The sequence below is a fragment of the Amborella trichopoda genome, chromosome 8 (genome assembly GCF_054954075.1).
Source record: "Amborella trichopoda isolate Santa Cruz 75 chromosome 8, AtrichopodaSantaCruz75HAP2 v2.0, whole genome shotgun sequence".
NCBI classification, from domain to species: domain Eukaryota; kingdom Viridiplantae; phylum Streptophyta; class Magnoliopsida; order Amborellales; family Amborellaceae; genus Amborella; species Amborella trichopoda.
In genome coordinates this window covers 38,558,571-38,627,950 of record NC_142343.1, presented here as the reverse complement: position 1 = coordinate 38,627,950, position 69,380 = coordinate 38,558,571, and the positions used below count along the sequence as shown (strand labels likewise).

General features: G+C 34.7%; 3 protein-coding genes across 9 annotated transcripts; all 3 read left to right on the top strand.

The window, feature by feature from the left end:
- The first annotated feature begins 11,162 nt into the window (after positions 1-11,162).
- Positions 11,163-35,701, top strand: LOC18433435 (U-box domain-containing protein 43). Of its 6 annotated transcripts, none has more exons than XR_016060580.1 (6): positions 11,232-12,770; positions 13,807-14,592; positions 28,932-29,238; positions 32,321-32,489; positions 32,599-32,800; positions 34,199-35,701. XR_016060580.1 is itself a non-coding variant. In XM_011624724.3 (5 exons), exons 1-5 carry the CDS (start codon positions 12,351-12,353, stop codon positions 35,308-35,310), a joined length of 3,105 nt encoding a protein of 1,034 aa, XP_011623026.1. In that variant the 5' UTR covers positions 11,163-12,350; the 3' UTR covers positions 35,311-35,701. The 6 variants fall into 6 exon arrangements, 2 of the variants coding, with proteins under 2 accessions (XP_011623026.1, XP_006843588.2); XR_016060579.1 differs by having other exon boundaries at positions 34,190-35,701; XM_011624724.3 differs by having other exon boundaries at positions 11,163-12,770; positions 32,321-32,800.
- Positions 35,702-53,126: 17,425 nt separating this feature from the next.
- Positions 53,127-57,241, top strand: LOC18433434 (omega-3 fatty acid desaturase, chloroplastic). Its single transcript, XM_006843524.4, has 8 exons — positions 53,127-53,966; positions 54,087-54,176; positions 54,760-54,826; positions 54,920-55,012; positions 55,140-55,325; positions 55,425-55,505; positions 55,940-56,077; positions 56,700-57,241. Exons 1-8 carry the CDS (start codon positions 53,482-53,484, stop codon positions 56,880-56,882), a joined length of 1,323 nt encoding a protein of 440 aa, XP_006843587.2. The 5' UTR covers positions 53,127-53,481; the 3' UTR covers positions 56,883-57,241.
- A 4,957-nt stretch (positions 57,242-62,198) lies between these two features.
- On the top strand, positions 62,199-65,255 carry LOC18433433 (uncharacterized). 2 transcript variants are annotated; one of them, XM_020666662.2, is made up of 4 exons: positions 62,199-62,375; positions 63,669-64,049; positions 64,272-64,342; positions 64,527-65,255. In XM_020666662.2, exons 2-4 carry the CDS (start codon positions 63,759-63,761, stop codon positions 64,609-64,611), a joined length of 447 nt encoding a protein of 148 aa, XP_020522321.1. In that variant the 5' UTR covers positions 62,199-62,375; positions 63,669-63,758; the 3' UTR covers positions 64,612-65,255. The 2 variants fall into 2 exon arrangements, with proteins under 2 accessions (XP_020522321.1, XP_020522319.1); XM_020666660.2 differs by having other exon boundaries at positions 62,240-62,375; positions 63,658-64,049.
- The last annotated feature ends 4,125 nt before the right edge of the window (positions 65,256-69,380 follow it).

Here is a 69,380-nt window from a genome sequence, read left to right as displayed (position 1 = left end):
CTCAAAAATTTTAAAGAGCAAAACTATTTCAAATCTGAAGTTTTAGAGTGAGAAACTATCTTAAAATTCTAGAGCAAACTATATTAAAGTTTAGAGAGAGAAACTACCTAAAAATTTGTTGACAAAAATATCTCAAAATTAGGAAAAGAACCCGGGCTTAATTGGTTAGTGCTTGATGATTTGCAATGCTACGTCCTAAGCTCAATCCCTACTAAGGGTAAGGGGCCCTCTGACCACTGACTCATCTTAAAAAAAAAATCTCAAAATTTTTATAGAGAGAATGTATCTCAAAATTTAAGTTTTAAAGAGAAAAAATATATTAAAATTTTAGAGATAAAAACTATGTCAAGTTTTAGATTGAGAAATTACTTAAAAAAATTTAGATAGAGAAACTATCTCAAATTTTTTAGAGAGAGAAACTATATCAATTTTTAAGCTTTAGAGAGAGAAAGTATTATAAAATTTTAGAGAGAAATTATATCGAAATTTAGATAAAGTATCTGAAATTTTTAGAGAGAAAAACTATCTCAATTTTTAAGGTTTAGAGAGGGAATGTATATTAAAGTTTTAGAAAGAGAAACTATATTAAATTTTAGAGAGAGAGATTATTTCAAAATTTTACAGAGATAAACTATTTCAAATCTTAAGTTTTAGATAGCGAAAGCATCTTAAATTTTTAAAGAGAGTAACTATATCAAATTTTAGAGATATAAATTATTTGAAAAGTTTTAAAGAGAGAAATTATCTTAAAATTTTTAACTCAAATTTTAAGTTTTAAAGAGATAAAGTATCTTAAAGTTTTAGAGAGATAAACTATATCAAAATTTAGAGAGACAAAATGCCTACGATTTTTTAGAAATGGACTATCTCAAAATTTTTAGAGAGAGAAACTATATCAATTTTTAAGTTTTAGAGAGAGAAATTATACAAAAATTTTAAAAAGACATTCTATCAAATTTAAGAGAGAGAAAGTATATGATATTTTTAAATAGAGAAACTATATCAATTTTTTGAGAGAGGGTGACTATTTCAAAATTCAACTCTTAGAGAGATAGTGTATATTAAAATTTTAGAGAGATAAACTATATAAAAATTTTTAGAGAGTGAGACTATCCCAAATTTCGATTTTAGTAAGAGAAAGATATACTGTATAAAATTTTGTTACGAAACAATAGACATGGGAATGATAGTAAGGAATCCATGAATTTTGTATTATACATGTAAACAAGAGATTTGAGAATAAGAATCCTTGATATTAAAAATTCATAGATTTTTTTGAATTGCAAATATTCAAAATTCCTAATTTCCTCCTATCTAAACGGGCACTAGCAGAAATAGAGAAAAATGAGGCTCTAAATATTGATCCCAACATTTTTTCCCAATGAAAATATCTACAAATATAACAATATAATAAGGCTCCAACACAATAATATCTTCTTTTTTAAAAAAAAAATGTTACCAACAAACAAATTCCCATTTTAAAAAATAAAATGCACGTGCTTGCTTAGAGGGCATAGGGCTCACCTGTTCGCAGTTCGGGTAAAGTACCAGCTTGTATTAGAGCAAAATGTCCAAAATCTATCGGACCAAATCCACCCGAACCAGCGCATAAAAAATTGGAACTGGGCCTCTACTCCGAACCAGCACATAAAAAATTGGAACTGGGCCTCTACTCCGAACCAGCATTTTAATTATTTTTATTTATATATATTTGGAGATATGAGTGGGTTTTTATTGGTTAATTTAGGAATTTTAATTATTAGTGGATTACTTTGGATTTTAATTTATTGTAGTGGGACAAGATAGTAAATAAATATTTATTTTCTTAATATCTTTCTCAAGAATTCTATTTTAATAGAATTTTAAGCCACAGTACCTATGAGGTATTCTGAATTTCTGATAAGGGCAAGCTTTATGTGCTTCTCCTACTGTATAAAATTTATTTGCTTCGTCTTATCCAACTGTCTATTTTGAATGGATGATTGAGATGGTCTCAATCCCAATGTCCCGTCTCTACACCATTTTATTTTTGTTTATTTTAAACTATTTTGACACCAAATTTTGGGTGTCTCTTAAATTTGCACTTGTGAAAAATAAATAAAAAATATTCTCAATATGATAAAATGACCAAAATACCTTTAAAAGTTTCAAGGGATATTTTGACCACTATATTTTATCCAAAAGTTGATTTTAATACTTTTTTTTAGGCATGGCCCATTGAAATGATAGTAAGTACTAAATTTCATATGCGTATAATTTGTATTAAAAAAACTAAAAAAAAATACCATGAGGTATCAGATCTAGATCAAATAGTCAGTGACTCACTTGATCTAAATTGGATGGCTGGATGGAGAGGGAAGCATACATCTTCTATGCGATAGGGGAAATATAGAAACCTTTCCCTTATGATAATGGTGTGTCATTCCTACTAATTCACCAAAAAAAATAAAAAAATGAGACATTCTTATGCAAGTTCTCTTCTAGGTAAAATATTTGTACTGCACTTTTCTATAACAAATAAAGCTGAACGAGTTTCATTTTATGATGGGTACCAGATAGGAGGTGTGAAACACATAGGAGTGAAAATAATTTATATTCAATATACTAGTATTCTGCAGGCTATTTACATAGTGTTGTTACTGGGAGAAGGCTTTGATGATGATGATGCTATTGAGAAATTAAGTGGATATTTATTTTTTGTTTGCTCGTATTCTTGTTTATAGTATATTATGTTTTGTAAATCAGTATTTGGATAAAACATAAGAGATATTTTTAAAAAGAGATGGATAATTTTTTTTTTGGCAAATCGATCGCTGAATTTCAACAACTAATTAAAGCCATGTCTAAGAGACTTGTAATATGAGAGAGAGAGAGAGAGAGAGAGAGAGAGAGAGAGAGAGAGAGAGAGAGAGAGAGAGAGAGAGAGAGAGAGAGAGAGAGAGAGAGAGAGAGAGATTATTTTAAGTTTTAAGAACCTCAAAAATCAGTCTCCTGACAAATGTTTCTTTGTTGCATAGATATATGTAAAAAATGTACTGATGATTTGAACAATCATTCTTACCAAAAATAGCATATTATGAAAGAAGAAATCACCTTCTGCACATGTTTTGCATTTTGATGCTACTCCAAAGTTAAAGCCCCCATGTGTTCATTCACATGTTGAGGCATTGAAGCATCATAAAAAGTTACACAATTATTGTTTCCATATAGTCTTCATTTTCCATATAATCTTCTACTTCTTTACAATGCAATAATTTGTGTCGTTTGTAAATTCTAAAGGAGTGGATGCCTATACCAGTCATTTTTTATGATGTTCTAAATGCATCTACATGAGTCCTCTATTATTCTTACTTTTATTGTTCAATGCAATAAAAGAAAAAAAAAAATGCAAAATGCATGGTCCAATATAGATGTCACATAGAATAATTACAAATTTCTACCACAATGTAGAAATCCTGATCAATTTACCGAAAACCATGTTTGATAATAAATGGAAATCTTTCCCTACGTGGACACGCAAGGGACCACAGCACTTGATGGAGCCAATAGACCTCATTGAAAGGTGTGAGCTGGCTCGTTGTGATTGGCCATGTTAAAAGTGTCACATGCACCTTAGCTTGCAAAACCTAACAAGACAAAAGGCATTTTGTTACCCCACATAAGTAGTATTTAAATAAGGGTGCGGTTTGTATAGAGCCTAGGCTCTAAACAATCAAATTAGAACTTATCTTCAAATAGTATCGAGAAATATAATTTCAATACTGAACGTTATTGTGATAGCTTTAAAATATATTTTCACCTTTATTTATAAACTTTAAAGCTTCATAAATAGTGTAGATCAATAGATCTATAAAAACTTGAAAATCTTGAAAATTGACGGTCTAAAAATATGTTACAAAATACACTATTTCCAAAACTTGAAATCATTTTTTTTTTATGTCCAAGCATCTTTATGTTGAGATGATCAATTTGAGGATATTTGGGCATCAAAACAACTTCTTCTAGTGAAATTTTTGAGGTAGGCTCCAATTTGATGGTTTAGAGCCTCGGCTCTCTATAAACTTTTCTCTTTAAATAAATGGATGTACAAGATATTTATACATTTAAATAATAAATGTATGAGATATTTATACATTTTAAATAAATAAATGTAAGAGATATTTATACTAGGAAAATATTGTATGACACTTTTTGAATAAATAACTGTATGAGATATTTACACAATAAATATATTTTATGGGATTGTTTATGTTTTCCAAAAGTAGGTCACAATTATTTGTAGCTCAAACCATGTGGCTATGGGTGTATACAAGATTTTGAAAAGACAATTTTAAATTTTGAGAGCGGTGAAGAGCATAATGTTGTTTTTTTTTTTTTTTTTCTAAACATAAAACAGAAAATCACTAATGGTCTCATTTTACATCCAATAATAACAAATTATTGTGACATTTTTTTACCAAAAATAAATAATCTTCTGATATAACTTTCATCTTGTGATAAAAATAAATATCTCATTGTCATTGGGCATGTTAGAAGTGTCACATGCACCTTAGCTTGCAAAACCTAACAAGACAAAGGCATTTTGTTACCCCACATGAGTAGGATTTAAATAAATGGATGTACAAGATATTTACACATTTAAATAATAAATGTATGATATATTTATACATTTTAAATAAATAAATGTAAGAGATATTTATACAAGGAAAATATTGTATGATACTTCTTGAATAAATAACTGTATGAGATATTTACATAAGAAATATATTTTATGAGATTGTTTATGTTTTCCAAAAGAAGGTCACAATTATTTGTAGCCCAAATCATGTGGCTATGGGTGTATACTAAATTTAAAAAAAATATTTTTAAATTTTGAGAGGGTGAAGAGCATAATGTTGTTTTTTTTCTAAACATAAAACCATTAATGGTCTCATTTCACATCCAATAGTAACAAATTATTGTGACCTTTTTTTTTTACCAAAAATAAATAATCTTGTGATATACCTTTCATCTTAGGGCAGGCCACGGGCCGAGCCAACCCAGGCCGTAGATTCGCCTTATTCCCCTAAGGGCCGGCCCTGGTCACTATAGAAAAAAGATGAAAAAAACAAAAATTGAGAGAAGTTTGGGGTTCCGAGGCTGTCTCTTTTGATGGGGTGGAGTCCGTTGGGGCTTTGGGTGGTTTGTGGGTTTTGTAGAATCCTCAGATTTTGCAATGTTTTGAGGTTATTAATGGTGATAGATTTTTGGGTGTTCTTTTTAATGAGCCTTTGCTTAGCGTTTCTTGGTGGTTGTTGAATGTCTATGGACCTAATCTAATGTCTTTGAAGGAAGGTTTTCTTAATGATATTTCTGGTGTTTTATCATTGCACAATGTTCTTTTTTATATTGGAGATGATTTCAATTTGATTCACTGATATGAGGAATCTTCCTCAAGAGCCGCTATCAATTCTTCTATGAGACTTTTTAATACGTTCATTGAAAGCAAAAGTTAGTTTGATATGCTAATAATGGGTGCTTTATATACCTAGACAAATAACTCTCTTGTAGATCTGATCATGACTAAAATTGATAGTTTATTAGTGTTGAGTGACTGGTTGGAAGCTTTCCCTTTAGCTACTATTAAGGCTCGGCTTGGATTATCCTCATATTTCTATTCTCTTTTACTATGTTTTAGTAATCCTTAGGAGGGCCTAAACCATTTAGAATGGAAATTGGGTTGCTAGAAGAGGCTGGTGTTGGACAAAGTATTAGAAATACTTGGAAAAATACTATTACTTTTGGCTCATTGGACTTTCAATTTCATAAAAGTTGCTTAATGTAAACCATGAACTGATTGAGTGGAAAAATGAGTTGAGGGCCAAAATTGATTAGTTCTTTATCAGAGATTCAGATTATTGATTAGTTTACCCAGGAGGAAGGGGTTATCACGGATGATCTTATTGTGGCTAGGAATGAGATGCATAAAACTTGAATGAATATTGTAGATTTGAAGATATTTATTGGAGATAGAGATCCTGAGTAAAATGGATGAAAGATGGTGACCTAAACACTCAATATTTTCATGTTATTGCAAGTGCTTGCAAAAGGCAGAACGACATCTCAGGTTTGTCGATCCCAAATATAGAAAGGAAAAACAATTCACGAAAACAAAAAAGAAGAAACAAACACAAAAAAAAGAGACAATCAACCACAACACAAAGATATACATGGTTCAACAACGTACCTACGTCCACGGGGAGATGAGAGCTTCTTTACTGGCAATGGAGAATAGGGTTACAATGACTCTCTTCCTCACGCCTCTCTCTGCTTTCGTATTACAAAAAAATCTCTATTTTTTCTTAACCCTAAAAGAACCCCTATCGCAACAATATATATAGTACCAGGCAGATGGTACAAATTACCAAAATACCCCTTTGACTCTGGAGTCGTCCCTTTGACTCCACCTTGACAGATCTATTTCTTTAGAATACAAGACATCAATCCTCAACACCAGGAGTTGACGCAGATGATAGATATGGAATTGACCAGGCCATTATTGACCATTTCCATATAGCTTTTACGTCAGAAGTGTGTTTTACCTCAAGAATAGAGCACATTCTGCTTAAAGTACTATCTTCAGAATTAGCCTCTCAGTTAGAAGAGTCTGTTTCCATAGATGTACTCAAAAAGGCGTTTTTTGATTTGGCAGGTGACAAAGCACCAGGTTCCCGATGGTTTTCCAATGTGCTTTTTCAAAAGTTTTGGACCATGCTCTTCGAGGAACTCTTAAAAGTGGTGAGGAGTTTTATGGTTAATGAGGAATTGTTTAGGGGAGTAAATTCCACATATATTGCCTTGATGCTCAAGAAGTCTATTATAGTAGAGCAACTTTGATATCAGGCCTATCAATTTGCAAACCAGTTTATATAAGATTATAGCAAAAGTCTTGGTGGAAAGGCTAAAGAGGATGTTGGCGTTTATCATCCCTGGACCTCAAGAAGCCTTAATCCAAAATTGTTTAATCACTGATAGTGTCTTGATAGCACAACAGTGCATTCACTCTAGGATTAAGAGCAGGGAGTGAGGTATGGTTATAAAACTGGATATGGAAAAAACCTATGATAGACTTAAGTGGAGTATTCTTGTAGAGGTGATGAAGATAATGGAGTTTGGTTCAAATTAGAGGAATTGGATTTTTGGGTGCCTTTCCTCGACTCACTTTTCAGTTTTGATTAATGGCTACTCTAAAGGTTTTTTTAAAGCCTCTAGAGGACTTAGGCAAGGGGATCCATTATCACATTTTTCGTTTACTATATATGCTGAATATTTTAGCTTTATGATGTGCAATGTGGTGAATTAGGGGAATTTCTATGGTTTTAAGATTGCTAAAGAAGGACCACTCATTATACATTTATAATATGCAGACGATATGCTCATTTTCAGTGAGGCAAATGAGGAGCAGATTAAGAATATTGGTCCTTTCTTGAACCATTTTGAAGTGGCATTAGGTTTGAAGGTAAATATTGCAAATACCTCTTTGATAGGAGTTAATTGTGATGAGCAGTTGGTGAAGGACTTAATTGAAATTCTAGGATGTAAAGTAGATGGCCTCCCTAACACCTATTTGGATCTACTTATATCGGATACTTATTTGACCATCTCAGTATGGGATAAGGTTATCTAATGTGTTCAGTTTAAATTAGATTTATGAAAGCCAAAGTACCTGTCTTTGGGTGGCAAAGTTACTATGTTAAGATCATGTATGGCTAATCTTCCAGTTTATCAAATATCCCTTATGAAAATGCCAAGTGCAGTTGTAAAGAGAATTGAAAAGATGATGCAAGATTTTCTATGGGGCTCTTTTGGTGAGAAGAAAAAATACCATCTTTTGAAATGGGATAGAGTGTGTAGTCCCAACAAATAAGGAGGACTGGGTATCAAGAAACTTTCTCTAATGAATGAGGCTTTATTATGTAAATGGTGGTAGCATAATCTACAATTCAAATATCAGTTTTGGTGTAAAATTCTTCAAGCTAAATATAGCATAGATAGATTTGGAATGTGGATTAGTGGTGGGAGTAACATTTGGTGGTGTGTGGGGAATGATACTCTAGTTTCTTTTGGCACCATAAGTGGGTGGGGGACTGCCCACTTAAGTTCACCTACCGAGATCTCTTTCTTAAGGTTTCTAATCTACATGCAACAGTAGCAGAGACTTATGAATTCATTGGGGAGCCAGTTTTAATGTGCAACTCCCTTATATCAGAATTCAGGATAATGTGTTGTCACAGTTGACTTATTTGTTAGTTCAGTTAGAAGAAGTGTTGCTCGTGGAATAGAAGATGATTTGGTCTTGGATGTTGAACATGATGGTATGTTTTGGGTGAAGTCAATGTATGTAGTGTTGTTTCATGACCGGTGGTGCTGGTCACTACCATAGTTTGCTCAAGTGTGGAAATGGCCAATACCTCAAAAGGTTCAATATTTTATTTGGTCAGCAGGGTCAAACAATATTTTGACGATTGATAATCTAACCAAAGGGGGCAAAATTCTTTCAAATATTTGCTTGATGTGTAAGAATGATGGAGAGTCGGTAGCATATCTTTTTGTTCGCTGTAGTTTTGTGTCAATAATTTGGGAGTTCTTCTTGAATCTCTTAGGCTTGAGGGAAACACTTCCTCAAGAAATGTAGGGTATACTTAGCTAGGTTTTCCTTTGTTACCAAAATTGGGGAATATTATTTGGAAGATCATTAGGGGTGTTGTTATTTCGGAAAGTTGGAAGGACACAATAGTAGAACATTTGAGGGTGAGGTCCTGTCTTTTGATAGAGTTTTAAATAACACTATTCATACCTATTGGAGTTGGCTTTCAAGACACAATACTAAAGAGGGGTGTGGCATCTCCAAGGTTGATGTGAGATTGAGTTTGCTAACTTAGCACTCTCCCTTTTTGTAAAGAGTAGGCCAGTTGGTCGTTGGTTACCACCATTTCATGGATGTTCCAAATTAAATTTTGAAACATGTAACTTTATTGTGAAGTGGATATTGGTGGTGTTGTGAGAGACTGGAATGGGGTGGTTTTGTGTGATTATGCAGATCCAATTGGTTTAGCAACAACTAACTTTGTTGAATTCACAGCTTTACTTCATGGTCTTTTAGATCAAAAAGTCTGGGGACTATCTGTATGGTGGAAAGAAATTCGTTGAATGTGATCAAATGGTGTAAGAAGAAGCAATGTGTCCGTTGGGAGGTTCGCTCGATATAGTGCCAGGCCATGGATATGGTTGATTGTCTGACTATATTTTTTCACCATCTCTATAGGGAGGCCAATTCTCTTGCTAAAAAAAGAGTTACCCATGCTTCTATTTTAATTTCAGATGATATAAATCTTTTGTAATCCCTCATTGAGAATTAAAATTTTGATAACATTTATCATAAAAAAAAAAAAAATTGGCCCAATCAGGCCTAACTTGGTTCGACTATTGGGCCACATTTTTCTAACCCTAGTTTTTTAGGACCGAGCTGGGCCACTCGGCCCATTCCCACCCTTATTTCACCATATTCATTAACATATGTTGTAATAATTTTGCCTCACCTTTATTTCTGTGAAGGTTGATGTCAAAGACAAGGTCATGAAAAATAATGGTTATAACGGGAACAAAGGATGTTATAACGCTAATACAGCCCGCCCATGATGTTACTTAAAGGAGGACTAGAGCCAAAGAAATATGGCCTATACAATATTGACGACAGTTATAACATTGGTCAATGCATTTCAAATATGAAAGGGCAACTTATCAAAATAATTATGGGAGATGAAGTATGTTACCCATTTGTAAGTATTCCAACTCACAATAAAGCGTTAAATTGTTCATCTCTTATGAGTAATTTGATAAGCTTCCTTATTGTAACAATTATTAATAGATGATTATATACCATAAAGTCTTGGCTAGTCATGGTAGTCAACAGTGAAATAAAATCACTAAGAGTCTGTTACAAAGTTTGAAAAAAACACTTTGTTTCTAAATTCAAACTATATAATTTAAGGTAGAGAAATTTATCAAACTTAACTTTTCAACAATTTAATAGGTTAGCCTTTTCAACCATTCCAACACATGATCATATATATTTTGATGGGTATTTTAAAATTAACTCAAAAGATATAGATAAAATACTAAATAGTAAATCTCTTATATGTATTTTGAGAAATTTGTCTTTAAAATATTTCCCATTCTTTTATGCTCTTCTCTATTATTCGGTATTTTGTAATTTTATTTTTACCCTTTGGTTAAGTGAGGTTTTCCTTTTATAGTCCATCCCTTTCATTGTACGTTTCTTGAGCACTAAATGACAATTTGGATTTCAAAGATAAGGGGGCCATGGCTGTTGAAAAATTTATAGGAAGACAGGTGTATTCAGACAAAAAACTTCGCTAATATTTAGTTTAACGAACAAAACATTTAAACAAGAAAACCGTATATGTAAGGTTTCATCTTTATTTGTAAAAATAAGGTTGCAGTAATCTGCACTGTTTATTTATTTAAACAATGTAGACTGCACACTAACTTAAAAAGCATACTATGTATTGACATCGTCTTAAAAGCTATGTCAAATCTACACCGTCCTAGTAAAATGGACAGTATAGATCATCACAACCTTATTTTTACAAATATAGTTTCACTTTTTAAATAATTATGATTAAATAATATGAGACAATTTATTTTCAATACAAGAAGATCACAATCATATTTAACAATTGATTTGAAATCTAATAGATTGAAGTGTGTCACAACTCACAATATTTAATTAAATTTTATTTTGGATCTAGTGTCCAATCAATGATACATCTCCAACTATTCGATTTCACATCCTCAACCACCTAATTTCACATAAAACGATTAATAATGGTTGTGACGTATCAAAAATATATAATATCATTATATACATTTTGTATTCCAACAAAAACTTTTTTGCATTCCAAAAAAAAAAAAAAGTTTATCTTCTAGTTTTGCATTCCACCAAAAAGTTTATCTTCTTCTACTTTTGCATTCCAACAAAAAGTTAATTTTATACTTCAGTTTAATTAACATACAAAAGGTTGCATAGCACTTTGAAGAAAAAGATTTACAGTACTAGGTTTAATGAGTGAATAAAGGAGGAAAACAAGAAAGTGGGTCGTTGTTGAGTCGGGAAACGAGCGAAGCGCGTGTCCCACCGTTGACGTCCACTCCTCGTGTTTGGACTTTAGGCCCCCAACAGGTCGGTGGTCTCCCCCACTCAAAACCCCTCGCTCTCGCTCTCTCTCTCTCTCTCTCTCTCTAAGTCAGCATCTCTGTCGCTCTAACTCCATTTTTTTTCTCTCTCTCTATCATTTCTCCCTGAAGAGCGGCGGAGAACAAGTGCAGCGACCTCTCTCTCTCTCTCTCTTGTGTACAGGGAGCAGCGCCATCTCTTTCTCTCTCTAACTCCATTTCTCCTTGAAGACCGGCGACAACAAATGCGGTGACCTCCCACCCCCTCTCTCTCTCTCTCTCTGTTGAGTAGAGGCATCAGCTCTCTCTCTCTCTCTCTGTGAAGCAGTGGAGACAAAAACGGCGACTTTCTCTCTCTAAAAAGCCAGTCGAGACAAATTCAGCAACCTCTCTTTCTTTTGTGTGAGGATGCAGACAGGCAATCTCCCTTTCTCTTTCTGAAGCTGCTCTCTCTCTCGCTATTTGAAGATCGCTGACCGCGAAATTAATTGCTTCTCTCTCTAAAGACCAGTGAGTTTCTCTCTCTAAAGATTAGTGACGACAAGGGCCGCAATCTCTCTCTAACTACCAGTGAGATTCTTACTCTAAAGATCAGTGCCACAATCTCTCTCTAAAGACCAGTGAGATTCTCTCTCTAAATACCAGTGACGACAAAGGGCCGCAATCTCTCTCTAACTACCAGTGAGATTCTTACTCTAAAGACCAGTGCCGCAATCTCTCTCTAAAGACCAGTGAGATTCTCTCTCTAAAGACCAGGGCCGCAATCTCTCTCTAAAGACCAGTGAGATTATCTCTCTAAAGATCAGTAACGACAAAGGCCACAATCTCTCTCTCTCTGGGTCGCTTGCCAGAAGTAGCACCAGAAGTTGCAACCTTTCCCTCTCCTCCATCCCTGGCTCTCTCTCTCTCATCAGTAATTGAGAACAGAAGCGACTATTTCTCTGATAAACCCCCCTCTTCTCTCTCTCTACCTCTTTCTCTCTCTCTACCTCTTTCTCGTAATACCAGTGAGAACAGAATCAGCAACCTCCACCACCTCTAAAACTAGCAACCTCTCTCTCTCTCTCTCTAGCCCCCTCCTCCCCCCCTTTGATGCCGGCCATTTATCCTGGAAAATGCTTTCTACCTCTGCAATTCCTTCAATCATGGCATCCATAGAGGCCTCTTTGTCTGAAATCTGTAGCTTTAACTATGCATGGGAATGTCCTCTATGCTTTTGCTCATATTCAAAGCGCCTCGAATTGATTGTGAAACAGCTCCAAAAGTCTCAGATTGATCCGATTCCATCATTTCAAAATGCTCTTAAGGGGATCTCAGAGGACCTCTCTAAAGCATGCAAATCTTTTGCTGCCTATAGGGGAAAGGGGAAGATTTATGTGCTTGTAAATTGTTTGGATCTCTGTCTTGCTTTGCAAGAGAGGTGTAGGAGTATTGGTGCTTGGTTGACCTTGATTGAAGCTTCTTGTGGGTCTGGAACTGACCTGAAGAAGAAGACCCATGACTTATCAGAGGAAATGCAACAAGCCCAATTTAAGGTGAATTCTGCTTCTTTCTTTCTTTTTCTCATTTTGTGTTTTCGTTTTGCAACTGGAACTAAATGGGGTTTTTTCATTTTGGAGTTATATTGAGATTTGGTGTGTCAGTACTAGATAAATGCTGCTTCTTCTTACTGTGGTTTTCTAATGATTCTCTTTTATTTCCTTTTCCGTATCTTCCTTTTTTTTCCTTTTTCATGGAATTCCATTTTATGGGGTACATTTGTGGTGTCTTATGGCAAAATTTCATAAGTGCGGGTTGGAAGCTTAATAGTTTCTAAATTTGGGAAAAGCACTTGCAGTGTTTGCGAGTAAAGGAATTATCAAGAAAGAAATTAAATCACCACAGCAATTTCTTTAGTAGAATGAACTGAACAGATACTTAATGAAAACGGTAGTCGTTAGATTATTTAGTCCAATGAACTATTCCGAGATTTATTCGTAACATGCAGATATGCAATTTTGGGAAGCATAATTTTATGTTAATTTGTTGAATTCTGATTTGGGGAACTTTTGGGGTCAGCAGACTCTCTGAGAGATTCAACAAGTATTCTAACCTGTGGATAGAGTGTTTTCCAGTGGTTGATTAGTCCAAAAGAGTAAATGAATCAAAAGTTACTAGACCCACCATCTCAGATTAATTGTTCACGAATGCATTCGAAGATCGACCTGTCTAGTAACTCACTGTGTTTCTCTTTGGTTATTGAGAATTCAGATGTTTCTTTTGTTTTTGAGGTTTGGGATGTTTCTTTGGGGAATGGTTAATAACTGTGCGCATGTTAATCTGTATGCATCATTTTGTTATTACACTGCCTCTTTTCTCACGCTTATATTATTGAATCAACTGCACCTCTATAGTAATGCTTGTTCATCTTTTGGACTTCAACATAAATATCAGTGCCAAAGTCTATAACACTTGTTCATAGATGTGCTATAAACCGGAGTGTTTGTTCTGGTGTATTGTTTTCCAGTAACTTAGGATGCTTTTGTCTCGTGGTTTCCTTAACTCTGAGACTTTCCTCCATGTTTTGAACAGGTCACCGACAATGAAGAGAGGGTGTATTATATTCTACAGAAAGAGGCTCAAGGTCGGCAAACTACAAAAGCAGTGCAAAGTGCTATCCTTATGGATCTGGCTCGAGCCTTGGGAACAGGGCCTGAGAACCACCATGAGTTAGCCGAACACATCCAGATCTTTAAAACCGACCTTGGTGATTCCATGACTGGAAATGAGAGGCGTATTCTTGTATCACTAGAAAGGATGTTTGGTAACTGGTCAATTGAACCCAAGACTGTATCTGAAAGTCTCGAACTTGAATTTGAAGAGGAAGGCCATATACCACCATTTAAGAACTTCCTCTGCCCATTGACCAAGGAAGTTATGAAGGACCCAGTTGTTCTTGAATCCTCCCAAACTTATGAGCGCAGTGCTATTAGATACTGGTTTGACCTTTGTGTAGAAGATGGTCGAGACCCAACCTGCCCAGTAACTGGAAAGGTCTTAAAGAGTTTGGATCAAAAGCCAAATATTGGTCTTGCAGGGGCAATTGAGGAATGGGTCAATAGGAATGTTGAAATTCAAATTCAATCAGCGACTGAAAATCTGAGTGAGGAGTCTACAGTGGAGTGTATTGAAAGGACCCTGAATAATATTTATCGAACATCAGAAGAGCATCCATTAAGCCGATATAGACTAAGAAAGGGAGGAATCATTCACCTCATCATTGCGTTGCTGAAGAGCGCTTCAAAGAATATAGGATCACATCTAAGAATCAAAGCTCTTATGACTATGCATAGCTTGTCCAAAGAAGATGAATGCAAGGTTTGTATCTTGACCATCGCAAGTAAGAGGGTATAATGTTTTATTTCAACCTATTAAATAGATTTATTTTCCCCACTATATTGCTCATGCACCCCAATAAATCAATTTAAAAGCCAAAGATGATAGTGCTGTCAATTTCTATTTCAACAATGAGTTTCAGAATGCATCCATTGATGTGTCACCATAAAACTCTGCCAACGAAAGAATTTTAGTGGTGAAATGCCCAAAGAGCACATCTTTTTATGGTGATGGAGGGTTGACTCCATGGGGACAATTATTTCCATTCAGAGCACTTACTGTAAGTACAAGATTTTGCTAGAAAAAGAACCAATATTCAATGCAAAATATCAAAACTTTGTCACAGCTTGACCAAGTGCTACAATCCTGAGTGAGATACAACCAACAATTGGGAGAACCTTCTTCTTTTAGAGAAGATAAAGCACCTTATATTCAAGGTGCCTTAGATATCTGTGTGATTTTAAATGAAACCTAGACATGGCCAACCTCCAAAAAATCTCTTTTAATAAAAAATATTTTCTCTCAAGAACAATAAAAGTTCTATTATTCTATAAGATTTCATCACTTTAGAGCCTGTATTTTTAATCATATATTTTACTTATTTAGAAGCTCAAAATACCTCTAGTCCTTATAAGACTTGCTTTATGTGCAAACAATAAGTCATCTTTATGTTTGAAATTCATTTTCAAGATTCCACTTGAGCTCATTGTTTTATATTCCATAATTATGCCTGCCCCTTAGAAATATTTTGTAATCCAGATTTTTGGGTTTCCAAAAATAACTGAGTTAGTTTAAAATTTTCTCCTTAAGTTTGGCAATCTCCTACTTAAGAAGCATGTCCTTGGTTTAAAAAATACCTGCTCCATGATGCCTTCACTGGTACTCCTTTCTACAACCTTGTTTTGATCTGATATGCATTCCAACATGTTTCTAAGTTAAGGGTGTGAAATATCAGACTGGGGACATATCATTGAACCCTTCAATGGTAATTATCTTGCAAAATTTTAAAACTACGGCGGGCAACTTTACTGTACCTTTAGATGTACAAAGATAACTCCCATGAATGTAGTTTCTCTTGATTTACTGTGAAGAACCTCTTCATATTTAGGTTAAATAGACAAGATTGTCCACAAGAACGTGTTAGTGTAATTGATTCTCTTTCAAGCCTTCCTCAAATAAGCAATTCCTCATTGACTGAAGTTGCATGGCTTTTATACCATTTCAGAGACTGAAATCATCAATGATAGTGAGAGTAGGTGGCCAACGAAAGGAGGTCAACACAAGTTTGAGAGAAATGGGTTATATTCCTTTCGAAGCTGTCTTCTCATGAAATAAATGTACCATGGTGTATGACCATAATACCCTTGGGCACTATGCTGTTTGTACATTTACATGAGTACCCTTGTTTAATGGAATGAAACATAATGCACGTGCACTACGAATGGAAATAATAGATGTTAAAAATGTCAAGAGATCCCAGTTGGTTTGCTAATGATCTTTTTAGTTATGATTGCACATGACATTAATTTGTTTCTGTGTATCGTATATAGATATAATTTGTAGTAATATTATGTACAGTGTATTTTAGCATTTCATGTTATTGTTTTTTGCTGAATGTCAGAGGGTTTTGTTCTTGCGAATATCTATGTTTTGAGGATATTTATATTGCGATGGAAAACACTCAAGGTTAGACTTATTAATAGACTAGATTGTTGAATTCTATTGCTTTGTGACAGTGGTATCCATTCATGCTTCCTTTTTAAGAATGAATCCATGAAAATTTCCACTTAAAGAATTCTGATGAGCAATCAATTTTATTATATTTGATTAACCACTAAGAATGTTCCCTTTAACATTGCTTGTTATGTCTCTATCCTCCATTCTATCCATTAGGGTTTTTCCCTTTTCTAGTTAAATTTGTATTAATGAGAAGTATACATCAAGTTGTACTAAAATACATAAAATATGATATGTAATCTGTCTATCAATTTTTTCCGTGCAGCCTTTCAACACTTATCTAAAAACATGGACTATTTATGCACATTTGTGTATGTATTATATACTTCATACAGGCTCTCATAACTCTTGAAAACTGGGCTAAAGTAGCTGAAGTGAGAGGGATGCACGTTCCAAGAATTGCAAAAGATGTCACATTTGTCTTGTAGTACAATTGTAAAATTGACACCAGGTCTTCCATTTATGTACCCAAGGAGTCTATTATTTCTTGGGGTGGCGACAACATCAGCAGTACGACTCTAACCAAAAAAATATAGAAGAGGAACTAGAAATTATAAATCACATATCTATTCAGGTGTTATTCCTATTTCCTAAACAATATGAATAATGCCTATTGGCTATCAAGAACGGTAAAATTAGGCTTGGTCGAGTCGCCCCACATTAAAGCTACTAATGCAATGAGTACAGAACTCCATTGCTAGATGTACACTAGGAAAAAATTGGGTTGGGGTTGCCTCCAGAGCTATTTCACTGGGGGACTCATGGGCAATGTTTCGAATGTCTGATCTACATTAAAAAAGGTGTAGGCAAACCTTCCCCCATTGACTGCTTTAGGATAATTGAGCGGGATGCATTACAGACTCTTTCCCAATGCAGCCTTGGGCATCAATCATGAAGTGGCATATGTAACTGAGGTACATCTGTCGCTTTGTCTTGAATGGTTAAAAAGTATAGTTTTAACAATAGTTAAACTTCATTTCAGCATTTCATTAATCATTACGGAAATACAATTCAATGGTGTATGACAAATTGTGCTCACTCAGAAATTTCAGAAGTAAAACGTTGGAGTACTTGAAGGCTCTAAACACCAAATCCGAAAGTGAAAAATCTTAACGTTTGCAAAGATATTAGTCACGAGGAGAATGGGCAGTGCACAGTGTACACACTTTTCTACAGAAAATATATGTATACTATATTTCACAAAATATCTATGATCAAGTGTTAAGATTGGAACTATCAATTTTTCTTTTATTAGCATAAGTGTTCAAAAACTCGCCAGAGTCGACTCAGACTTCGCCACTTGGGCGAATTGCTCAGCCTTGGCAGCCTACCAAGGCCAGAGCAGAGTACCAATTCTTCCTTGTACCATAGTTACAGGGATCGCCTACTTTGGTAGGTGGTCCCTTTCGGGATCTCTATCCTAAGATCCTGGAAAGGAATCTTCCAGTGATCTCATTTTTCTGGAATTTAGGATCTCGTTCTCTTTTCAACGGAACAAGTTCTATTATTCACGTTTTGGAGTTCCCGGCTTCTAGGACTTAAATGGTCGGGTTCTCTGTCCTAAGAGTTGTGGGATCCAGATTCTATTACACTGTAACACAAGGATCTCCAAATACTGCATCCAAATTCTATTACATTGTAACCTCGTTAATCATTACAATACTATTTATGTGTTAGTGCTTCCATAAAGGCAATATGTTTCCTTAAGAAGAATATTTTATGACAATTTAGAGTTTTACACACTACAAAAATAATCCCCCACAATTCTCCATAACGAATGCTCCATCCTCCCATGCTGATGGGCAATCCCTTATTTAATAAACAATACTAAGAAGCAACTCATTTCATGTATATATAGGTTTGGGCTATACTTTATTAAACATAACTTGTTCCTACTACAACGAAAAATATGCCAACCCAAACTACACAACCTATAAAAGTCATAATTTATTTAATAAAATTTTTGGCCTCCTTTTTCAACTAAATGGAGCTTGGTCCTATAAAATTCATCCCTCGCTCCATATTATGTTGGATCATTAAAACCTATTGCACTCCTATTGTTGAGGAATTCACAAACTTGCACTTGGGAACTTTGGATCTTAATTAGAGGATCTCGCTTCCAAATATTATAGTACTCGATCTTAACTAATTGAGAATTGATCCCTAATACACATGGATCGTGTTTCTTCTGTTTGAGGTTCTACGGACATTGATCCCCATCATTAGGGCTGGGAATCGGGTCGGGTACTCGATCCTAGTCCGGGCATGGGTCCAAGATTTGGACCTGACAGGTCGGGTCGAGTCCAAATCGTGGACCTGAATAGTAAATCCGATTGGGTCCAGGTCCAGGTACAGGTAGACCCAACCTGGACCCGATCCGTCTTATATTGTATTATTTATTATACATTATGCCATATGTTATATTTTATATAATATTTTTATGTAATAAAATATAAAATAATACTATAACTTTTAATTTTAGACACTCTCTCTAACTACTATTCTCTTATAGATTCACCCACCTACCCAATTTCACTACATGAGCAATGTGGGACTAAAACTTGATGGAGGGAAAAATTATACCTATTTTTAATTTCTATTCAATTTTAAAAGATGTATATTTTGATTGTAGTTTTAGGGTTTAATTCTAGGGTTTTTTAGTTTCTAGAATTCTAGGGACTTTTTAGATATTTAATTAAAGTTTGGGAGTTTAGTTTCAAGTTATAATTAAGTCAGGACCTTTTGATTAAAAGTAAATTGTATAGTCAAATATTATACAAAACAATAATTTTTCAATAGAAATAAGAGCATGGATGGGCTGAAGAGTCATTCATGTATTCCTCTTTAAGAAAAAAAAAGACTGTCTTGTAAAAGAAGCCAAGGGCTTGGGTCCTAGGGTTTTTCCAAATGTGTTTGTGTTTGGCTTGTTTCTTGCTAATTTTATTGTTCCCTCAATTTCTCCTACATCAAAACTCTAAGAACCATTCTCCTTATTATAGCCTCATCCACCCAACCCCATTGTACTACCTAACAATGTGGGGCTAAAATGTCTCCTTTTATGATCTCTTACATATACGTGAACTATCTCTCACATGCCTTTTAAATATTTAGGGTCCATTCTCTCTCCAAACTATTATGTCTCTCTCTCTCTCTATCTTATACACACAAGCTCTCTCCCATGTCCTCCAAAATTTTGAGCTCTTTTCTCTTTTCTATCATGTCCTTTAAATATTTTTGCTGCATTCTCTATCCTAACTATGATCTCTCTCCCTTTCTATGTTTTACACACACTCCCATATCCTTTAAAATTTTGAGCTCTTTTCTCTCTTCCATTATGAGTCTCTCTTTCTCTCTCATAAACATGAGCACTCACGTGGGCTCCTATTTCTATCTTCCTAGTATAATCTCTCTCTCTATATATGCTTTCTTGAATAAAAATAACAAATAAAGCAAAAGCCGAAAGGCAAAGTATGCACAAAGCCGCAAACATAAAAACAAGTCATCTTGTACTACAAAAACAATTCCTAGTTGGGGTTCTTTTAGAAACCAATGAACCAACCAAAACTTTCTTAGCTTTTATTTTCAAGGGAGAAATACCGAGCACAAAAGCAAATCGAATGAGGCAATATGAGAGAGAGAGAGAGAGAGAGGAGAGAGAGAGGAGAGAGAGAGAGAGAGAGAGAGAGAGAGAGCTCATCCTTCACAGACTATAAATGTTATAGGACTTTATTCTTATGTTATTTTTGGGTTCTCTTCTTCAATTGTCAATCGCTTCTTTGTGGGATTTTCTTTGATATAAAGCTTGAAACAACCTCCATACTCAATGATTTCGTGTTTAAATATTTTGCTTTGAGGTCCAACACTTTTCCTTAGAAAGGGTAGGTGAGTGTTAAATATGATAGGATAGATATCCATGTTTTGATACATTACCATTTTTTCTCTCACTAGATTTCTCCAGTGGGTATTTGTTGGGTTTGATACATACTCATCAATCCTAGTTATAGATTATTGACTGGTTTTGCAAGAAAATTATTTGATAAAAATGCCTGATAGATTTGGTGTAAAACCATTTGCTTACCAAACAATGGAAATTGAAATGCTTGGAAAGAATATGTGAATAACAATAATAATTTAAAAAAAACAACAAAAGGATAGGAGGACCGCTCATGGGGAGAGGAAGACATTTATGTAGTCCCACATCACTAACATGAGTGGAATAGGAGGGTGAAGAACATTATAAAAGTAGAGAGGAGAGCTTTGAGTGGAGCGTGACTTCTATTGATGAGGTCATGGGTATATAACTTATATGTAAATTATAATAAGTTATATAGACCATAAGAAGTAATAATTTATTAATATACTATTTTATGATTATAATTTTATAATACATATATATATATATATATATATATATATATATATTAGTTAGTAGGGTCCGTGTCAAGTCTGGGTCCTTATAGTTTACTTCGAGTAGGGTTCGGATCCAGGTCCACTTGCCTAGAAATCGGGTTGGGTCCAGGTTTGGGCCCACCTACCAAGGCATCGGGTCTGATTTTGGGCACACCCAGACCTGACCTGACCTGTTCCTAGCTCTACAATCATGGGATCTTTCGGGTAACCTCGATCTGTCGATCCCACCCCTGATCTTGGAACCATTCCCGATCCCATTCCCAACAACTATGTCCTGTACTACACTCGGGCGAGTACTGTATAGGCTCGCCTGTGTACTGTTCAGTAGCAGGTTAAAAGGGGGGTGGAAACCCCGTGCCCCTGCCGTCATCTTCATTTTGTTTTTTTCTTTTTTTCTCAAATTTTGGGCTCGTGATTTGAGCCCAAAGTCCATGTTTTAGTAAGCTTTTAGCTTGATCTATCCATGAGAAACATTAGATTTTTGGAAGAAAATAAGATTTGATTGATTTTTGAAATCGAAGGTTTCTTTTCAGCAAGGGTTTGCCCAATTTTAAAAAAGTGCAATTTCTTTGCAATTTTTGGTCAATTTCTTATTGACATTGATCCTTACATCTATTTTTGGGTTCTCCATCCTACCATAGGCTTGTGTTTTAAAAATAAAAATCACAAAAAATACTAGGATTTTAGTGACTTAAATTTTGGATTTACTATTAGTTCAATTTTTCAAGAGCTCGGATCTCCTAGATCCGAACTTGAAATCCAAAACTGTTTAGGGGGTTTTGATTTGGTTTGTCTAAGGAAAGCTTTGTTAATGATTGGAAGCATCGACTTGCACTGAGCTTGAAGATTGTGGGATTAGCCTAAAAATTCAGGTCAATTTTATGTTTTCAATTTTAAACTTACATATACGATTTATTTTACTATTGTCATTCAATCTAGTATTATTTATGTTACTGTTGCATTTTCTCAAAAAAATGAGTAAGATGCTATTTTTCATCAAATTATCTGATAATTTAGGAAAATGACATCAATTTGTCATCATTTTTCATGTTTTACCTACTTTTTATGTTCTTTGTCTCATCATTTTTTTCGCATATCTACCAATTTTGCTATTTCTAGGCATTTTCAGTGAGAACTTTAGTGAGGCAGTGCAGTCAAGTAAAATTGCCTCCCTCGCGCATCTGCAAGATTAGCCCCGACAACAAGAACCGGAACGGATTTTTTGACTTGATTAATTCGTCCCATGGGTCAACCCTCAACGAAGTAGGGTTCCGGGCTAGCCATAGAGCAGGCTTGTGAACTAGGGAATTTTTGGGGGTTTTTCCTCCCAGTTATATTGATTTTTGCGTTTTTGGCCCTTCCTTGGCTTGTTCATGACTCGGGCGAGGACGTGTCGGACACTCTGCTCGGGCAGGTGCCGAGCACCTCACCTGAGCCGCTCCTTATAACATTGATTAGCATTATCAGTATGCTATTAGCAAGCACTTTGGTAATATCAAAGCACCTAGGTATTACTTTGTTAGACTTGCCTGTTGGAAACAAATGAGAAATATTGTGATTGTAACGTGTAAAAGATGGGGCACACATTGATGGTTAAATTAGCTCTAAGAAACCTATCAATAGGTAATATTTTTGCAAAACCAAATGATATTCACTAATTGATTGATCATGAGGTCTAGAGGCCTAATTCAAAGTGATTGGGACAATTACTAATTGATTGTTTCTCTATACTTGGATATTCACTGTTAAGATTGAGAGAGAAGAGAAGAGAGAGAAAGTAACATTCAAGCACAAGATTGTGTGAATATAGATATATTTTTATTCTATGCAAATCATGGGGCATCGTGCCCAGAATGTACACATGGATCCCTTATGTGAGTTACAATTTAGGTCAACATGCATAGAACTTACAACAGGATATCGCAGCAAGAAAATCATCCAAATATAGTAAAATATTTTACAAATTTGTTATATATTAAGGTTTTGAAAGTGCATGGATCTTTGGCATTATTACCTCATGCAGATTTCCATGATGGAATGAGTCATGCATTGTAGGGTTTTTTGATAGCCGTGGCCCCATAACAGTCACTACACTCCCCCCTAAGCTGGAGCATATATATCATAGTTGCCCAGCTTTGGATCAAACAAATGGAGCACATATTGTCCTTGAAGTAACTTTTTCTTTGACAAAGTGATAGTTGACTTCAATATGCTTGGTTCTCTCATGAAATATAGGATTTGAGTGAGGCAATATAAATTGCCACTTAATTATCACAATGTAGAGGAATAGGAGCTAATACATCAACACCCATCTCTTGAAGAAGAGAACAGAGCCAAATTATTTCGCATGCAGCACTCACCATTGCTCGGCTTCTGTTGAAGATCAAGCTACATGTTTCTTACTATTCCAGGTGACTAAATTACCACCCACTGTCATAAAGTAGCCACTAGTAGATTGTCGGTCAAGAGAACACCCGGCCCAATCTGTATCACAGAAACCTTGTATGTTAAAGAGGTCATGGCTAGTATAAAGTAGCCCTCTCCCTAGAGTAGATTCTAAATATCATAGTGTGTGACAAACAACCTCCAAGTGATGGGAGCATGGTGCGTGCATAAACTAACTACCCACGCTTATAGTATATGTAATCTCTGACCATGTGACAGTCAAATAAATAAGTCTACTCACTAATATCTGATATACACATTAGGATTACTTAGAGACTTCGAATTAGGGGTGGAAACGGGTCGGGTCCTGCTGGATCCGACCCAAACCTGACTAGTCGGGTCCAAAAGTTGGACCCATACCCATACCCGTCCGGTCTAGTTGGGTCCATTGCCACCATGTCTATAAGCTTCTTCTTTTTTTTGCCTTTTTTTTATTGTCATATACATATTATTAGCAACAAGGTCACAATCACCTGCCACCAGATTTCAAGCCGTCTGATTTGTCGTTTAATAGCAAATGCTTATTGCATATGATCCTTAATACACCCAAACTAATAGGGCTTGAAGTATTTTATTTCCAATAGTTTACGGGTATGGGTCGGGTCCAACCGGACTCGGACCCATCCAGACCCGAATATTGTTCGGGTCCAAGTTTTGGACCCAGACCCGAATAGTGTTCGGGTCCAAGTTTTGGACCCAGACCCGACCCACGAGTCCAAATGTTGGACCCATACCTGGACCTGTGTCGGGTATACCCGCCGAGTCTCGGGTCGGGTCCAGGTCCATTGCCACCCCTACTTCCAATGCTGATCATACAGTTTGTGATTAACCTTTGTGGGAGATTCTGTTGGTTGGGCTCCAAGTATTCTGGTGTTGTTCAGGATATCAAGAGTGTACTTCCTTTAAGACAAAAAAATTCCTTTTTTGGACCTAGACACGTTTATTCCAAGGAAGCATCTCAATGGACCAAGATCTGATCCTTGATGTCAAAAACACCTCCAGGAAATCTTTCACTCTTTGAATCTTGTGCTCATTATTTCCTGTGAGCACAATATCACTTTTAACAAATACAAAATGGTCTGAAACACTCCTCTAAAATCCAAAACTGACATATTGCCATACTGAATTTTCGAACCAAGCTCGGTTTGACTGTTGTAGTCCATATATAGCTTTCCTTAACTTGCGGACATTCCCAAGTGGTAATACCATAAATACTTCCTCTTGCACATCTCCATGGAGTAAGGCATTCTTCACCTGTAATTGGTAGAGTGGCCATTTCCTATTTACTCCAATAGATAAAAGTACCCTTACTGATTTTAATTTTTGCTACAGGTGCTATAGGAGCAAAAGTCTCCTTATAGTCAACCCCATATGCTTATGTAAAACACTAAGCCACCGGAAAAGCTTTATATCTTTCAATCAAACCATCTGGTTTGTGCTTCGGGGTATACACCCTCTTGAATCCTACCACATGTCTTTCTGGCCAATCAGTAACATCCCAAGTTTGTTACTTCTTTAAAACAATCATTTTCTCAGTCATGGCTGCTTTCGATTGTGAGAGCCATGGATCTACAACATTGGTAGGAATCAGAATAGAGGAAGTAGAGCGAAGGTATTCATGAAAAGATGGTGAAAGTGAACCATAGGAAAAAAAACTTACTGATTGGATAAGAAGTACAAGTCCTTTTTTATCTTCTCATGGCAATAGGTAAATTGAGTTGAGAGGGTATAGGGGTAGAAATAGAAGTACCTCGCGAGTCAACTTGGAGTTGATCGTTTACATAGGACTTTCCCTTGTTCTTTTTTCTGGTGTACATGTTCAGTTGTTTCTCAGTAGATTCCACTTGTTCCTTGATTGGATTAGTGGAATTATCTGTGATCATTGGAAGAGGAATAGGATTATCGGGTGGCATTGTGGATATCGAATCTCTCTTGGAAGAAAAATATGGTATATTCTCGAAGAATGTAACATCTTTTGAGAGATATTTCCTTTTACTTAACTGGCATTAACATTTGCATCCTTTATGAGAGTTTGATTATTCTAGCAACACACATCTAGTAGATTGGGGTCCTAACATATTCCTAGTTGGCCCCAGGGTATGCCCAAAGCAGATACAACTGAAGGTTTTTGGTAGAAGAGAAAACAGAAGGAGTGCATTATGGAGAAGTTTGAAAGGATAAGCACCGTGGAGAACAGGGATAGGCATCCTATTGATCATATAGGCAGCATCAAAAATTGATTCATCCCAATATGTCTTAGAATCTTCATTCCTATTAAGATGCCTCTAACCACTTCTAACAAGTGTCCATTTTTCCATTCTGCCACACCATTCTGTTTTGGTGTATAGGAACATGATATTTAAGTTTCTACACCATGTTCAATAAAATAATCCTTTAATCCATTGTCTGGATACTCTTCTACATTATTAGAACGAAAAAATTTTATTTGGGTTTCTAACTACGTCAGAACCATTTTATGAAATATTTTAACCATTGAGAGTACACCATCTCTACTTTTCATAAGATAGATCCAAGTATAACGAGAGTAGTCATCAATGAATGAGATAGAATACCAATATCAAAATACAAAAATAACTGTAGCAGGCCCCAAACATCAGAGTGACCAAGATGAAATGGCTTGAGAACTTTTATCTTCATTAGAAGAAAAAGAGGTTCTACAATGTTTGGATAATTGACAGATCTTACATTGTAATTGAGGGATATTTTAAGAAGCAAAGTTATCTGAAAACAATAATTTTAAAAATTTCAGAGATATGTGGCCTAGGGTGTGCCCAAGAATATTTATGACTTTTAGACTCAAAATTGACAGCAATAGAAGTGCATCCCATGTTGTACAGGTAAAGTGCCATTGTCTTCACGACTACCACCAATCACCTTCCTGGTTTTCAGGTCGTGAAAAATGCAATGTGAGGGAAAGATGTGACACTAAAATTTATTTTTTGTACGACTGTTGACAGAAAAGATTGGAAGGAAAAGAAGGCACATGTATTATAGAGATTAGAGACTAAGAAAAAGGATGATGAAAGTTTATATGTTTCACTCTCAAAGGCACTGGTCATGGATCCATCAGCAAGTTTAATTTCACTAGAAGTAGGAGAAAAGGACAAGAAACCAACTTTCTTACTGGCTATATGATCAATAGCCCTAAATCAATAACCCAAGCTGTAGAAGACATAGAGTTGGAGACACGGTTTGTAGATGCATATGTACTTGACTGCTCTACCTGTGTCTTAGAGTCGAGTAAGCCTTGAGAGCAATCAACTGGTACTGTAAATCTTTGATGGCATATCGTTTGGATCGGATACATTGGGTTGTGTGGCCGAAGTTTCCTCCCCTTCACTCGGTACGATATGGGCACTTGCATTTCTTGGTTTCGGTCTCAAGTGTGGATGCAAATCCCAGCAGTGCTCATAGGTGTGTCTCTTCCCATAATGGTAGCATTTGAGTTTCTCCTTTTCGGCCATAGAAAGTGGGGCATGATTTGCTCCTTTCATATCTGTTCTTCCTTGCTTGAAACTTCTAAGGGCTAATCATTTATGGTGGAGGCTTGAGTTTTCTCCTTCCCTTTCTACTGGCCTCCCACATTACATTATAATAGGCTGTTTCAAGAGAGGAGAATTTGTCATTTCCTAGAACTTGTTCAAAGTCAAAATTCAAAATTTAGGCCTGCTAAGAACTCAAAGATCCTTCGTTGCTTGGCTTGTTTCTTAATGTCATCAATGGAGGGATGAAGAGGTTGATAGTGGTCTAGTTCTTCCCACTTATGCCTTAGTGTCCTGAACTACTCTTCCACAGTCGTTTCCTCTTGCTGCAAGTTCAATATTTCGTGATGCAATTGATAAATTTTAACCATACCATCTCGATGTGAGCATGTCTGGGCTACTGCCTCCCATACTTCCTTTGTTGTTTTAAGAAACAACAATCCCCTTCTGATACTTGGTTGCATGGTTGAAGAAGCCATGCCATTACTATCAAATTCTTACTTTCCCATTCATCATGGGATGGATCATGTCTGGGAGGCTCTTTCACCTTTCTTGTGATATAATCCAATTCTATTCGGCTTCCTATGAATATTTTGGCAGATTGAGACCATTCTAAGTAGTTTGTCCCATCTAGCTTAACTGTAGTGATCAGCAACCCTGGGTGGTCACGTTGACTGCTTCCCAAGGAAATATTGTGCTTGATTTATGATATTTTTCTTCTCCCTCTACCTCGAAACCGTAAATCCTTATCCAAGATACTAATTCCTTAGTTTCAAAGCTTGCAAATATTCCCCCCCCCCCCCCCCCCCCCCCCCCCTTTTTTTGGTTTGTTTGGCTGAGAAGGGTATGGAATTTATTGATGTGATTCTTGTGTGGGATAAAAAAGGATGTAAGGTCTATGGTTTTTGCTGGAAATGGCAAGAGTTCGGGATAAAACTTATTGGTAAAGAAAAGCAAGATGATTTTGTTGAAACTATGTGTTTTCTGATACATCACAGTTTCAAGCCTAAGAAGGAAGAAAAAACATAATTCTAGGGTTGCTGGAAATAGTGGATATCCTAGGGCAAGGCCTGCTCTGATATCATGTTAAGATTGAGAGAGAAGAGAAGAGAGGGAAAGTAATATTCTAGCACAAAATATATATGGACCTGTTATGGGAGTTACGACTTTGGTCAACATGCATAGGAGTTACAGCAGGAAGATTTTCCAAATATAGTAGAACTAAAATATCATACAAATTTGGCACATATTAAGTCTCCTTAAGTGCTTGGATCTTTGGTCAATGTGCATTGATACCGCATGAAAATCTCTGTTATGGGCATGAGACCCATAATGGTGCATTAAAGGGAAACACCAAAAACAAACACACACACACACACGCAAACCCCCTCCTTTTTTTTTTTGTTGAATCCCATCTCTGGTCTTTCCCCCATGAAAAAAGTAGGCTTATAAGTGACTAGGATGGTGGATATGCAAATGTAAGATTTGGTGCCAGCTGAGCCTTTTACTTTTTTTCAACTTTGTTCCTTGATTTCACTTCCATGCCCCATCTGTTGAAAATCCATTTTGTTGTTGCTTACTCCTGGATCCACTACCTGTGATTGCAAAAGTGGCTGGAATTAAGATAGTTCTGATTAGGGAACTTCCTCTTAGAGGCAGAGTAAGAACGCATGGTTATCAATTATATTTTGACTTCTTTCTTAGAGCTGTAGTTGCTGCAAATTTAGTGTTGTTACAGTCATGATTATAGAGGGTTTGACTCTCCCATGCATGCATGCTTTAATGGTTATTCAATTTATAGAGTAGCTTTGTCCTTGCTGTGTTTGTTTACTGTTTCATTTTTTTAATACACTTCTTATGGAACTCTTCCACTGCATTAACATGCATGGCCTCACCTTCTCATCCTGTCATTACTGGGTGATTGGCTATGACAAAACATCACACAATATTGTTGGATTTACAAACTTGGTTTGTTCTATTTAAGGTTTTGAAGCAAAACCAAAATTACTAGCTGAAAATTTGGTTTATTTTATTTCGACTATATGGTCAATTCCTTATAGATCTTTGTTTGAGAAGTTACCAATTCTACCTATTATTTCCATTCCAAAGTGTATTTGTGGCGAGATTCATTGTTAGGTTTTATCATGTCCTTTGCAGAATGTTCAAAAGTTTTAGCACTGTTGTTTAATTGATACTGTGTCTTGTTGATATGCTTGAACTTTACAGAAAATAATGCTTCAGGAAGGAATGGCTAGACTGGCCATACGAAGTCTTACTGGAAACTTGGAAAAGGAGAAAGAATATGCCCTGAAGTTGTTATCTGAATTCTCATGTGATGAAGATTATCGTAGAAAAATAGCATCTGAGAAAGGTGCTCTTGTTCTTTTGACAACTATGGCTGGAAATTTGGAGCATCCTGCTTTAGCTAATCTGGCAGAAATGACACTACAGAATTTGGAGAAAGTAGAGGAGAATGTTCCACAATTAGCAGCAGCTGGAAGATTTCAACCATTACTAGTTCGCCTTTGTGAAGGTATTCTTAAAATTTTTTATGAGCTTACTTGTTGACATGTAGAGTAGAAATCTAATACTGTAAGAATCTGTCTTCCTCCTTTGGGAGATGCAGTTGAATCGAGTGAAAGATTACACAGCTTGGGCTAGGAACTCGTCCCATCGGCTTGCCAAGTGACTTGGCATGTCGGATTTGACTTGCCCTGGTCCGCGTTGAGCTTTACAAAGGTGCCGAAAACGAAAAAAGTATTGCAAAAAATAAAAAATATATAAGACATGGAATGGTAAAATCCAAAAAAAAATAATAAAATAGAATATATAAGGGGTGTGGTTTGTATAAGGCCGGGGCCCTAAACAATCAAAGTAAGGCTCACCTTCAAATAGTGTTGGAAGACGTTTCAATACTGGAAATCCTTGTGTTTACTTGAAATTTTATTTTCATCTCTAATTATAACATTTAAAGTTTCGAAAATAGTGTAGATTGAGCAGATCTATGAACACTTGAAAAACTTGAAAATTGACGGTCTGAAAATGGATTACTGGATGGACTATTTCCAAGACTTGAAATCAATTTTTTCTCATGTCTATACATCTTGAGGTCAAGGTGATCAATTTGAGGATTTTTGGACATTGAAACAACTACTTTTAGTGAATTTTTGATGTGCGCCTTAATTTGATTGTTTAGGGCCTTGCCCTTATATAAACGTTTTCCATATATAAAACATGGAATAGGAAAAACAATTGATTTTATGGGCTTGAAAAAAATAGGAAAATCCAAGGGAAAAAATTAATCATAGAAACATAAAAAATTGTAAAAAGCATAAGAAATTTGTACAAAGTTAAAAATCTAAATCAATTATAATTTATTTAGTCAAGACTAAATCAATTTTGTGAATTTAAATTGAAAAAAAATGAAACTTAACAAAAATTTCAAGGCCGCGCTGTGGATAGCCCATCTTACTCTATCAATTTAAGGTTAATTTTATCAAAAAAATAAAAATTTCAAGGCCAGTCCCTCGATCTATGCTCTTGACATGAATTGATTATTCAAATCCTCATAAAAGCTTCCTCATACAACCCATGTCGAAACCCTTAGAACTAGATTTAGGTTTTGAGTTTGGATCTAGTTGATTCAAACTCTTGAAGAATTTGGATGAAATAGTGAATCCGAATTTGAATTCTTTCAAATCCTATATTTTTTTGTCTTTTTTTGTGAGAACAGCCCTATGGTTGGATGAAGAACCTGAAAATAGGCTTGGGGAACTAATTCATAGAAGATTGACTATACATTGCATAGGAATTATAAATTTTAGAAATCAGGCAAAACCTTGACCCAAATCTTCTATTTCCAAATCCATCAAACTGGATTTTTTTATGGAATAGTGTTCGGTGAGTCGGCCAACTCACACTATTTTTGTGTGGCCTCCCTACAAAATATATCTGAAAGATGTATTTTCGATTCAAAATTTTAGGTTTTGATAATCTCAACCATGGCAATGATCTAAATTTGGAATTTTTCTTTTTCAAAAAATATAAATGTTATTTTTTAATTCCTTTCTTCACCATCCATTTTAACTTTTAGTGGATGTAACATTTTTTTACATCGAGATGGACATTAGATAGACAAGGGACTGCATGCTAATAGGTGAGTCGGCTGACTCACCAAAAAAAAAAAAAAACCCCTCCCACCCCCACACAAACAAAACCAATTAAACTCTTTCCTACGCAACACTCAGGCAGTTCGTGCACGATATTCGGGCAAATATTGTGGTGATTCCCAATGTACTCTAACACTTTGGCTGATCAGCCCGAGTTTCACAATACTTGGGGAGTCTCCGCCATACTTGCCTAAGTACTGTACAATGTATATTTATGTACCGCATTCCAGGTTCAGCAGGCCAAGGCCTAGTGACTTGCCCGTGTCTGAGTCCACTGGGGGAAATTTTCTTAAACTAGTTAAATAAGAGCACATTTGATCTTGCATTATCGTGTAAGTTGAATTGAAAGTTCAAAGCACACTTGTTTGGGTAATGTGTAGAAAATAAAATCCTTATTGTCTTGGAAAATGAAAAGTAGAGATCTGTTATGGGCTCGTTGCAACCATAATGATCTAATTATTTGTCAAAAGGAACTAACCCATGTTTTTACATTGTATGTATAATCTATTGTGCAATTGCAAGTTAGATATCTCGACTTTATTAATGCAGTACCTGTAGCATATATTTTGATTCTTCCTCCACTCACCTCCACGGGCGAGTGGAGTCTACTACACTCTTTTGTGGCTTGTGTAGTATACTATACTATAGGTCATTCGGAAGGGCTCAAATCCATGTTAGATAATAAAATTAATTTTTAAAGAAAGAAAGTGAAAGTGGCATGATGCATCAAAAAATTTCAGTGGAAGCCACCTAGACCCTTGGGGCAAATACACTGGCACTGTTGCATCCCTTCATCATTCATTGGCTCCATTGGTTGCAATTGACTGAAATCATAGTCAATGATCACCAAAGTTTTTCCATTGATTCTAAATGTCATGCAGCCTAATATATTGAAAAAAAAAAGAGACAAAAAAAAAAAGGGCGGCCTAAAGTATACTCATCCGAGCCGCATGAACATGTACATGGGGAATCCGAGGATTTTCACCTTGTTGAAGATTTGGTGGTGCTACCCGAAGACTTGAATGAATATATCATGAAATGTCAAGCAATTAAACATGTTGTTGGTGCACGTAGAGAATGTGTATAAGCAAGATAATGATTCAAGGATCTTTCAATTTGAAAAACTGAATGTTTTGGCAAATGCAAAACAATACTTTCTGCAGGAGCATTGGCCTTCCCTTTAAGACCTTATTCACTTATGTCTAGAGAATCAATGGACAAATGTGTGACATCATAAGAGAGAATCACAAATATTGACATAATTACGCTTACTCATGAGGAGGCTTGAATATGCAACAATACACTTACCATTACAATGAGGTCTTCAATGTTATATGATAGCCTCTAAATTCAGAAAGAGTCTCTAAAATATTATTGTTTTCTTTGGGTAAGAAAACAATATCAGTATTGAGCGTTGTTATGACTTTATCGACTTCTGGGTCACAGGCACCGAGGATGTTAAAATAGCAATGGCATCAGTGGTTGGAACAATGACCCTGGCGAATAATGGAAAAGAGCATGTTGCAAGACAAGGTTCTAAAGTTCTAATTAGAATGCTTTCTTCGAAACCTGATGCTAGAATTTCAAGCCTCCAAGCTCTATACAATCTTTCAGGGTTGGATGATAATGCAACCATACTTGTTGATGCTGGTGTGCTTCCCCCGCTGATAGATATTCTGTTTAAAGAGCACAAGGCTGTTAATTCCACGTTCACTGATGTGCAGGATTTGGCATCAGCTACTTTAGCACACGTTGTCATGAAGGCGGGACATTGGGAGTTAGCATCTGTGGATAGGGATAGACATTCAATGCAATCAGAATTCATTATCCATGGTCTTCTGCGTCTTATTTCAGATGTTAGTCCTAACTGTCAATTGAATCTTCTCCAGATTCTTTATGGCATTGCGTCCTCACCACAGGCTGCAGGTATGGTTTTCATCAAATCCAAATAAAATGGAAAAATCATATTTTATATTGGTTGCTCTTCCATCATGTTCATCACTATCCAATGATATAATGTACAATTACGTGAAGTGCGTGGGACCACCATTAGAAACATATCTTATTCTGGTGTGTCCTGCATCTAACTCTCACCATCACCATTTATCATTTCACTGGATGATGTTGACCATGATAAACAACTTTGTCCTATAATCCTTTGAACTATAATATCCATTCCTTATTATTCAACTTTGTGCTTTGAATCTGCTGCATCAAGATTTATGTGGGATAACTAAACTAACTTTTCAATGTTCATCTGTTTCCTTATTTTTAGGAAAAATATATAATAAGACGTACAAGAAGGTCTAGATCACCCTTAGCTGTTAGATTTAAAATCAGACGGTTGGAGGTGTGCTTTTTGCCATGCTCAAAGTTCCAAAGAATTTTTCTCCTAACATGTAGTACACCCTCAGCAGCCTGGTTTCACATTTAATGGCTAGGAATGGTTGTATATACAATACTGTCTTATAGTATACAATCCCTTTTCTATAGGATCTTTTCATATTTATCTTTTTACTTCCTCTGGGAACAGTTTCTGGTGTACAATGAAGGGAACATACAAGTGTGAAAGTGTGAATAATAAAGTACCTTTACATAAAACGCTGGGGCATTCTGTGAATGAAAGGTTCCTGGGTGCTACAGATGCTACGTATTAACTAAATCTATGTAATTAGGGGCCTTAGGTATAAATTATAAACTTTTCGAATGTATGAGGGCACTGACATTACACCGCTTCAATGCATAAGAGAGACAATAATGGTAAAGGTGCTGAATTTTTCTGTTTCAAGTTCCTGGTGCGATCTAACTTTGGACTAATACAAAGCATTGACTTTTGAATCCCTTCAACTATTGTTTCTCTGTTCAAAAACTTTATGAAGTTCCATTGAACATAAGCTCTTTTTGAGGAAGTCCTAAATGGTTTCAAAAAAAGGTTCTTGCTCGAGTGCTGCCTGTCACAATTGCAGAGTTGACTTCAGTAGATTCCTGACTTCATTTTTCAATTTCTCACTTATAACTGGCTGCTGATCTTTTGTGATTATTTCCTTTTCTTTTTCCTCAGTTTTGCTTATCCTGTTTTTCACTTGCAAATGGTTTACCTTTACCTTTTTTTTCCGCTCCAATAAACAATGGATATGAGTCTGTGTCCTGGGGGCTCCTTAAATATGTGCTTTATGAAATATGCTTACCTAACTTGCCGAGATAGATCATACTGAATGAGTACCAGATGCTTACAAGCTCTCTCTCTCTCTCTCTCTCTCTCTCTCTCTCTGCGCCCCCAAAACCCCCCTTCTCTCTCTCTCCCTCTCCTTGCAGAATCTGCAGCCACCTCTATAAAGAGTGGAAACGGGATCTCAATCATCACTCCTTTTCTCGAACACCAAGAGATTGAGCATCGAATATCTGCTTTTAGGCTCATAAGTATCCTATCACGAAGACTGGGTCAAGCTCTGTCAGATGAGCTCAGAGGCACCAACAAATTAGCACTGCTCAAAAACACACTAGTGGACTCAAATAACACAACAGAGGAGAGTTCAGAAGCTGCTTACATTCTATCCAACCTCACCATTTCTGATGATGAAGTCAAGACAGTTCTTGGAACCAGTCTCATCAGGTGGATCATTTCAAGACTTAAAGATCAAAAGAGAAGTGCATCGGGAAGAGGTTCGAGACCCTCTTCAAACATGGCAGAAGGCCTTATGGGCCTCTTGCTTCACTTCACGAAGAGCACTGACCCATCAATTCTGGACGCAATTCAAGAAAACCGATTAATGGGTGTTCTTTTGGGGTACGTTAGCGTTTCTCCTAACCCAAGAGTAAAGAAACGAGCCACAATTGGGTTGATGCACTTGTCACAATCTTTGCGAGCACGAGGCATGGCCAAAGACTCGGAACCCCAGCCTCCCAGTGGCCTGTGTTCTTCCTTGATGTTTATATGTGGCAAGCCACCACTAGTGGCCCCACCTTGTCTAGTGCACTATGCTTCTTGTGAGGAGGATAGCCAGTTTTGCTTGTTGAAAGCCAATGCCATTAAACCTTTAGTTGAGATTCTAGGTGATGAGGACACAAGTGTTCAAATAGCAGCAGTGGAGGCTTTGTCCACCTTGCTTTCTAACCAAGATACTCTCAAAGGAGCAGTTGATGTGCTTGACAAGTATGGCGTTTTGGAAGCTGTGATAGACCTCTTTGTGGAAGTGAGGCCTGGTGAGCTTCAAGAGAAGGTGGTTTGGATGGTCGATAAGATCATAAGAGTGGACCACTATGCACAGAGTTACTCGGTTGATCAGAGGTTAGTGAAGGCTTTGGTTGAAGCATTGAAATATGGGAATGCTACCACAAAAAGGCTTGCACAAGAAGTTCTTACAAACCTCAAGCAGTTGTCAGGGGTTGGTGGGAGGAATTCGAATCAAAGTCAAGGACGTCGTGATTACCGATAATCAGATAGCAGCATGTCATTCCATGGCCAATTCATTGTGTTAGTATCGACTCATTATCAAATCCAAGTCCCGCTGCTAGCAGTAACTTATTAGATGCTTGTCTTTCCTGGCCAATTCATTGTGTTAAATTAATGTACTCTTTTGTGTTTTCAACACGTTCTGTCATTGTTATATAGGAGTGAATGAACCGGCCATCAAATGAGGTTGGTGGTCCTCTGTTTTCCCCTTTGTTCTTGGGTGGATAAGCTGAGTTTAAGGTTGGGTTTGCTTTTTGCCACCTCTCCATTTCTTGTTTCTTTTTGGGGTATTAAGTTTCGCTTTCTATTGACGTTGTATGATTGTAATAATGTTCATGACCAATTTGTATAAAGAGTTCAAAGTTGAGTATGGAGCATTTTGTGTTAAATAAGTTTAAAGGTTCGGGATTTCGGATTATGATGCCGACCATTTTGGTAGTGAGAGAAGCATCTGTTACGAAAGCCCGAACATGTGCAAAAGTAATCCTAATCCCTGCGTGTATTTTATGGGAGGACCACAATACAAGCAACCTGATTGGTGTAATTTAAAAGAACCACATGTATTTTATCAGTACTGGGATGAGTGATCAATTAGGAAGCTCTTACAATGCATCCGTACTAAAAACAAGACGAGAGAGACCAAAGAAACAAAATTTGTGGGATTACCTTGTCTGTTCTTGAGGAATTATTCTCATGTGCCTTGCCCTTGATATGGACAATTAATTATGGGTGTGGTGTGGTGAGATCAAAAGGAAAGTTTACATTACTTGTGATTTGTGAAAGACTGGTTTACCCTTTGCCTCTGAAATTTTTAATCGTAAATTTTTAAGTCCAAACTCTTGAGTACTTTGTTTCCGGCTAACATGTCGAGAATATCATCATCGGGTTGAAGCGATTTTATTTGTTCCCTTACTATAGAGGTGCATTCCGTCCTTTTCTGGGGTCAACAACGAAACAAAAGTACGGCAATGCAAGAGCTCATACTTACTCGAATTAGCCCTTTTTAAGTCCTGAAGTAGTCGATTGAGCTCTTTGTGCCCTTTTGAGCTTAATTCGATTAGGGATTGTCTACAAAGAGATCATTTATCTTTTGTATATAGAGGTAACAATTATTCTTGTCCCTCAAATTTCAAAATAGGTGATGGTAAGAGTGTCATTGAATAGACACAAAATTAAAAAAAAAAAAAATTTGGATTTTGTGATTCACTTCAAACCATTCAATTTGACGTCTAATGAATTGGAATGGTTGTGACCTCTATGTACAAAAGATAAATAGTCTCTTTATAGACAATCTCATACAATATGCTGCTCTTTATAGTGTCCAAACACTTCTTACAAAGGGATGGAAAAAGAAATATTTACAAACAGCAAAAATTTCTTTCTCAAATTCTCCAATCTTCTTCATTAAAGTCAACCTTACAAAGAAAAAGAAAGACTTAGTAGTTCTGCAAATTTTGGTGTATCAATACAGTGGTAAATTTTATTCTGCAAAATGCTGTTGCATTTGAGACACTTTAGCAGTTGTAGAATGAGAAAGTATGCTATGATCCATAGGACACCTAGACAGAATGGTCATGAGTCTCAACACCGTCTTATTAATATATGGATGACGATGGAGAGAGTACGAGAACTATGGAACATCACTAGGCAAAGTGATGGGCCCCACTTTGTCTATAGTCATATGAGTCGCAGCTGTAGGCCCCACTTCTTTATAGTCACGTGCATCGCAGTATACTTTGACAAATTTTACTGCCTCCATGAAAATCGTTAAAGGGTGACTAAGACCGAGTAATCGGTCCTAGCCCGTGCTGATTACCGAGTCCAATGGCAACTCGGCCAATTAATACTCACTACTGTAGCGGGTTAAACAAATTATAAAAAGTCCATAAAGAATAGGAAATGCATGCTTAAGCAAATCCCTTCAAAATGATATTAAAAAAGTAATAAAAAAATATATTTTAAAAAATCAACTTCTGATCGAGGGTGTTTTGGTAATAATCTAAAAAAATGTAAAGATAAGTATCTACCGTCAAAACATTTTTCAATCTTTGTCAAAATGCTAAAAAATATATTCCAAATAAATTTATTTGTACATAAAAACAAGTCAACATCATTACTTTATTGGCCCATTTCCTCAACTGTAATGGGTTTTGGCCGACTGTAGTACCTTGTCCTTGAGATTTTTCAAGTTTCACCAATGGAATCATGCCAAATATTTGAACGTTACTTGCTTTGTGGTTCAGATTTTTGAAGTTGGTTATTTCAACCCTCTATGTTAGTCAATGTCCCCATTCCATATGTCATATTCATTTGATTTTCATATTTTACCATACCTTCTCACCATTCCATATTTTCTATTCATTTTGATATTAATATTAATATTTTACCATGCATCTTCTCATGTTGGACCATTACACCTTTTCAACATGTTTCCTTGCACGAGTTAAACAATTTTCATCTTAGAAGACAGAAAGACAAAACCCCCACTTTCCAAACTCAAGAAGAGGAAAAGATGCATTTTTTAGCATTTTTGGCTTCCATATTTTATTCAACTTCAGTTCCGTGATTAAGTTTTTATATTTAGCAAAGTGCACAGTCCATCCATGCGCACAAGATACACATCCCACTCCCAATTTACAATGGAAGCCGAGTCAATGAAATCTTTCTCTCTCTCTCTCTCTCTATATATATATATATATATATATGACACGGTTTCTATGAGTCTTCTTAAAAATCTGTTTTTTTAGATGGATTTTTGGATGTAATTTTTTTAAGATATATAATCTCTAACATGCAGATCATAAATATGAAAAAATAAATAAATTTTGAAAATTAAAATTTAGTTAGTTTCAATTGTTTCAATGGATGCTTTATAGCTCGGGGACAGCAAATGTCGAAATGTGGTCCCACACATGAAACAATTATATATACATACGGTGTGGTTTGTATACAGCCGAGGTTCTAAACCATCAAATTAGAGCCCGCCTTCAAATAGTGGCAAAGAATATAGTTTCAATATTGGAAATCTTTGATTAGCATTAAAATATATTTTTATCTTTAATTATAAAATTTAAACATTGAAAAATGGTGTAGATCGAGTAGATCTATAAATATTGATGGTCCAAAACTGCACTACAAGATCCACTATTTCCAAAACTTGAAATCCATTTTTTTCTCAAGTCCATGCATCTTGATGTTGAGATGATCAATTTGAGAATATTTGATCATCAAAACCACCTCTTCTAGTGAAATTTTTGAGGTAGGCTCTAATTTGATTGTTTAGAGCCTAAGCTCTATATAAACTTTTCCCATATATATATATATATATATATATATATATATATATATATATATATGAATCACAGTAAGAGTCTAAGCGATACGTATCTCTATGTATATATAGGCTATACGTATATAGAGAGGTAGGAGAGAGAGATTCTCAAGTTATAATCAAACATCATAATCGGTCTATCTTGCTAGTGATTAGATTATGATTCACCCATTCTAACTCGGGTAAATCTTGAGAGGGACGAGGCTATATTTGGGGGGAAAAAAATAGTAATAACATAATGAAAATTGTTTCATGCGGCGGCGGGGACTGTATTACTACATTTGTGGTCCCTAATGTACAAAGCATCCATCTTAAAGATTGGTGCAAATAGGTGGTCCATCTAAAAACAATTGAAACTAACAGTCCAAATCTTTTTTTAATAGAATTACTATTTTTAATTTCCAAAATTTATTTATTCATTCATATTCATGTTGTCCATGTTAGAGATTATATGTCTTTAAATTTTAGTCAAAAAATCCATCTCAAAAGTAAATTTTTACGATGTGACTCAATTCTACATGGACTCATAGAAACCTTGTCCATAACATAATATTGAAGAAAAACGTTTATGGGATTGTATACAATGAGACCATTTACTTTTGATACAAGGTGGTCAAAAGTACTTACAACCATTTGATGTGAAATTTGATAGCTTGAAATATCACAAAGTTCTAAAAAATTTCTTTTGGAGGTTGAATTTGGTCAATGGAATAATTATAGCTATCCAATTTCACATCCAATAGTCAAAGATTAATCTGACCACTTAATGCCAAAGGTAAATAGTTTCATTCTATATTTTCCCAAAGTTTATATAAAGTTGATATCTTAAATTGTAGAATGGAGGTGCATATGAGAACTCCACCGAAAAATGCTATTTTGACATCAAAAAATCATTTAATTGATCATCTAGATATCGAGATGTATTAATATAGGGAAAAAAAAAATATTCTACATCTTGCAACATATTATTTAGACCGTAAATTTACACGATTTTCATGCGTTTATATATCTGCTTGATTTGAACTATTTTTGGAGTTTAAAATTTTATAACTAGAGATGAAAAGAGATTCTTGAGCCATCCTAAAATTTTCGACAATACAATTGCATCTTATGACAAAGTTTAAACGTGCTCACTTTGATTGTTTAATAGGTTGCAAACTAATGCAAAACTCACCCATAGAGACATAGAGGGACTCAATTTCTTCTGGGCTTTTCATTCCACAGCCAACCTCCCGATTTGGTCTGACTCAGGCAGTTCTCAAAATGGGTTAGGCCAAGGCCAAAAAGTGTTTAAAAAAATAAAAATACATAAATAAAAGATATCGAAATGAAGAAAAAAAGTAATGGACAATTGATTACAAAAAATTTAGTTTTTGGAGGGAAATGATCGAAAAAAAAAGGAAAAATATAAAAATAAGTAATTCATGATCAAGAGACTCAAGACACTTTCTAATCTTTTGCCAAAATGATAAAAAACATGTACCAATTAATTTCTTAATTTTTTTAGTTTATTTAATTTATTTAAATTTTTGTAAGATCCCTAAGTTGGGCACCAAACTCGTGAACCACAGCTCGCCAGGGTGGCGAGCCTGAGTTACTGGGACAAGTTTGAGCCGGCTCACCCGAGTTATCAATCATTGCTCTTAGCCTTATTTATAAGGTACATATCAGTGGTGGAGGACATTATTTTGTTCCTTCAAAAAATGGCTTTCTTAAATATACAGTTCTTGAATTTTGGGGTCAAAATGCTCATGAATATGTAGTCATCCGGGTGCAACTTAGACCCAAAGAGATGAGGGCGAACTTGAAAAGCTTGATGTTTGTCTCTCAATTAGAGCTTGTGGCAGTTTAAATATGCACGCTTGAGCCATTTGTGGTTAAAAGCTTTATGCGCTCAAAACCGACCCGATTACGATCTATTTCGATCAAACTATGGACAAAGGGTGGCAATGGACCAAGACCCATCCAAATCTTGGACCCGAACACTATTAGAGTCTGGGTCCAGCCCTGACCCAACCTATGCTACGGACATGCTCTCTACTGTCAGCAGATAATTATAGAGTGGCCATTGTGAAATGCGGTTTATGTGGTCAAATTCTAGAAACATACTTAGGGTGTGGTTTGGTTAAAATTTACAGGCCTTCCTTTTATGTGGTCATATTCTAAGAAACATACAGAATTTACCTTAGGGTGTGGTCTGCATAGGTTTGCAACCCTACATTTTTAAAGTAAGGTGCACCACTAAATTTTATCATAGAATGTGATTTTGGTATAAAAATTCTTTAGAAGACCTCCATTTTCATCTCCAATTTTAAAATTGTAAACTCAAAAAATGGTTTAAATCAAATAGATCTATAAATACATGAAAATCTAAAAAATGGACAATCCAGAAAATATGTTACAAAATGTACTATTTTTTAGACCCAAAATCCTTTCTTTTAATATACATACATCTCGAGTTGATCAATTAGAGAACTTTCCAACCAAACTAATAAAATAAAAAGGAGAGAAAAGAATATCAATTGACAAACGATGCGATTACGTCGAGTCCACATCGAACTTTGGCCTAACATCATTAGGCCCAAGGGCAAAATCATAAAGGTAAAGATCTCCACTCTTTTCAGCCTTCAATTTGCAAAAAATTCCATCTTTATGTAGGGTCCATACATGTTTGGCCACAAGAATCACAATTTCTGTCCTGAATTTTAAGGGCTTCAAAAGTGTGACGGATATGCAATGTGACCCCCATCGAATTCAGACAAAAATGTTTTTATTTTATTTGTTTGTATTTTATAGCATTATTTATTTTTGACACAAAGAGATTATAATTACCTAAATCATTAATTGCAAAATTAGGCAGCTTAACCTGCGTAACATAGTTCAATAAATATTACTTTAAACTTTGTGCACATCAATGATACACCTTCCGGCCACTCAATTTCATATCTGACAACTGATAACTAAGGGAATTATTATTATCACACGTAGGTCAAGATATTTAAAGTTAAAAAGGGATCATACCCAAGGGAATAAATTCATATGACAAATCAATTTCAACCATGGATCTTTTCGCAACAGACGTTGGACATATCCATGATGCATCATGTGATGTGACATTCACCAAACTTGCAGAGTCATGAGATCCACCAAAGGGCACCTGCATCTTAGAAAGAACAAATCTAAACGTGGTTTGAGCGGTATTTTGAAAACCGGTTTCTTGGCTTTGAACCGCTTGAGCCGATATGGAACCGGTGGAGTAACTCTGTGTTTGCCCAGTTCCCACTAGATTTTCTATTCATTTATTTTCAATACAAAAGAACCCCAAAAATTTGGCAAAATAGGGTTGGAAATGATTGAACCGGCTCAGTCTGGCTCACTCCACTGGTTATGTTTTTAGATATTGGTTTTTGAATATTGGTAATAAGAATTTGCTTTACTAAAGTATATGCAGTGGCTCCACATGAGCATATTGTGCACTTACTCTCCCTGGCGAAAGAGTTACATTCGGGGATTTTTTCAATAGAAATTTTGCGATCCACCTAAGTAAGAACCAACCACCTGATGCTATTTTGTATAAATAAGCTAATTTTAAGTTCTTTGACATATCACCCACCAGAAATTGAACATCGAATCGACTCATTTTTATTTTGGGATGTTATTTTTTCAACGAACATATTTCGATAGGCCTATAGCCATATCAAAATAACTAAAGCCTCACCTCAAATCTCATTGAAAATCGTTTTTTTGGAGTAAGAAACCTTCAAGTCGATCATCTTGGCCTTGATTGTTTTGGTTGTAAATAGAAAAATAAAATAATAGGATTTCAAGCTCCAAAATTAGTGTATATTGTAATACATTATCTAGACTGTCTATTTCATCATAGAATAAGTGTTTGGAGATATACAAGATTTGAACCATTTTTGGAGCCTCAAATTTCATATGTCAAAGTAAGTATTGAAAATTGATTTTAGAGCCATCGTGGAGATTTTCTGATGCTCATAGTGGTTTCTGAAAAGGATTCAAGGTGGTGTTAAAATTTGATTTTAGAGCCATTGTTGCATTTTCGATTGCCATAATGCTTCTGGATGAGGATTCGAGGTGCACCTTTACTTTGTTTGAAAGAAAAACTCTTGAGATCTAGCCGAAGTATATAATAATTTTTTTCCTTTTTTTTTTCAATTCTTTTTATTTTCTTCATGGTTTAATCACTTACATATAGTTATTTTACAATATAATAACTTCAAATAAAATAAAAGAAGAGAATGCAATAGGATCTCAAAAACTTGAAGCCATTCAAAACCTCTTTCAATAACAAAGAAAAGACAACCTATGCTTGGGAATAAAAAATATAATAAATGAATATGGAAGAAACAAAAGAAGGTGCCAGAAATTACCTTTATCGGGCTTAGTACACCCCATGGTAATCTCTTACTTTCGATGGTGCTCGAGATCTTTGATCGGTCTCTTGATTTCTCATTTTTATGGTAAAACCCAAACAATGCGCATGGATCCTAATCTAGAACCACCTATTTAAAGTCTCAATGCTTATGCCTAATTCAAGCCCCTTAGCTTGATCCTTATGAGAGATGGACATCAAGAAATGAGGGAAAAAACTACTAGCTAGGGATAATCATTTTGCTGCACACAAAATCATATAACCAAAACCTAGCTTGATTTAAAACCAATGAAAGAGATTCAAGCTTAACCTAACTTAACTTGGGTGTGCCCTCCTTAGGATAGTTTGTGAGAGATAGAGAGGTAGGCTAAAGTATCGGGGTGTGCCCCATAAAGAGGCTAGACAGAGAGATTCTATTTTAGAGAGAGAGTGAAGAGTAAGTAAGATGTGTGTAGACAAGGGAGGAGAATGATCAATTTTATAGATTTTTCATGCATTAAGGTCTGCCAAAAAACCGTAGTAGCAAATCTTGACCGTTGATCTAAAAAGACTTGTGGGGTGATAGATGTGAGTCATCAATTCCTTAGATCTACCATCAAGATGCTAAAAAAGGTATTAGAACCTTATCATCATCTTCTTAAAGATATTCTCATTAAATAAGAAAATTATTTATTTATTTTCTCTAATAGTAAATATTCATTCTTTATTTCTCAATCAAACTTTCTTGATTATAAGCGCATAGGAGCCCTCCACCTTCAACTGTGGACCACGATCCACATTAGCTTTATCAAATTTTCATTCTTTTATTACAAGTATGCTTCTCTCCACAAAAAGAAAATCAACTAACATGAGATGCCTCTCACAATATTTAGCAAGAAAAGACAATCCCTTGTGGGTGGGGCGTGCCACCTTTTGGTGGCCACTCATGGGCCCCACCCAATTGGCTCATGTGATTTAAATGGGCCTCCATTAATTATGGAGGGTCCCACATATTTTAAAAACAATAAAATTTGATTTTTAGATTTTTCAAACTTCTTAGTTTATTTAAAACTTTCTAAATAAATTTCTCTTGATTTATAAATTCAAATGACAAAATTAAAATATCATAAGATTCATAAAATTTCAAATAAGCATTCTAATGTCCAATTACATAAAATTAAATTAAATTAAATTGATTTTGATGGGAATCGGATCCGAATAGGTATAGGATTTTAATCAGCGTATAAGAGCACTCAACCTTCAACTGTGGATCACTATCCACACTAGCTTTCTCAAACCGACCTAGTAGTTCCCATGACCTACAGTCCACTGCGGGGCTCATGATTGAACTGCCAAAGTCAATCAATAGGTTAGAGGACGTAATCTTAATCTGTGAATTTTAGGTTCTCCCCTAGAGACAAGCCATGATCCGCCAGATCATGACTCTATGGTGCATAGGGGTAATATGTCGCACACGTATACGTTTCACCCTCATTGGTGGATTATTATCTCAGTATGACTATCTATGTATATGCCATATGATGATACATCGATGAGATTTTAGTTATGTCTCTATAGACTATTCATCACACACAAGCGTCACACAGTTTCTCGGCTCTCATCTGGGCATACTCTGACTTTATCAAGGGCTAACCCACTAAACCCTCATCGGTTTCATCTCTATGCCCAGGTACCTTAGGTTTTCCAACTCGACTTGCTTAGCACGTCAATCTTAGTCCGTGCATCAGTAAATTATATTTGCTTAGTATGATCCACAAAAAGACTACATTCCCACTAAATTTATGATTCTACTCATAAAATCTTTAAATACCCCCACAAACCCAACATTGTTTTCATAACGGCTAGGCCTTATAGATATTGCATCCTTTTTCTTCAAACACACACTCGATTTGAAATCTTACTTTTAAGAGGCTTGGTTTTATCGGAAGGACTAATTTTAAATAGTGTAAAATCTCTTGATTTGCTTTTAGAAACCACCCCAAAAAAAGAGAGAGGAGTTAGTAGATAGAGAAAGAGACGGTCGTGGATGGTTGGATGAGAGGGATTCCATGGAATGGTCGTAGATGGCTTGGAAGAGAGACTTAAAAAGGGGGCAATAAATGCATGTGGCGAGGGGTACGGAAGAGATGGGTTTTAAAGAGAGAAAAACTCAAGTGGGATCCACTATTTGCAAGTGGCTTTGGAAAAGGGAAGAGAGAGAGTGTCCATGATGAAGTTAAACAAAAGGGTAAAGTTTATATAAGCGGATACACCTAAAAAATCCATCGGTTTGAATGTTGAAAAACCCTTTAATTAATCATTTCGATATCGGGATATAGGATTACGAAAAAAAAAAAATGATTTTTTGTTCTAAATGGTGTATTTTACAACACATTATCTAGACAGTTTATTTTTAAGATTTTTATATGTTTATAGATCTATTTGATTTTAATTATTTTTTTAATTTAAATTTTTATATTAGATTTAAAAATAGATTTTGAGATAATCTTAAGAATATTTTACATCAAAATTATATGCTACGGTAAAATTTGAAGGTGTGCCTTAAATGGATTGTTTAAGATTACGACTTTATGGAAACCACAAAATAAAGCTTCTTTCAAATTTTTGGTTTAGAAAGGCCGTACAAATCTCTATGATAACTTTAAAATCAATTTTTAATATCAATAATAAAATTAGAAACTAAAAAAGTAATACAAATCTTACATATCCATGAGCACTTAGTTTTATGATAAATTGAATAGCTTAGATAATTTATTGTAATATATATTATTTTTAGAACTTTAATTTATTTTTAATCTTTTTACAAACATGATGTTCAAGCTAAAATGATCTCGTAAAATATTTTTTAATATTTGAATTACAATTTTTAATGAGCTATAAGATAAGGTTTTACTGATGTTGATAGGGCTACATTCCTATCAAACTATACTCCATGTACATTTTAGATTGAAATAAAAGTGAGAGGGGATACAGAAAAAAATAATAATAATAAATAAATAAATTAGAGGGTGCATGGGTGTGTACGTTGCAGCGCTCCATTGCATTACTTTACCGGATATCATCTACAGTGGATCCTGACCACCCATCGCATCCCAAAAAGCAAGCCCCCCACTTTTTCTTTTTATTTATTTATTTTTCTTTTTTGGATTTCCGGTTTCTCTCTCTACCCCTCCGCTCCTCAACTCGTGGCTACCGACCACTCTCTCTCTCTGCCGTACTCCGAATCTGGAGAATGACGTAATGATTCCCTTCAGTATCTACTCCTCCCTTCAACGGCTCTCTCAAACTTACACGGATACCCCTTGACCTAGGTGGCGACAATGTAGATTCGTGCTGCTTGAATTAATTAAATTGAATTCTAAAATATAAATAATAATTTTAAAATATAATATATTAAAAAAAAATTTATACTTTTTTTTTTTATCTAGCCATTGAATTTAGATCAAGTGAACCACTTATCGCTTGATCTATATCTAACACCTTAAGGTATTTTATTTTTAGTTTTTTTCTAAAAATAATTTATTTGATAAAATATAATAACCAAAATACCTCATGAATCTTTTAGGTGTATTTTGATCATTTTATTTTATTAAAAATATTTTTTTTTGTATTTTTTTCAAGTACGAGTTTAAGAGAAGAGTAGAATTAAAAAAAAATTAAAATAAAATAGTGCAAAGACATGACATTGTGATTGGGGTCATGTGAACCGTCTATATAGAATGGACGATTGGATAGAGGAAAGTATATAAGTTTTATGCTATGTAGGGTCATGCTTCTAAATAATCAAATTAGAGCCCAAATATTTTGATGCCTCAAAAATTTCACCAGAGGAGGTTATTTTGATGCCTAAATATCATCAAATTGATCATCTCGATATCAAGATGCATAGACATGAGGAGAAATTTGATTTCAAATTTTAAAAATAGTGCACCTTGTAATGCATTTTTGGACCTTCAAATTTTAAGATTTTTAAGTTTTTATAAATATGTTCAATCTATGATATTTTTGAAGCTTTAAATTTTTATAATTAAATATAAAAAATATATTTTAAGGCTACCACAAATATTTTTAGTATTAAAACCATATTTCTCGATTGTTCATAGCCTTACTTTGATTGTTTATAGCCTCGGCTCTATATACATAAGCGTACGCGCTCTCTTCCTGACATGGGTTGTGCGAACAAGATGCGGAAGAGCGGTAGCTCCAAGCTGAGCAGAGTCGGAATCTAGACGGAGATTCTAACAACGTTAATAACAGAATCAATTGCCGTTTCGGGAAGTAGTCGGTTTGTGATTGGGCACGTCCTCTTACGTAGTATTGTCCAAACCCTCATGTAACACATGCGTCGAGAATTATCATTTACCCTAATCATCCGACCAATTGCCGCTGATAGCCCTATCTTCTCACATAATTACCCTATAATAGGAAAAGAAAATAACCAACTCCTCAAGTTCTTTGAAAAAGGTTCATACGGGCGAGGTTCTAAACAATCAAATTAGAACACCCTTCAAAAATTTCGTTAAAAGATATTTTTTTTGATGTCCAAATATCCTCGAATTGATCATCTCTACATCAACATGCATGGACATGGAAAAAAAATGGATTTCAAGTTTTCATAGATCTGCATGACCTATACTATTTTTTAAGCTTTAAATTTTATAATTAAAAATAAAAATATATTTTAAGGCTATCACAAAGATTTCTTGAAACCACATTTCTCCACACTATTTGAAGATGCGCTCTACTTTGATTGTTTAGAGCCTCAGCTCTATACAAATGGCACCCAAGGTCTTTACTATGTCAATTTTAGTTGAGATCATGCTACTTTCTTATTTTCAATTTTTTTATTTTTGTTTGCCTGAGTCGGTGGGGAGAGGGCCCCTACCTTTGGTAGGAATTGAGCCTAGCATTGCAAATCGTCAAGCGCTGACCAAGTAAGCATGGCTACTTTCTTTTTTTCAAATTCAGGACAATGTTCCTTTGTCATCGTCATCATCATCATAATGTCTTTTTCTTTTCTTTTTTTTTCAAATAATTAGGAATGGCTACACGAATTTTGGTCCGCTATTCTGCTCTATTCGAAGCCATACTCTCAATGAGGTAAAAATTTAGATTATTTCCCTTATACCTTTATAAGTAAAAAAAGATTCCACTCTTTTTCAGGTCTTATATATATTTTCTAAATAATTACTTATCAAGAATCGAAATAGTCTTGGAGTAAATAGTTCTAGACTGTCATGATTTCTTATAAAGAGTATCTATCAAAATAGTTCAAAATTATTAGTTCCAAATTGCTTATAATGAATAAAAGTGGTTTGGAACTAAGATTCCTTTAAAAAAATATAGGTCAAGGCATTTGCAGTCCAAAACTAACAGTTTTTATTCCTCACAAGTATAGATCAAAGTGGATTGAGAGTGATAGCTTCAGACCGTTTTGATTCCTCACAAAAGTATCGATCAAAATAGTTTGAAACTAATTGTTCTCAATTAAGGGTAAATTTGAAAAAAAAAAAACACAAGAAGAAGAAGATGTGAATTAAAATACATGAAACATTTTCCAAATACCACTAGTCATAAGAGATATCAACCAGCTTATGTTCCTTTTCGTTTGAAGTATTAGACTTGGTATTTTAGACTCATACTTATGGTATTCTCCTCAAATTGAGGTTTACTTTTAGGGTGCGGTTTTCCATAAGGTTGCAACCTTAAACAATCCAATTAAGGAGCACCTTCAAATTTTATCATAATATATAATTTTGATATAAAATGTTTTTAGGATTATCTCAAAATCTATGTTTATATCTAATTATAAAATTTTAAATTCAAAAAATGGTTAAATTCAAGTAAATCTATAAACTTATGAAAATCTTGAAAATGGACGGTATAGATAATATGTTATAAGATGCACTATTTTTTAGAATCAAAATCTTTTTATTTTCAAAATCATACATTTCGATGTCGAGATGATCAATCATAGGGTTTTTCAACATTAAAATAACCTTTTTCGATGGATTTTTGAGGAACCATCTATAATTCTACATGTTAAAGTTGCAACCTTGCATAGACATTTTCCTTACTAGGTGCGGTTCAATCCAATTAAAGTGCACCTTCAAATTTTATAATAATATATAATCCGTACTTCTACGTGTCAATGTTACAATCTTGTATAAACTTTATCCTTACTTTTATCATGCCTAGAACTCCTCATCTTTTTCTTCTTGCTCTTTTTTTTGGTCAACGCGCCTATTTCTAAATGGGAACATAAATAGTTGAAAAGGCATTTAAGTCGTCATTTGAGGATCTCATGGGTGGCAACGGGTCACGTCTGAATTGATCCGATTTAAAAATAAAATAAATAAATAAATAAATATATATATATATATATATATGCAGTGATTTTATGTAACAATTGTATCATAGTATAATGCAATGACACTTTTGAAAAATCATGTTTGTTATATTTGTATGATCCAAAATTTTGTGCACACACTCTCTTCATCTCAATAATCAATAAAAAAAAAAAGTTCAATTTGAACTCTAGATATGGTCAAAATGAGTTCCATCCAAAAACGAATCTAGACTATTCATTGGGTGAATTTCAAGATCTTAGCCTTTATAAAATTAAAATCATATTTTTCTTTTCTAACATTGTTCATCTAATGATAACAAAGTCATCCAAAAATATTGGAAATGAAAAAATCCTTCTAAGGCCTAGATCTATGCATCTCACCAAAATGAACGGCCTATATTAATTGGGCTAAAAAAATACTTTCTAGGTTGTATTTTCAAAATTTCCTTTTTTATGATTGTTCACAAGAATGAAAATAATGTATATTTCAAATTTTAGATCAAACAAATGACCATAACATAGTTTTTGAAAGTTATTGCATCATATTACAGTACAACCGTTGCATGAAATCATTGCCTATATATATATATATATATATATATATATATATATATATATATATAGGCAATGATTGTAACCGTTATATCGTAATATGATGCAATAACATTAAAAAATCATCTTATGACCATTTGTTTGATCCAAATTTTGAAATATACACTCTTTTCATTCTAATGAATAATCACAAAAAAGAAAAGATTGAAAACACATATTAGAAAGTTTTAGCCCAAATATCATAGGTTGTCCATTTTGGTGAGATGATTAGATCTAGGTCTTATAAGGATTTTTCCATTTCCAATTTTTTTGGATGACTTTATTATCATTAGATGAACAATGTTAAAAAAGAAAAAAATGATTTTGAGTTTATGAAGGCTAAAATCTTGAAATTCACAAAATGAATAGCCTAGATTCGTTTTTGGAGGGGACTCGTTTCGATCATCTCTAAGGTTCAAATTTAAATTTTTTTTTGGGGATTGATTATTGAGATGAAAGAGTGTGTGTGCAAAATTTGAGGTCATTCAAATAGCACAAACATGGTTTTTTTGAAGTGTTGTTTCATTATACTATGATACAACCGTTGTGATGGATCATTGCTCTATATAGATATATCTTATATAAGAGTGGTTTCTATAAGGTTGCAGCCTTAAACAATCCAACCTACAAATTTATCACATCATTAGTTTTGGTATAATTTTTTTTTAGCATTATTTGAAAATCTATTTTCATATCTAATTATAAAATTTTAGACACCAAAAATGATTTAAATAAAGTAGATCTATAAATATATGAAAATCTTGAAAATGGACTATCTAGATAATATATTGCAAGATGCATTATTTCTAAGACTTAAAATCTTTTTTTTTTATATTCATACATCTCGATGTCGAGATGATCAATTAGAGAAATTTTCAACATTAAAACAACATTTTTTGATGGACTTTTGAGGTACATATGTAAATCTACATTTTAAGGTTGTAACCTTATATAAACTTTTTCTTTTTTAAAATTTTATAACTAAAAATATAGTTATATGTATTTAAATATTATTTAAATATTTTATATTAAATATTATTTTAATAATAATACTATTCAGGTTATGTCCCAAATCTAAATAGTATTTGAATCCAATATTTAAACCCAGACCCAACCCGCCGGATTCAATTTTTTGAACCCATGCTTGGAATCGGGTCAGGTGCGAGGTCATTGCCAACTCTATTTGAGGTTACATTTTTCTTTGTTTGAAAGGAGCAGTACCCTTCTCACTTACTAATAACCCGCAGCCAATCGCTCTTCTCTATCATATGGTCATATTAGTGCGCTTCAAATTTTGATTGGGTGGTGTTCCAAAAAGTTATTTAAATAAAACAAAAATTAGTATAATAGTTTTATAAAGTGGGCATTCAGAGATGATCTAAAAAACATAGATAAATTTAAAAAAAAAAAGACAAAAAGAAATAAAACCGGTTTTAGAGAGAGACCAATGCTATTTCAAAACCAGTTCAACTCAGACTAATTCTCTTCTAGACAATCGTGGTCGGAAAACCACCTGAATCACATGGGCTGTTAGTCATAGAGATATTGACAACTAAACTTTGATTCCCGGTTTAATAAATATTAAGATTTGCTGATAAACTGAATTGAATGGCTTTTGCCCTCCTCTTTCAACTGATATCTCTTAAATCGTTTTGGCAAGAAAACCTACACTATTTTACACGGCCAAGAGATTCCTATCCCAGTGATGAAAAGAGCTCAATTTAGTTAAAGGAAAGTATCTCCATGATTGCTCAGCCTTTAATTTTGTACAGTTCTATTGGACAATCTTATACGGGAAAGGTTTCTATTTTTATATTTCCCCACGTATATAAGTTCTATACTTCGCCATGCAGCTCTCCAATTTAGATAAAATAAGCATTTTTCAGTTTTTATTTTAAAAATTATATAATTATGAAATTCCGTACGGGTTATCATCTCAATCAGGTGTACCTAAAAACATAGATAAAAAATATTTATAGTAAAATAAAATGACTAAAATACTATTGAAACTTTTAAGGGTATTTTGCTCATTTTTTATCAAAAATATTTTTTTATATTTTACGATTATGAGTTTATGAGAGGAGTAGACACCCAAAATTTATTATCAAATTATTTTGTAAAAAGATTAAAAATAAAATAATATAAAAACATGACATTATAATTAGATCCATCTCAGCCGTTCATTCTGATCTAATGGCTGGAAATAGAGAAATACAAACCCAGTATAGGGGGAGTATAGGAAGCTTGCCGAAAACTATACTATTAGGTCTAGGAAATATATACAAAGAGACTATTTACTTTTAATACAAAGAAGCCACAATCACTTTCGTCCATTAGATTTTCGATCAGATGGTTGTGAGTGTATTATTAGCTAGACTCTAAGTTCAAAAAAGAATTTCTTGAACTTTGTAATACGCCCTAAGCCATCCAATTTGACATCTAATGGCTAGTGCCTATTGTGACCTCCTAGTACAAAAAATATAATAGCCAATGCCTATTGTGATCTCCTTGTACAAAAAATAAATAGTCTCATAGTATACAATCCTTTATATCTAACATTAATAAATTAAAAAAACTTATTTTATGCGGCTAGACTGCATGACTATATATACGGTCCAAAAAGTGTAAAGCATCCATCTTAAAGATGGATGCAAGTAGGTGTTCCATCTAAAAAGAATAGAAACTAACAGTCCAAATGCTTTTTTATTAGAATTATTATTTTTAATTTTAAAAATTGATTTATTTAGTCATATTCATGATCTCTATGGTAGAAATTACATGTCCTTAAAATTTAAGTAAAAAAATCCATCTTAAAAATAGATTTATTACTAGGCCCGTATTTCTACATATGGGGGCTTAGCCGCATAAAAACCGGGGCAATAAATTAATATTCTGGCGCATATTTTGGAAAGCAAAAGACACAGGGTCTGAATGGTCATTTGGAAGAGAAAATTAGGCATTACCCATTGCTATTTAATAATAAAAAAGAACTTGGACTGGTCAATTCTTCAAAGCAGCTCCTCTTGCCGTCAACACGGCGCCCTCTCCGTCCAAAAGCTAAGGGCCACACCGTTCCCTCTCCCTCTCTTCTCCCCTGCATAATAAAGAGTGATCCTCTGGTTCCTAATCTCCAGCCAGAGCAGGGGAAGAGAGAGAGATAGAAGAGAGGGACGCTTGTTTCTATTTTGCCTCTCTGCATCACCTCATCTCCCCTTCAACTTCTTCTTCGTCTTCTTTTACAAACCCAAAGCATACATCATCTCATTGCTCTTTCAAATCCAAGGAGAAGAATAGGAGAAACTAAAGCGAGGGAGAGAAAGAGAAAGAGGCTTTCTTTTTGTTTCTCTGCAACACCCAGTTTCTTCCTTTTACAATAAACCCAACCATTTAATATTTATCTTTTCTCTCTCTAAACCCATTAAAACCCACTTTTTTTTTATCTGGGTTTTCTCTTTATTTATCTTGATTTTGTTTTTGTGCCCCTTTAATGGCTTCTTGGGTTCTCTCGGACTGTGGTTTGAGGCCACTTCCAAAGGTCTCTCCTTTTCCTAAGCTTACCCCAAGGCTCAGACACTCTCTTCCTTTGGGTTTCTCTGCGAAAAGAGCAGATCTCAATTCAAAGGTTTGCAGGGTTGTTTCTGTAGGAAGGGGTGGTTTAAGGGACTGGAAATTGAGAGTGAGTGCTCCGTTGGATCTGAAGGTTGTTTCTTTTGATGAGAGAGAAATAGAAGGGGAGAAATTCGACCCTGCAGCTCCCCCTCCTTTCAAATTGGCAGATATCAGAGCTGCAATTCCAAAGCATTGTTGGGTTAAGGATCCATGGAAATCAATGAGCTATGTTGTGAGAGATGTTGTTGTGGTTTTTGGGTTAGCTGCTGCTGCTGCTTATGTCAACAATTGGTTGGTTTGGCCCCTTTATTGGGCAGCACAGGGCACCATGTTTTGGGCTCTCTTTGTTTTGGGTCATGACTGGTTGGTCTCTCTCTCTCTCTCTTCTGTCTTTTATTAGGTGGTATTGGTGCTTAAATAGAATGTGAATTTTTTAATGGTGATTGTGGATTTTGAGGATGTTAAATTTTGGTTGTTGTGCAGTGGACATGGGAGCTTCTCTAACAATGCTAAACTAAACAGTGTGGTTGGGCATCTCCTTCATTCCTCCATTCTTGTGCCTTACCACGGTTGGTAAGTTTTTGTGACCTTTTAAGCCTTTTTCTCTGTTGAAAGTGATTTTTAAACTGCACATTATCCCTCTTAAGGAGAGCATGTGCTTAATTTGCTTCTCTTGCAATGGATGATGAGAATTTTCTGTTCAATTATTTGGACTTGTATATTTGATATTTCTTGTGGATGTTTGGTATTTGGTGCATAACATGGGAATATTTGCATGGGAGGAAATGGATCTACTCTAATCTTTTCCTTCTGAAGTTTTTCTTTCAGCTCATTAAATTGTCCAAATTTCGTGGAACCCAGGTTTTATATACTAGGCTCTTCACTATACCATGTTTCTTGTTGTAAATTGTCATGTTATACTTTTAATTGTAATGCTGATTTAGTGTTGAGTATGACCATTTTCCTACCAGCTTTCTTAATATGATTCTGGCAACTCTTTCTTGTTAATTGTCATAAGTTCTATGGAAATAGCGAGGTGTCTTTTACCTGTACGTGATTCTGCAAAATGGCCATGCGGAGCACTTTAAATGCATTCTGTGTGTGTATTGTATTATTCACATGGCAAACAGTGGTTAAGTCGATGTTGGCATTGCAGGAGGATAAGTCACAGGACCCATCATCAAAACCATGGACATGTGGAGAACGACGAATCGTGGCACCCGGTGAGTATCACTTTCCCTATATCTATCCACAGAATAAATAATTATTTCCTAACTCTAATGAACTGAATCTTCCTATTCTTTCTCAACTCGTAGTTATCGGAGAACATATATAGGAGTTTGGACAATGCTACACGAAAGCTTCGGTTTACCCTGCCTTTTCCAATGTTTGCATTCCCTTTCTATCTGGTGAGTATGGAACTTTGTGCTTCTAAGATTAGTCATGAACTATGCAAAATTTGCTTTCGAAGGAAAAATGAACCATGCTAAGCTTCTTCTTTTACTAATCTTTAAGCCAATTTTTGATGGATTTTAGTGGAGTAGAAGTCCTGGAAAGAAAGGTTCCCACTTCCATCCAGAAGGTGATCTTTTTGTCCCAACTGAGAAGAAGGATGTAATCACCTCCACCTTATGCTGGACTGCAATGGCAGCTTTGCTAGTGGGGCTCTCATGGGTGATGGGTCCACTGCAACTGCTCAAGCTTTATGGTGTTCCCTACTGTGTAGGTTTTTCTTGTATCTTATTATATCAGCTGAATTTGGATATTCACAAATTCAATACTTAGTTTCAGGCATTTATTTGAATTGGGTTCTTGGTGCAGATATTTGTTATGTGGTTGGATCTTGTGACTTACTTGCATCACCATGGCCATGAGGACAAACTTCCTTGGTACCGTGGGAAGGTAAGAATCAGATGGCTATTTGAGATTGTATTTCTTTGCAAGGTTCAGGGCCATTGGTTTGTCTCGAATTTGTTTACATATCCAAAATGCCAAGAAAAACATGCAACGGAGACCTTAATATTTTTTTTAAAAATTGTTAACAGAAACTCAAATATTGATGCTGCAACTTGAGAAATGGCATTACCTTTCTCTTTCTTTTAGTTGGCACATTAAAGTATTAGGCCTCAAACAAAATATTTTCTATAAGTAGTTCCAATTTATTACGCGTTAATTACATCTCAAAAGCTTCAGTTATTGTGGAACATTATGTGTTTTGTGGGTTGGTTGAGGAAAAGGTCTTGAAACTTGGAGAGTTCCTTTAAATTTCCTTCAAGTTGTAAGGAATCTTGGGCTTGGAATAGTTAATCATTTTCTTTAATGTGATGCCATTACAGGAATGGAGTTATCTCAGGGGAGGGCTTACAACAGTGGACCGTGATTATGGAATATTTAACAACATTCATCATGACATTGGTACTCATGTGATTCACCACCTGTTCCCACAGATTCCCCACTACAACTTGATCGAGGCTGTGAGTACTTCACCTAATTGAGATTTTTATTTCCTTCCCTGCATGACTTCGCATCTACTTTACTTTATTATTATTGTGATGTAACGATTCTTATCAAGGAAGGTATGGATCATTGAAAAATCATTGTGCATTAGGACTGCGAATAGAAAAATGATAATAGGCGGGGTGATGTCTTTTTATAGTAGCTCCCACTCTCTCCATTATCATCCATCATATCGCCCAAGGGCATGACAAAATGAAATGTTGTTTTTCTATTGGCCATTGGATTGTGGTATGCTTATCATTAAGTTCTTTACGGGAAGATATAATATGATCCATATGGTCATAATAACAACAATAACCACGTGTTTTATAATCATCCAAGTGATGTGTTCAACACTTGAGACCTTTTGGGACTTGATCCCCTCCATCACCATGGTGATATGGTGATAACTTCATGGTCATGTTGTTATTATGCTTGTATGGATCATATTTTACAGACCCTTTTATTATTAATATTATATTAATTATTATTCTGACTATTATAAATACTAATTTTTAGTACACCTTTTTTTGTGGTTATGTTGCATCTCCTTCTAGGATGCTAGGATATTTCTTAATGTAAGTTTTTTTTGATGTTCAGACTGAGGCAGCTAAGCCTCTGCTTCGGAAGTACTATCGTGAGCCGAAGAAGTCAGGGCCTATACCTTTTCACTTGCTTGATAGTCTCCTAGTAAGTATGAGACGGGACCATTATGTTAGTGACTCTGGAGATATTGTATACTATCAGACCGACCCAGCATTGCGTGGTGATTCTCGAGATTAGGCACTAAGATATGAAGGCTTGCAGATCTACCATCCCTCTAACCACTAATGTATTTTTCCAGTTGGGATTGATAATGTTGGCCTCTATTTTTGGGCCATCACATTTTTTTTCTCTGGTCTAGAGAGAGATGATGCCTCACTAGAATGTTGGGAAATGTCATTCTGAGAATGGGGAATTGGGGCGTCATTATTCTAAGTTTCCTTTGTGTTCTTGAATCAGGGAAGCATTGCAATTCATTTTGCTGAAGGTGAAACTTGTCTTCAGCATCACATAACCAAATTTTGGCTTAGTATGAAAAGATAAAATGGAAAGTTTGTATTTCTTCTGATAAATGAATGGACTCCGTTCAGTTGTCTTTCTTTTGTTGTTGGAGGCTATGATCAGTCCTGAAGCTTTTGCTGTGTGCCTCTCATTTTTCTAACGATTTTTATCCTATTACTTACATGGTTGTGTCCTGCTCCACCACATCCACCATAGAGAGAGAGAGAGAGAGAGAGAGAGAGAGAGAGAGAGAGAGAGGCCTTGCTGCCTGTCTTCCCACCACCTGTTCTCCATTCCCAGTACATCGTGGTTTTCTTTATCCTTGCTCCAAATTTGTCAGTATCTTAATCTTTTGCAAGCTATCCCCAGCTTAGATGTCATTGTTCAATCTACTGGCCTGCTTGTCTGAACCTGAGTCTTATGATTATACATATAACCAAATCGTCACACTAGACAAACTATATAGATGGCCATAAGCTTTTTTGATGGATCTTTAAGCTCGTGAACCACAGTGGGGTCCTTGAGCGATATTGTTCTGTCGTTTACAGTTGGCCCTGTTGCACTCCCAGTTTTCTCATGTTACAGCTTACAGGCATACTTATCCTCTCTTTGGTGTCTTCTATCTCCTCAATTCTTTTCTAGCATCACAGTAAAATTGATTCTGGTCATTGGTACTAATTGCTACAGTTAAGGCTATTTCTATTTCTTAGTGCTTCACACAGGAATGAGCATTTTTGGTGGTTTATCAAGTGGGCTTGAAAGATATGGTTTATAAGAATCCCTACAAATCTATTTTCTCTGTTCTTAATTGAGTGCAATGTATGAGAATGTACTCGGTTGTTTCTATCCTTTTAGACCATTCCTGATGTGACTTGAACAGTGGTGTTAATGGAACTTCTCAAGATTCTACGGGCTCGAGTTCTCAGAAGGGGGAAACCCCTTTCTTCGTTTCTAGTTTCCTTTTCTCCTAGAACCTTTCTTGCAGACAAGCTAGGTTGAATCGGCAGACTCCATATTGATCAATTCAGTCTCTATGGGTGGAGTGTGAATGGACTGAATTTATTTTTTAGACCGATAGCCAAGGGCAAACAGTTTTCTTTTCCCAACACTTTTTCTGTTTCTGTGACTTATCTTTTTATGTGATTTATTTGGGGCATATTTGCGTTTTCCAAGTGAACCGCTCAAATGTGTTGTGAAAGTGTTCAACGGCTAGTGTAACAAAAAAGAGAGAGAGGATGAAACCACCCCTCGCTGACTGTGTTGTTTGAATCTTACAATCTGCACACTGATAACTGTGGTGGCCAAATGCCCATCAACCCTATGAGAACCTTAGCGCTGTATAATCCGTTGCTACAGGAGTAGTGCCCTTCAGTCTCAAAGCGTAATGTATTTTGCAACTTGAGTGACAATGAAGGTCTAATAAGAGAGGGCTATATGAAGATCTTTAAACTAAAATTGTTTTTTCTTTATTAAGTATCTCGTTATCAAACCATACATTTGATTTTGAGGGTTCCAGTTTTTTATATACAAGACATAGAGAACCAAAATTTTTTAGGAAAAGTCCTTCATGAGTTCACAGGTGCAAGAGCAACCTTTTAACAACTCACAAGGTTTATACGGTGTAGAATTTTTTTCAAATAAATCAATTTTGAATATCAAAAAGTTTATTTTTTTTCATGTTCATCATCATGTTAACCCAGATCATGAATTCTTAAATTTTCTTTTTCAACTAAATCAATTTTAAATATCAAAAAGTTTATTTTTTTTCATGTTCATTATCATCTTAACCCAGATCATGAATACTTAAATTTTCTAGGATGGTTTAAGAGGGGGGTCCATATGTATAGTATGAGGAGGCTGACTCAAAGAAACCCCATCCAACAAGATATAGCTCCAGAGCGGTCTGATGTCACAAATATGAAAATAGTAGTACCTGGCATCTGAATGCATCCTATTTCAAAGGAATTTTGAGGTGGACTAAGAGGGAGTTCACCAAAGCCAGAAATTGGGACCAAATGGCTGGACTACAGGCCCCAGAAAAGCTTTTCTAAATAATCATCAAATCTAATTGTCCCAAGCAATGGTTTAAAAACCGGATCGGTGACCCGGATCGGGCTTTTAAAAAATCGGGTGAATCGGTCAGAATAAAATTTCAAAAAAATCCGAAAAAATTATTAAAATTCATTATAAATATTGGTTTTTAGGAATTCAATAAAAAATGAGGGTACTCCATTAAGAATTTTCATGTTTTTGAATGAATATGCGAATATTGATATGTTCTTTCCCTGCATGAACCGCCATTCAGCATTTAATTTACAGTATTTCGTGCTCATCCCTACACTGTTGCTGTTGGGACTCGATATGTGAATAATATGGCTAGGATAGGGTGGCCTCAGAATCATCATCTCTCTCGTTTTCTCTTTGAATAATATGGATTAAAAAAAAAAAAAACAAAATTTCAAACAAATCGATCATGGATTAAAAAAAAAATCACAAATTTTCAAAAAATTCTATCATGGATTACAAAAAAAAATTCGATCATGGATTAAACAAAAAAAATCACAAATTTTCAAAAAATTCAATCATGGATTACATAAAATTCGATCATGGATTACATAAAATTCGATCATGGATTACATAAAATTCGATCATGGATTACATAAAATTCGATCATGGATTACAAAAAAAAACAAACAAAAAAAACAAAAAATTCAATCGTGGATTACAAAAAAAGAAAAAAATAGTTCGATCATGGATTACAAAAAATTCAATCATGGATTACAAAAAACTCTATCATGGGTTACAAAAAAAGCAAAAAACAAAAAATTCAATCATGGATTAAAAAAAAACAAACAAACATTTCGATCATGGATTACAAAAAAAAAACAAACATTTCGATCATACATTACAAAACATTCGATCATGGATTACAAAAAATTCTATCATGGGTTACAAAAAAAAAAAAAAAAACAAAAAAATCGATCATGGATTACAAGAAAAGAAAACAAACATTTCGATCATGGATTACAAAAAATTCTATTATGGGTTACAAAAAACCAAAAAATTCGATCATGGATTACAAAAAAATCTATCATGGATTACCAAAAAAAAAAAAAAAAAAAAAAAAAAAAAAAAAAAAAAAAAAAAAAAAAAAAAAAAATTTCCGTACGGAATCGCCGATTCACTGTTCGGACTCGCCGATTCCGTACAGTGAATCGGCGATTCACTGTACGGAATCGTCCGGTTCTCTCCAGAACCGGACGATTTCCGATTTTTGGGCGATCCGGTTCCTTTTTCACTATTTCCGAGTCGAACCGGGCGAGTCCGGTTCGACTCGGCGTTTTTTAAAACGCTGGTCCCAAGTAAACATTCATGCAAAACTGAACTCCTCAAAGCTAGAACTTCTACTTAATTTTTTTTGATAGATGAGTGGGGATTAGAGGCTCTACCCGTTTTCGAAAGAGTCAAATTTTTGAAAGTGTTAGTGAGAATGGAAGTAATGACCTTAAACTAAGACTTAGGTGGTACTATCACCACGACCCCGGCACCATTCTCAATACTTTTACTTAATTAGTAGTATGCTATCCTAAGATTAGTGACTAATTTCAATTGTGGGAAGCAAAAGACTGAACAAGTGGAGTTAAATTTCAGAAATTTAAAGTTGCAAAGAAATTTTGGGAGTTTGTTGTGCACAAAATATGCTTTGGGAACTTCAAGCCCATGTACAAGTGGAAGGTCCTTATTGTTGCAATCTTGATGAGGTCGTGAACTCCACTTGAGTTATTTCGCTCACATAATTATGTTTAATTTTTTGAAGACCTCTATTTTAAAGGGATTACGTGATGTTTGAAGATCCGACTGATGAAGTCTCAACGTATACTAACTTTGGGTTATGATTCTATGCTGCTACCGACCACCGAATTGGAAGAGTTTCCTCTGGTTGGCACCTTCGTATTGCTAAACTTCTGGTTTCGTCCTGGAATATAAATCACATATAAAGAGCAGCAAACACTACAAATCTGGTGGCCAGTGAACTTCGCTAAACATTGGGCTATGGCATCAGCAGGTATGATTTGGAGAGTGGATCCACCAGATTTTATCTTGCCATTTTTGCTCGCTGATATATTAAAGTAAGAAATATAGAATGGCATGAGTTTGAAATTGGATCCACCATATTTTATCTCACCATTTTTGCTCGTTGATGTATATAAACCAATCATTCAAGAGAAAGATTCACTAAAGCTTTGTCAATTAGTCCCTCCACTATGATTTATGAGATGCTCGACTTTCTCAATCTTCAGAATACTAGAAATTAGCTAGAAATGAATGAAAACATTAACAACTAGATTCATATCGGTATTATGATTGCATAGTCACAAAGACAAAAAAAAAAAGAGCTCTTAGGTAATGTGCAGGTCTCGTATCCTTTTAGATCATCGTTATAACTTTTTCTCAAGTATTTGGAGTCAGATGTCTTGTGTCCTCCAAATGGAGCCTCAAACTGTAAACTCTATTCCACGTCTCATCCAAAAATATGATACATACATATGTTATCACCTACTGTATTTGCTTATGATATCCATGAATATCCCACATGCGACAACCACTTCATTCCCTTTTTTATCCGGGCAGCTTAGAAATTTAGCATTGATATATGGGAAAATTATTCAGACATCTTACTTATCAATTGTTAGTATTTTACCTTTTTCTAATTATTCTAACTCGTGATCATGTGTGTTTTTGGCGGGAATTTTTTAAATTAAATCAAAAGATAGGGTAAAATGTTAAATAGTTCATTATTTTGTGAATTTCAAATAATTTCCAAAATAAGCTGGAGCCCATAATCTACCTTACGTATATCTTTTTTTTTTTTTGGTTGGGTGCATCAATGGGGATTTTGGGCCCTAGCCTTTGGTGAGAATGAAGTAATTCATGGGGCTTGGTGGTACTATGAAACCTCATCCATACCATCTCATTCATACCCCTCTTTTTTTGGGTAAGTAATAAAGTCGTATCTCTCTAGATATCTATCCCTCTTTCTCTCTCTAGATATCTATCTGTGCAGGTATTAAGGGGTTATTTCTTTCTCTCTCCACGTCTCTCCATTTCACATTTCTCGCCCCATGCATTATCCCGCGTTTTGTGTTTCCAAATAATAAAATAAAGATAAGTTTCATTAATAAATGGCCTCAAATTACAATTTGGAGGGGGCCGTGAGATCTCCTTGTCTTGGTAAGAATTCTCCGAAGTTATTGTTTGATGATTCTATGATTTTTTTAGTTCATTAATTCTTCCTATTTGTGATTTATTTCTTATAATTTGATTGCAAAATTTGGATTGCCTGCTATTTCATCTACTCAAGTCACTTTTTCTGTAATAGACTATCGAGACTATGCATATTGATGAGGGTCATTGTTGCTTGTTTGTTGAACTACATCTTTTAATTTGTGATTTTAGTTATTTGTGTTTTTGGGTTTCGTTTCTAGTTTTCTCCACATGTCGGTTTTGGCTTAATTGATGACTTGTTCTATTGTGGAGGCCATTGTTGTTCGTTCTATGCCCCTGCATCTTCAAATTTGCAATTTCTGTTATTTTTAGTTTTCGTTCCCTAAACCCTAAACCCTAAAGATTAATTGGTCTTCGCTTTGATTATGGCTCTGTGTGAAAACCTATGAAATTTAAGATTGGTGCGTTTCTTAGTTTTCACTTCTCATTGTTTTGTTTCAGTAAGGGAGTCCTGCAATTATAATTGGGACAGGTGTTCTATTGTTTTGATACTCAATTTATTGGCATTACACCAGTGGAATAATTTCTTCTATTTTTCTGGCAATGGGTTTGGCTTGATTGGGAAAGGGGGCTAACATTTGGGAACTTATGGCAAGTAGAGGTGCTTCACTTTGTGCTTACCAATTTGATCTGTTATGTGTTCTTTGATTTCTGTTTGGGATTGAGTTTTTAGGAAAACGAGATATTCCTTCATACCTGAGTGGGGTGTAGAATTCACATCAATCCAATTTGGATGTCCTTAGTTTCAATTTTTTGGAATTTGATTATAAAAAGACATTTGTCCCAAGTTCCTAAAGACTGTAATTTATCTGTCTCTCTAGGGCACCGAAAATCAAAAGAAGCTCCTTATGGTTTTATGCAAATTGGTGGAAATATTAAGAGCTAGTTGAGTGGATGGTCCTTCATAAAAGGACAGTTTCTTCGTGGTTTCTTAGTTGTTTGAATGTTTTCTCTCTCTATCTATAACTATATTGTTGCTCTATCTATGTGGTTGACTGTTATATGTTTAAATGATCATATTCTCTCTCAGTTAACCTTCTCCTTAAAAAAAAGGAAAAAAAAAAAAAAAGGATCATGTTCCCTCTTTCTCTAAAGTTTGAATGTGTAAGCACATTAGCAAGTGGAATTGTTGCCTTTGGCCATGTGAAACATAATTATATTATTCAAATAATATTTTTTTTCATTTTCTTCCTTTTTTTTTTTAACGAGGTAATTGAAGGGGGTATAGGGGTTCTGCAGGTCAAATGGATTCATTATGGCCTTCTACAAAGGCTGTTCTGGCTCATGCTCATCGACCTCTAATCAAGGATAGAAAGAGGGGAATAATAGATGCTAGAGGAATGGTTCCCAATGATGAAAGAAAAGAGAGGAGGATACCTTTTGAGGGATGTATCTTCTTGCCATCCCAATATGAGAGCACCAAAATTTGATGATTCTTTATCATGGAGAAACAGAAAGGTGCCAAATATGTCCATTGAAGATACAAAGCTTGCCTCAGCAGCTAACAAGCATGATGGTGCTAGTTTGGTTAGGAATCAAGTATGTAGCACAAACCAGTGGCCTGCTAAGGTATTGCAGCAATGTATGAAAGGGAAGCATGAAGAGGCAGAAAGGCTTTTGGTATGTTATACTTGTCACTTTATCAGCTACTTTCTTGATTCTGTATACTGTTTATTTGATGGTTTTAAGGTTATGTTTGTGCACACTGATGGTTTTACAGATTCATACATTTTTATGATTGTATGTACCTTCATCATCCATAGCTTTACAATTATATCTATACTATCCTTTTTTAAGCAACTATATATAACCTAAGAACCCCTTTTTTGTATTTTGTTTCAGAAAGAATCGAAGACCACCCTTGCCGCATTGAATCCAGAGCACAATGCTGTCATGCAGGGTAATTCCACTAGGTAAATACGGCATTTTTAAATCACCTTTGTTTCGCATTAGAAATGTTGAATGCTTCTTATGATGAATTTTCATTGGTCATGATTTTGTCTCAGTACAAAAATTGTTATGAGAAAAATACTGTACATTTTCATAAATTGTACACTGTATATCTCTTTGCTGAATTTTCCTTGTACATTCTTATAGACATAGTTCTGGGGAATTTTATGCTCGAAAGAAAAGGGAGGAGGACGCCAACATGCATCTTGGCCAAGAGAATAGTTCAGCATAAACAATACACAGCATAGGAAGAGGCAGATGATGAGTTTGATTTTGATAAAGCGCCAAGAAAGAAGCAAAAGCAAAAAGGAAAATCTGCATTAAAGCAAAAAATAACAGAGAATACCACTTTCCAGCAGCGATTAGTGACCCAACAAGAGCGCTGCCACTTCTACTTTGAGATTCCCAATAGACCAAAACATCTTGTCTTATTCATTGCTAATTTCACATACTTGATGCTACCACAATAGTAACCTGTTGTTCAAGGACATTGTTGTATTTTGCCAATGCAGGTAAGTTGGTCATGTTTATCTCTCAAGGGATGTGCACCATAATCCATCAGACTATGATAAAGTCTTCGACCAATGGTTATCTATCTTTGTCCATAGAATGATGAGTGGTCTTGGAGAGATATTGGGATTCACCACTTGGTTATGTCTTGTTTGGTGGGTCTCACTGTCTTCATCACTATCCATCATGTACTTGGATGATGATGATCTTATGAACAACTGTTTTGGTTCACAGGGGAACGTGTTTGTGAATCAGAGGAAATTGCGGTCTCTCTCTCTCTATCATTGTTGTAATTGGTGAGTGACTGCCAATGTGTTTCACTGTTTGCGTTCCAATGACCATGGAAAATGGTGAAATCATGGGAGATCAAGATCAATCAACTCTCTATCTCTCTACGTTTCATTGACCATGGAACCCATTTGAAATCATGGGAGACTAGGACCTGTAAATAAACTCTCTCTATCTGTAAAATCTAAATTGCCTTTCAGCCAAAAACGTAAAGGAATGTTTTGAGAAGGGATGGAAGTTAACGGAGAGAGGGAGAGAGAGATAGGGAATGGAAGTTAATGGGGAACGTGAAATACACGGAGAGAGTGAAAAACACAAAGAGAGAGATAAAGGGTTAGGTCCATGGAAATTCGGAAGAGAGAGAAATTGGGGAAATATATGGGGGAGAGAGGATGGTGTTTAAAAAGCATCGTCTTTTTCCAATTTGTTTGGGGAAAAAGAATAATATTAAAAATGGTAAAGTTAGTTTAGAGATTAGAAAATATAAAATCGAGGATTTCAATATTCTTTTGAAACATTAAGTCTATAGAGATATGAATAGAAGGTATAGAGATATTTTAAAAAAAATGAATGTTGTGCTTTCACAAACCTCTTTTTTTTTTTTTTCCCTTTCCTTCTCTTTAACTCTCAAGCCCTCAAGTTATTTCATCGAATTTGCATCTTCTCTCTCTATTACCCTCTTCCCCTAACCCATGTCCTACGCCCTCTTCTTCTCTTCAAAGTTTCCGATTCTTTTCTCTCTCCTTAATTTATGTGTCTTTTAGGGTGTGTTTGTTATCTTTTAGAAAAGTTGAATGTTTTTAAATCTTTTAGAAAGTTGAATGTTTTGTTCTAGAAAGTTTAAATAAATTATGGACATTGTTTTTTATAACCAATTGGAATGTTAAGAAAATTTTGTGTACTATGTTTTATATATATATATATATATATATATATATATATATATAGAGAGAGAGAGAGAGAGGAAAATACTATGCAACGCCTATAGGCGAAAATAAACAGTGATTCGCCTACCTCCATCACGGTCCAAAATTCATCGAGTGGTCACGATTGTTCGATAGCTATTCATTTTTTTCTACAAATTTAAATGACTTGAAATTTGGAGCCTATATTCATCAAAAATAGGGAAATCTTTGAAAATTATAAAAAAAATATTTTACATGAAAATATTGATCAAAATACCCTCGAAAAGTTTCGGGGTATTTTGGTCAATTTATTTTTTACGGATAATGTTTTTTATATTTTTATTAAAGGCGCTTCAGTAAGATGTACATACCATCTAAATTTCAGGTCATTTCAATTTGTAGAAAAATAAAAATAAAAAATAAAACACTAATAGACAATTGTGATCGCACGATGAAATTTGGACGGTGATGAGGGTAGCCGAAATCACTATTCATTTTCGACTATAAGCGTTGGAAAGAGTTATATATATATATATATATATATATATATGGAAGATAATACAAAATTTCGATAAGCGAAAATGAACAGTGATTTTGTCTACCCTTATCACCGTCCAAAGTTTATCACACGGTCACGATTGTCTGGTAGCATTTTATTTTTCATTTTTTTTTTCACAAATCGGAATGATTTGAAATTTGGAGCGTGTGGTCATAAAAAATAGTAGAATCTACGAAAAATATCAAAAAAATATTTTACGTGAAATAATTGACCAAAATACCCCCAAAAAGTTTAAAGGGTATTTTGATCAATTTATTTTTTGTGAATTATTTTTTTATATTTTTATTAGGTACACTTCACTAAGATGTACACACGCTCTAAATTTAAAATCATTTCGATTTGTAGAAAAAAAAAAATGAAAAAATGAAACACTACCAGATAATCGTGACTATCCGATGAAGTTTGGATGGTGATGATGGTAGGTAAAATTACTGTTCATTTTCACCTAGAGCCGTTCGGAGGACTTTCTCCTCCCCTTCTCTCTATATATATATATATATATATATATATATATATATATATATATATATATATAATCAATGATTTCATACAACCGTTGTATAGTAATATGATGCAACAACCTTAAAAAACCATCTTATAGCTATTTGTTTGATTCAAAATTTGAAATATACACTCTTTTCATTTTAATGAACAATTACAAAAAAGAAAAAAATGAAAACACAACCTAAAAAGTATTTTTTTAACCCAATTAACATAGTCAGACCCCTCAAAAGTTCGATAGCTAGTCCAATCTCGAGAACACTTCTCTCCCCATGGCCATCGACCGGGCTAGCCCTAGCTCAGATCTTTTCCCCTAAGGCCCAGGCTAAGCCCGCTCTGGACTGCACCAAAGAGGCCTTGGCCATGGGCAAAAGTAAAATTAAGTAAAAAACAAAACAAAAAAGACGAAAACAAAAAAAAGGCCCTGGGCGGGCTTAACTGTGTTGGCCCTGTCTACGCCCTAGCCCAGGCCCAGGCCCAGGCCCCAGGCCACATTTTTTTACCCATGCCCTAATTCTTTTAGGGCTGCCCAAGGCGACGCGGCCCATTGCCACCCTTTACCTACCAGTTATCTCTCTGTTCCTCGCCCTTCTTCTCTTCCCTCCCCAATCTATTATCTATGAACCGTGAAGACAGAGTAACTTACCCCTAATGTATAAATGACTGAGAACTTCTCTTAAAATAAACAATTTCATTACTAAACATCTTGCATGTAAAAAAATACTTTATCAACATATTTAATTAAGTGAGCGGTCAATAATAGCTTCTCTAAAATACTAAATAAGTAATTATTTCTAATAGTTTGCTCACTTTCTATGATTACATATTTATCTCTATTTGAAATCCTAACTTTTTATTGTGAGAAAGTTTATAATAAGATTATTTAATTTTAAAACAACTTATATTAAAAAATATATAGACTATATCTGCTGTAATTTTGTTAAACTCCAATTTTCTAAAAATAAAAAAAATAAATAATGGCAAACCCACCCACATTATTTTCTTGCTTTAATATTCAATATTATCATAAATGCCTCTTTATAATTCTGGTGTTAATTTCTATGACAAATGATTCAGCTTAACTTTACCCCTTTAAGGCAGCATAACTTTCAATTTATGGGGTGGTCAACCATTGTAAGCAGTATTGGTCCTGGTGTTTTATTTGAACTGCGACATTTTCTTGGGCTCTGGTTTTTGCAGGAGGCCTTTTAAGCACTTTTCCATGAAAATTTAAAGAGAGAGATGATTTGGGTGAGAGGAGAATGGGATGTTCCCTAAGGGCACGTTTGCTTTTTTAAAATCTTTCTAATTTTCGAAAAGTTCCACGTTTGACATAGTTTTTATCTAAGAATTCATAAAATAATCTTCCAATAAAGTTTTCACTTTTTTTTGTTAAAAAATGAAATATTAAGTTCTTAAGGGTATTAGGAACTAAAAACTTAATCTTTCATAATGTTTTTGTTGATCATTATTTACTATGCATAATATAAATACATAATATTAGTATTATTAATATGATATGATATAATATAATAATAATATTATATAATATCATATTACTATAACGTTATATTATATAATATCATATAATATAATATTTTATTTTATAAAAATATATTATATTATGTATTATATATTTATTATATTACATATAATATTTTTATTATTATATTATATAATATGTAAATATCTTATATTATACTATATATGTCATGTATAATATATTTATTGTGTTACATCTAATATGTATATTATTATATTATATAAATATTTTATATTATATTATAATAAATATTATATTATATGCTATATATGATACAATATATAAAGAGATACATTATATTATATATTATATCATGTCATATATATATGACAAGAAAAGTCTTTCCAACGCCTATAGGCGAAAATGAATAGTGATTTTGCCTACCCTCATCACCGTCCAAATTTCATCGTGCGGTCACGATTGTCTGGTAATATTTTATTTTTTATTTTTTTTCTACAAATAGGAATGACCTGAAATTTGGAAGGTATGTACATCTTACTGAGATGCATCTAGTAAAAAACAATATATATAAAATATCTGTAAAAAATAAATTGACCAAAATACCCCCCGAAACTTTTTGGGGGTATTTGGTCAATATTTTTCTTGTAAAATATTTTTTTATATAATTTTTAAAGATTTCCCTATTTTTGATGAATACACGCTCCAAATTTCAAGTCATTCCAATTTGTAGAAAA

What these genes read in the sequence shown, in the direction of transcription:
- LOC18433435 (XM_006843525.4), top strand. Translation starts at nt 12,351, where the DNA reads ATGCTTTCTACCTCTGCAATTCCTTCAATCATGGCATCCATAGAGGCC. An exon ending in TGCAACAAGCCCAATTTAAG is followed by an intron (nt 12,771 to 13,806) that starts GTGAATTCTGCT and finishes TGTTTTGAACAG; the next exon opens with GTCACCGACAATGAAGAGAG. An exon ending in GTCCTCACCACAGGCTGCAG is followed by an intron (nt 32,801 to 34,189) that starts GTATGGTTTTCA and finishes CTCTCCTTGCAG; the next exon opens with AATCTGCAGCCACCTCTATA.
- LOC18433434 (XM_006843524.4), top strand. Translation starts at nt 53,482, where the DNA reads ATGGCTTCTTGGGTTCTCTCGGACTGTGGTTTGAGGCCACTTCCAAAG. An exon ending in ACGACGAATCGTGGCACCCG is followed by an intron (nt 54,827 to 54,919) that starts GTGAGTATCACT and finishes CTCAACTCGTAG; the next exon opens with TTATCGGAGAACATATATAG. An exon ending in TTTATGGTGTTCCCTACTGT is followed by an intron (nt 55,326 to 55,424) that starts GTAGGTTTTTCT and finishes TTCTTGGTGCAG; the next exon opens with ATATTTGTTATGTGGTTGGA.
- LOC18433433 (XM_020666662.2), top strand. Translation starts at nt 63,759, where the DNA reads ATGCTAGAGGAATGGTTCCCAATGATGAAAGAAAAGAGAGGAGGATAC. An exon ending in AAGAGGCAGAAAGGCTTTTG is followed by an intron (nt 64,050 to 64,271) that starts GTATGTTATACT and finishes ATTTTGTTTCAG; the next exon opens with AAAGAATCGAAGACCACCCT. An exon ending in ATGCAGGGTAATTCCACTAG is followed by an intron (nt 64,343 to 64,526) that starts GTAAATACGGCA and finishes ACATTCTTATAG; the next exon opens with ACATAGTTCTGGGGAATTTT.